Source organism: Pan troglodytes, chromosome 19 (genome assembly GCF_028858775.2).
Source record: "Pan troglodytes isolate AG18354 chromosome 19, NHGRI_mPanTro3-v2.0_pri, whole genome shotgun sequence".
In the NCBI taxonomy this organism is placed as follows: Eukaryota; Metazoa; Chordata; class Mammalia; order Primates; family Hominidae; genus Pan; species Pan troglodytes.
In genome coordinates, this window is record NC_072417.2 from 36,974,631 (window position 1) to 37,042,637 (window position 68,007).

General features: G+C 45.5%; 1 protein-coding gene and 1 pseudogene across 1 annotated transcript; both read right to left on the minus strand.

Annotated features, from left to right (window-relative positions):
• Positions 1 to 18,694: 18,694 nt before the first annotated feature.
• On the minus strand, positions 18,695 to 51,025 carry LOC107969203 (leucine-rich repeat-containing protein 37B). Its single transcript, XM_024350387.2, is given in 14 exon segments — positions 18,695 to 18,923; positions 22,095 to 22,199; positions 22,806 to 23,098; positions 24,299 to 24,439; positions 26,389 to 26,507; positions 36,603 to 36,677; positions 37,262 to 37,333; positions 40,765 to 40,845; positions 41,495 to 41,566; positions 44,380 to 44,451; positions 47,381 to 47,452; positions 49,332 to 50,938; positions 50,940 to 50,993; positions 50,996 to 51,025. Coding segments are annotated over 14 exon segments (2,841 nt in total). The 5' UTR covers positions 51,011 to 51,025; the 3' UTR covers positions 18,695 to 18,860.
• Positions 26,514 to 33,132, minus strand: LOC107969578 (endophilin-A2-like; annotated as a pseudogene).
• Positions 51,026 to 68,007: the final 16,982 nt, after the last annotated feature.

Here is a 68,007-nt window from a genome sequence, read left to right on the forward strand (position 1 = left end):
CCCTGAGAGGCAAGGTTGGCTGACAGCAGACCCAGTGTAATGAGAACCATCTGACCCCCGGATTTGTTTCCTTCCTGTGGCCGCTATAACAGTACCACAAACTGAGTCACTTAAAACAACAGAAACCTATTTTCTCACAGTTCTACAGGCCAGAAGTCTGAAATCAAAGCATCTGCAGGGCCACGCTCCCCACAGAGGATCTAGGGAAGAATCCCTCCTGGCCCCTTCCAGCTTGTGAGGGCTCCAGGCGTTCCTCGGTGGCAACCACAGCCTTCCAACCTCTGCTTCCGTCTTCACGGGTCCTTCTCTACTGTGTCTCCTCTATGTGTCTCTCCTAAGGAGAGTCGTTTGTGGATTTAGGACTACCATGTTTTCCAGGATGATCTCATCTTGAGAATTCTAATATCTGCAATGACCCTTTCAAAATCCCTCCTACAGAATTGACAAGGATTGCATGCTAGATTCCAGACAGAAATACAGTTACAATGAACCATGAATCAGGCTGCACTAGGGTCCCCTTCCTTGCTGCTAAAAGTCAGGTAGCACTTTTACACCCCATTGTTTCACTGGGCGCAGTGGCTCACGCCTGTAATCCCAGCACTTTGGGAGGCCAAGGCGGGTGGATCACCTGAGGTTGGGAGTTCGAGACCAGCCTGACCAACATGGAGAAACCCCATCTCTACCAAAGATACAAAAATTAGCCAGGCATGGTGGTGCATGCCTGTAAGCCCAGCTACTGGGGAGGCTGAGGCAGGAGAATCGCTTGATCCCAGGAGGCAGAGGTTGCAGTGAGCCGAGATCGCGCCATTGCACTCCAGCCTGGGCATCAAGAGCGAAACTCTGTCTCAAAACAAAACAAAACACAAATACATCCCATTGTTTCTACAGACAGGATCTCTGACATTAGGAGCATATGGCTTTTTTTTTTTGAGATGGAGTCTTGCTCTGTCACCCAGGCTGGAGTGCATTGATGTGATCTCAGCTCACTGTAACCGCTGCCTCCCGGGTTCCAGCGATTCTCCTGCCTCAGCCTCCAGAGTAGCCGGGATTACAGGCGTGCACCACCACGCCTGGCTAATTTTTGCATTTTTAGTAAAGAAGGGGTTTTACCATGTTGGCCAGGCTGATCTTGAACTCCTGACCTCAAGTGATCCACCCGCCTCGGCCTCCAAGTGCTGGTATTACAGGCGTGAGCCACTGCGCCCAGTCAGGATCATATGGCTTTTGCTTAAGGATCACTTCAGATGTTTTTGCAGATCTTGAATTCCAGCAACCAGTCTGAAGAAGACCCCCCATATAGGAATGGGATCAGCATGAGAATACAGCTTCTTCACCCACCCCTTGTACCTCAACTCCCGCCCAATCCTCTGTCCCAAGACTTCACCTTGCACTCTGACCAATCAAAGGATCTCCACACTTGGGCCCACTCCATACCCCTTAAAAACCCCAGCCCCAAATTCCTCGGGGAGATGAATTTTTTAATTTTATTTCATTTTTATTTATTAATTAATTTTTGTTTGTTTGTTTTCTGAGAGAGTCTCACTCTGTCACCCAGGCTGGAGTGCAGAGGTGCGATCTTGGCTCACTACCACCTTCATCTCCCAGGTTCAACTGATTCTCCCACCTCAGCCTCCCAAGTAGCTGGGACTACAGGCATGCACCACCACGCCCGGCTAATTTTTGTATTTTTAGTAGAGACAGGGTTTTGCCATGTTGGCCAGGCTGGTCTCAAACTCCTGGCCTCAAGTGATCTGCCCACCTCAGCCTCCTAAAGTGCTGGGATTACAGGTGTGAGCCACCACACCCACCCAGGAGATGGATTTTATATTTGCTCCCATCTCCTCGATCTGTGGCCCTATGATTAAACCTCCTTCTCTGCTGCAAACTGGTATCTCAGCATGTTGACTTGCCCAGTGCCTCAAACAATGGGCCTATGACAGTTACAGTTTATCCACCTAAGATCACATTCAGGCCAGGCGCAGTGGCTCACGCCTGTAATCCCAGCACTTTGGGAGTCCGAGGTGGGAGGCTCTCTCGAGGCCAGGACTTTGAGACCAGCCCGGGAAACGTAGCAAGAATCTCTGCAAAAAATACAAAAATTAGCCAGGCATGGTGGTGCATGCCTGTGGTCCCAGCTACTTGGAAGGCTGAGGTGGGAAGATCACTTGAGCCTGGGAGGTCGAGGCTGCAGTGAGCCGAAATCATGCCATTGCTCTCTAGCCACCCTGAGTGACAGAGCAAGACCATGTCTTTAAAAAAAAAATAAGTTGGCCAGGCGTGGTGGCTCATGCCTGTAATCCCAGCACTTTGGGAGGCCAAGGCAGGCGTATCATCTGAGATCAGGAGTTTGAGACCAGCCTGGCCAACATGGGGAAAGCCCGTCTCTCCTAAAAACACAAAAATTAGGTGGACGTGGTGGCAGGCGCCTGTAATCCCAGCTACTCAGGAGGCTGAGGCAGGAGAATCACTTGAACCTGGGAGGCGGAGGTTGCAGCGAGCCTTGATTGCACCATTGCACTCCAGTTGGGAGACAAGAGCAAGACTTCATCTCAAAAAAAAAAAAAAAAAAAAAAGTTAATATAATAACATCACGTTCACAGGTTGCAGGGGCCAGAATGTGGACACATCCTTTTGGGGGGCCACCATTTGACACACTATATTCCCTCCTGGAGCTGCAGCCCTGGCCGTGAAAGGAAAGGAGAGGAAAGCAAGAAGGAAGGGGCCCCTGCACTACCCAGACCCCCAGAACATGATGCTGGTTCGGATGGAGGAGAGGCAGAAGGAAATAGGATTGAAGTCTAAATCAAGGCCCCAGCTTGGGTCTGGACATTCCTTGTTTTGAATTGAAGCCGAGCTGCCCTGTGACTAAGGCAACTCCAGGAACATCTGTTATCTGAGATGAACAGAGAACAAAGTCATAAAGCTAAGATTTTATCAAGGGGATTGTGGGGCAGGGGGGACACGTTTCCCTGTGAAAAGCACGTTATAGAGATCATGAGAGATCAGCCCTTGACTGAATTCACACAATGCTGGTTCATTTCATCACAGGGACCACCTGACCCCCAGGATTGTTCTAGAAGGTCTTTTTCTCTACCATCTCCACACCAATCCCTCTCCACCTGCCGCTCCCACCTTCCACTGGGTCCCCATCCTCCTCTGGGCTGGGGCCCTGTCTGCCTGCCATCCATTCACTCAACAAACACTTATTATTATTTTTTGAAACACAGTCTCGCTCTGATGCCCATGCTGGAGTGCAGTGGCGTGATCACTGCTCACTGCAGCCTCTGCCTCCCAGGTTTAAGCAATTCTCATTTCTCAGCCTCTCGAGTAGTTGCGATTACAGGCATGCATCACCACACCTGGATAATTTTTGTATTTTTAGTAAAGACGGGGTTTTGCCATGTTGGCCAGGCTGGTCTTGAACTCCTGGGCTCAAATCTGTCCGCTCGGCCTCTCAAAGTGCTGGTAGTTACAGGCGTGAGCCACTGCGCCCAGCCCTAACACTTATGGAGCACCTGCTGTATGCCAAGGGCCAGGGAAGGGGGCGGCATACAGAGCCAGGAGGGAACAGTGTGGAGGAACTTCCCTCTTGGAGCTGACTTTCCAGTGGGAGACCTGGGCGATGACAAGATGAACAAGGAGTGAATATTCTGTGGTGTAGCCAAAAGTAGCCAGTGCAATGGAGAAAATACAGCAGCCTCAGGCCTGTAATCCCAGCACTTTGGTAGGCCGAGGCGGGCGGATCACTTGAGGCTAGGAGTTCAAAACCAGCCTGGTCAGCATGGCAAAACCCCGTCTCTACTAAAAACACAAAAATTAGCCAGGTGTCATGGAGCATGCCTGTAATCCCAGCTACTGAGTAGACTGAGGCAGGAGAATCACTTGAACTCCGAGGTGGAGGTTGCAGTGAGCTGACAGCACACCACTGCACTCCAGCCTGAGCAACACAGCAAGACCCTGTCTCAAAAAAAAAAAAAGCAGCAATAAGAGTCTGTGGATGTTGTAAATTGGGTGTGTGTGCATCAGAGAAGGCTCCCCTGGGGAGGGGCACAAGTGAAGGGAGACCTGGAGGAGGTGAGGGAGGAGCCATGTGGATATCTGGGGGAGGATGACTCAGGCAGAGGGAACAGCCTGTGCAAAGGCCCTGAGGCAGGATGTCTTTGGTGAGTTTGGAGAACAGTAAGGAGGCCCATCTGCTTGGAGAAAGCTGGGTTTTCTGGCCTCCGTGAGGACTGGAGTTTTGCTCTGAGTGAGGCAGTTGGTAAGGAGAACAATGCCCTCCTTCCCAAGATGTCTACTTCCTCATCCTAAACTTTCAAGATCTCGTGGCCTGGGGAGGATAGGAGAAAGGGGCTGGTAACTGCTCCAGTGGGTTGATAAACATGGGTACTTCAGGGAGGCTTCCTGGAGGAGTGTCAAGCATATGACTGGCTTGAATTGCGGGAGAGGCAGGCTGAGCAGGGAGCAGGTGCCCAGGGAGAGGCAGAGGACAGGTGAGACACTTAAAAGTGTCTAAAGGAGAAAGAGTCCTTTGGACACAGCCAGGCCCTGAGAAGCAAGATTAGTGAATTGCTACCTCATGCAACAAAAGGGACTTTGCTGATTAGGTAATTAAGGACCTTCAGACAGGGAAATGACCTTGGATCATCTAATCACACAAGTCCTTAAAGTGCAAGGCGGCGGCAGAGGGGAGTTGAAGGCTGTCATATGAGGAGGACTTGACTCGTCATTGCTGGCTTTGAAAATGGAGGGAGGGCCCACGAGCCAAGGAATGCAGGCAACTTCTAGAAACGGGGAACAGACAACCAGCAAGAAAACAGGGGCCTCAGTTCTACAATCCCGAGGAACTGAATCTTGCACCCCTAAATGAGCAAGAAATAGATCGTCCCCTAAAACCTCCAAGAAAGGACTGCAGCCTGCTGACCTCTTGGTCTTAGGCAGGTGAGACCCGAACCACATCTCTGACCTCTAGAGCTGTAGGATAATTTGCGTCGTTAAAAAAACGCTAGCTTGTGACGGCAACCATGGGAAATTAACACAAGTTGGGAGCCTTCCGGGTTCTGAGCGGGAGGAGGGGGCGTGGCCTGATCAGGTGTTCGCTCGCGCCCTCTGGAGGCTGCGGAGGGAACAGGCTTCAGGGCCAGGCTGGAGACCTGAGCAAGGGTAGAAGGAACTGCACAGTCCAGGTGAGGGATGCTGGGCTGGACCAGGTGAGGGATGCTGGGCTGGACCAGGTGAGGGATGCTGGGCTGGACCAGGTGAGGGCCGGGGAGGTGGGGAAGAAATGAAGTCCGAGGTTTGAACGTGGATGGAAAGAGAAAAAAAGAGAGGACTCCAGCGGGGCGCGGTGGCTCACGCCTGTAATCCCAGCGCTTTGGGAGGCCAAGGTGGGAGAAACACTTGAGGTCAGGAGTTCGAGACCAGCCTGGCCAACACAGTGAAACCCCGTCTGTACTAAAAATACAAAAAATAGCCAGGCGTGGTGCTGCACACCTGTAGTCCCAGCTACTCGGGAGGCTGAGACTGCAGACTTGCTCGAACCCGGGAGGCGGAGGTTGCAGTGAGCCAAGACTATGCCATTGCACTCTAGCCTGGGCGACAGAGTAAGACTCCATCTAAAAAAAAAAAAAAGAGAGAGGACTCCAGTCAAGGATGACCAGAAGCCTCTGAGCTGGGAACTTGGAGTCTCCCGTTCCCTCCACCCCAACTCCACTAGTCCCTACCTCCCCTTGGCCTCACCTGCCAGCAGTTGTCCCAGGCGGAGGCCACATGCTTCCCTCTCCTCTGAGGCCTTGCCCCTGCCTGTGACCTCTCACTTGTCACATCTGCTGTCTCTGTTCTCAAGACAGGAAGTCAGATGGGAGTTGAAGACGGCTGGGACCTATGAGTCCCCAGGCCCCCAGAGGGATTCCGGATTTGAGAGTCGGCCTCCTCCCTCCCATCCAAGCCCAGCCCTGCCAAATCAGCTCCCAGCGCACTCCCTGGTCTGCACCTCTTTCTCTGTCTCTTTCTCTCTCTGGAATTTTCATTCTCTTTTTGGTAACCGAATTATCCCATCTCCGCCTCTCACTGGGGGCCACCCACAGAGGCGTGGGAGAGGAGGGGCCCAGGTCGCAGCGCGAGATATTAAACCGTCAATCACCCGCCAACGCCGACTCCCCCGCACCAGGACCCTCCGTTGGCTCCACCTGGAAGCAGACCAGCTCCAGTGCAGGCCTGGAGGCCTGGGGACCCCATCAAAATGGGAGGCCTTGGAAGAATCTCACAGGCCCTGCATCCACCTGGGCAGGTGCCTGGGTGCAGATCGGCCTGGCTCAATGCACAGAAAGGTGTCCTGGGTTCAAATCTACAAGCTACTTCTTATCCACACATGGGAGCCACTGCATTGTTCTGTGTCTTGGTTTCTCCACCTGTAAAATGGTGATAACAGCCGGGCACGGTGGCTCACGCCTGTAATCCCAGCACTTTGGGAGGCTGAGGCGGGCAGATCACCTGAGGTCAGGACTTCGAGACCAGCCTGGCCAACATGGCAAAACCCCATCTCTACTAAAAATATAAAAATTAGCCAGGTGTGGTGGCGTGCCCCTGTAATGCCAGCTACTTGGAAGGCTGAAGCAGGAGAATCACTTGAACCCAGGAGTCAGAGGTTGCAGTGAACCGAGATTGTACTACCGCACTCCAGCCTGGGGGACAGAGCGAGACTCTGTATTAAAAAAAAAAATGGTGGTAACATTTTCTACATAATTGGGGTTCACTGTCAGGATTAAACCAGTTAAGGCAGATGGCAATATCTGGCTGATAGTAACTCCTGCCTAGGATTTGCTGCTAGAATGATTTTCCTTCAAGATTGGGGGGGTCATTCACTTGTGAAGGAAATCCAAGATTCTTGGCTTTTGGGGGGACTTAATGGGGTTCATACTTGTGTCACCTCACAGCTGCTGCCTTGTATAGGTTGGAATTGGATTTTTTTTTTTTTTTTTTTTTTTTGAGATGGAGTCTCGCTCTGTCGCCCAGGCTAGAGTGCAGTGCACGATCTCGGCTCACTGCAACCTCCGCCTCCCAGGTTCAAGGAATTCTCCTGCCTCAGCCTCCTGAGTAGCTGGGACTACAGGCACATGCCACCATGCCCAGCTAATTTTTTTTTATTTTTAGTAGAGACGGGGTTTCACCATCTTGACCAGGCTGGTCTCGAACTCCTGACCTTGTGATCCAGCTGCCTCGGCCTCCCAAAGTGCTAGGATTACAGGCATGAGCCACCGCACCTGGCCGGAATTGGATTTTTTTGTTTTTTGTTTTTGAGACAAAGTCTTGCTCTGTCACCCAGGCTGAAGTGCCGTGTGGTATGATCATGGCTCACTGCAGCCTCAACCTTCTGGACTTAAGTGATCCTCCCACCTCAGCCTCTTGAGTAGTTAGGATTACAGGCATGAGCCGCCACACCCAGGTCTAGGGGAAAAAAAATTAAAGGCTCTTTCAGAACCTTAACTAGGGCCAAGCAACCCATATTTCAAGGTGCTCAATTCACAAAACAAGGTCTCAGTGCTTTGCACAGGCTGTTCCCCCTGCCTAAAATGCTGTTCCCTCAGCCAGCCACATGACTCCTCCTTGCCTGCTTCTGGGTTTGCTGCAATGTCACCTCCTCAGTGAGGTCACTTTGTAAAAATTGCACCCAGGGCCCCTGCCCGCCCCCACCCTTCCCAGCTGTATTTCCCTCCATAGCATGCACCCCATTTTGCATACCGTATGCAGTGCTTGTGGGGTTTGTTTGTTCATCCCACTGGAGTGTTAACCCCAGGGCAAGGTTCATTCATTCACTGCCCAGCACGGCACCTGGCATGAAATAAACACCCAGTAAATACTTGTTGAGTGAAAGCATGAACAAATTCCATTCAGCTGCTCCCAGAGGACCCCACAGGTTGCAGCCAGCTCAAAGCTGCTCTAGCTGGGCCTGTCAGCAATCTTGGGTTTCCTGGAGGGGGGTGGAGGGGGTATCACTGGATGTGTTCAGAGATGCAGCTGGTTCACTATCAACTATGTGTGGACTTTTCTCTCTTTTTTTGAGGCTGGATCTCACTCTGTCACACAGGCTGGTGTGCAGTGGCGTGATCACAGCTTACTGCAGCCTCCACTCCAGTGATCCTCCCACCTCAGCCCCCTGAGTAGCTGGGACCACAGTTGTACGCCACCATGCCTGGGTAATTTTTGTATTTTTCATAGAGACAGGGATTCACCATGTTGCCCAAGCTGGTCTTGAACTCCTGAGCTCAAGCAATCTGCCTGCCTAGGCCGCTCAAAGCAGTGGGATTACAGGCGTGAGCCACAACGCCCGGCCAGGATGTTTATTTTCTCATTATTTATTTATTGTAGAGATGGTGGTCTCCCTATGCTGCTTAGGCTGATCTTCAGGTCCTGGGCGATCCTTCCGTCTTGGCCTCCCAAAGTGCTGGGATTACAGGCATGAGTCATGGCGCCCGGCCTTGTGTAGATCTTTAAAAGGTACCCCTTCCTTGCTGGGTGCCGTGGCTCATGCCTGTAATCCCAACACTTTGGGAGGCTGAGGTGGGCAGCTCACCTGAGGTCAGGAGTTCGAGACCAGCCTGGCCAACATGGTGAAACCTCGTCTCTATTAAAAATACAAAAATTAGCTGGGCGTGGTGGCGGGCGCCTGTAATCTCAGCTACTCGGGAGGCTGAGGCAGGAGAATTGCTGGAACCTGGGAGGTAGAGGTTTCAGTGAGCTGAGATCGTGCCATTGCACTCCAGCCCAGGCAATAACAGTGAGACTCCATCTCAAAAAATAAAATAAATAAAATAAAATAAAATAAAATAAATAAAAGGTACCTCTTCCTCTGGGCAGATGCAATGTGTGGTGAGGGGAACAGATGATGTTAGCTTCTGCTCTAGCCTCTGTCTGGTATGTTTGTGCAGTGCGCAACTTGCACAACTGTTCTTGGCAGTACTGCTACTGTCTCCCATCTCTTGAGTAGCTCAGAAGGTGGGGGACGCTGTGAAGACCAAGTAACCAGAGGCTGGACCTCTACACCCAGGTGTTCAGAGGGCCAAACCCCAACCTCTGTGCCCAGCTCACTGCTGGTGAAAAATCTGCCAAGGAACTGGACTGTTCTAGTGACACCCCAAAGACTCCCCTCCTGGTATCCCCAGCAGTGTCTCCCTTGCTCCTCCGGACTAGTGGTGCCCTCGCCTTCCCCAGCCCCCTCTGCACGTTTCCACCCAGCCAGGAGTCCCACACTTGCCTGCTTCTCCCAACCTTCTCTCTCTCTCTCTTTCCAGCACAGTGGCTATTTTTATTTTTCCTTCTTATTAAATTTCCAACTTCTGCAAACACCATGGCCTCTGCCTCGCCGCGCCCCCCCCCCTCCCTTAGGGCGGATTTGATTCACTTGCGTTTTATTAACAGATTAAAAAAAAAAAACCCGCTGCTGCCACCACAATGTGACTTTCTCCGCTTTCCTGGAGGTTTAGGGAACCGAGGAGAACTGGGCTACAGGATCCCCTCCGGGTTTAAATTTGCCCTCCTCCCCACTCCCAGGGACCTTCCCATCACAGCCTGAGCGGCGAGGTCGGGAAGGGGCTGGGGAGTGAGGTTGGATCTCGTTCTGGGTTTAGGGGGGAATGGGATGGGTGTCAGGCCTGATGCGGTTCCCCCAGCCAGGGACTCGTCCCAAGGCGGAACTGGAAATTAAGAAAAAAAAAAAAAAAAAAAAAAAGCAATCCGTTGGGAAGCCCCGCCCCCGCCTCGCCCCCCCCCCCCCCCGCAGACCCTGGGTGCTAAACGCTTCGGGTGGGAGGGGCAGCCTCGGGGGTGGGGGCTTAGAGTTGGCGCCTCCCACACAGAGCTGGGGTCGCCCCTACCCTCTCTCTCTTAGGATGGCTGGCAGGGGGCCTCGGGAAGGTTTGCCACCTACCCAAGCCCGGCTCGCTCAGTTTTCTTTCCTCCTTAGGACATTCTGATTCCGGTGCTGACTCCCAGACCTGAGAGCAAATTGCTTCTTCATGCCCCGGGGTGTTTTCCTCCCCTCAAGTCTTTTTTTTGTCAGTCGCCATGGCAACCAAGAACCCAGCTGCACTATACTTCCCTGGGATACAGGATGGGGGTAGGGGGTGATGGCGAAACTAACTGGGTCGTTTAGGCCAGGACCTTCCTACCCTCCTCTTTGCCCCCTCTCTTAGTCCTCCACCCCTTCCCCACACCACGTGGTCCAGCCTTGATTGACAAGAGGGCAGGTTGCGCCTGACGGGGTTACCCATCTTGGTGGTTGGGCCACAGCTTCCTTCTGGGTCACTCTGTTCTGGGAAGGTCTTTCATTTGGCCCGAGGACTAAGGCTCCAGCTGTCAGTGAAATCCCTTTCCCCTTCCTTTCCTCCACTCTTTAGTCCCTCAATAAGGGTGGGCTGGTACGGTTGGGCAGGTTGGACACTGCACAAGGGGACACTGAGTGTGTTCAAACTAAGCTCCCGATTTCCATTGCTCCCTTACTCCATAGCACACTACAGACTAACCTCTCCTCTGCCTTACTGACACCAACTCTCTGTTTGCTATCAGGAGAGCCAATGATTTCAATAAAATACTTCAGTCCTGGTCACACCCCAATGCAGAGCTGAAGAAAGGAAGTCCAGTCGGGAATTTGGGGTCCTGAACAACCCAAGCCACAGCTCCTGTGGGAGCTTAGAGAGGGAGCAAACCTGGGCAGAAAGAACTTCTACAGAGGGCCGGGCGCGGTGGCTCATGCCTGTAATCCAGCACTTTGGGAGGCCGAGACGGGCGGATCACGAGGACAGGAGATCGAGACCATCCTGGCTAACGCAGTGAAACCCCGTCTCTACTAAAAATACAAAAAATTAGCCGGGCGTGGTGGTGGGCGCCTGTAGTCCCAGGTGTTCGGGAGACTGAGGCAGGAGAATGGAGTGAACCCGGGAGGAGGAGCTTGCAGTGAGCCGAGGTCGCGCCACTGCACTCCAGCCTGGGTGACAAAGCGAGACTCCGTCTCAAAAAAAAAAAGAACTTCTACAGGGGCCAAAGCTAGAGTCGAGGACCATAGAATGCCTTGGGGTACCCAGGGAGGGGCAGGGAATGATTATCAAAAGCCCCAAAGGAATCATGGGACTGGTCAAGTTGGCTTCACGGATCCAATTCTACCGCCCACCATCTATACTCTTTGCCTAGGTAGCTCCTCCCACTGGGAGGTGGAGCCTATTTCCACACCCCTTGAATCTGAGTTGGTCTCGTGATCTCCTTTGGTCAATCAATGGATTGCAGCAGAAGTGAAGTCACTTCCCAATCTAGGCCTGAAGAGGTGGTGCATCTTTCTGGTCGATGTCTGGAAACCCTGCCCCTGTCAGGTGACCAAGCCCGAGCTAGCCTGCTGGAGGATGAGGGAAGAATCCTGTTGTCCTAGACCAGCCTATAGCCAGCCGGGCCCCAAATATACGAAAAGACCCAGCCTGAATAAATACAGTGTGACTCTTGGACCCATAGACGCTGGTGGGTGAGCAGAAAAACTGCCCTGTAGCCTGCGAAGCCAAAATTAATGCTGATTGTCCTAAGCTGCTGGATTTGGGCGTTGTTAGGCAGCTTTTTTTTTTTTTTTTTTTGGCTCAGTCTCACTTTGTGGCCCAGGCTGGAATGTAGAGTGGTGCGATCTTGGCTCACTGCAGCCTCTGCCTCCCTCCCGGGTTCAAGCGATTCTCCTGCCTCGGCCTCCCGAGTAGCTGGGATTACGGACACCCGCCACCACGACTGACTAATTTTTGTATTTTTAGTAGAGACAAGGTTTTGCCATGTTGGCCAGGTTGGTCTCAAACTTGTGGCCTCAAGTGATCCACCTGCCTGGCCTCTCAAAGTGCTGGGATTACAGGCATGAGCCACTGTGCCTGGCCTTTGTTAGACAGCTTAATTGGCAACAGGTAACTGACAAGGAGCCTGGCAGGCACAGGTGTGCATTGGTCAGCACGTCCCCTTGCCCACGAAGGAGCTAGACTCAAATCCCGGGGTCCCTGAAATTGATTGTCAACTCTTTAACTTCCTGAGGAATCCTTCCCCATTTTTCCTTTATTTGTTTCTTTTTTGTTTGTGTTTTGGCATGGCCTTCCAATGAAATTCCCCATTTTTCCTTTTTCTTTCTTTCTTTCTTTTTTTTTTTTTTGAGACGGAGTCTCGCTTTGTTGCCCAGGCTGGATTGCAGTGGCGCGATCTCGGCTCACTGCAGCCTCTGCCTCCCAGGCTCAAGCGTTTCTCCTGCCTCAGCCTCCCGAGTAGCTGGGATTACATGTACCACCATGCCCCACTAATTTTTGTATTTTTAATAGAGACGGTGTTCCACCGTGTTGGCCGGGCTGGTCTCTAACTCCTGACCTCGGGTGATCCGCCCGCCTTGGCCTCCCAAAGTGCTGGGATTAAAAGCGTGAGCCACCGTGCCCAGCCCCCCATGTTTTCTTTCCTTGGTATATCTCTGATTGCACCTCCTCTCCTCTCTCTCTCACTTCCGTCCAGCCACATCAGCCTCCTAGCTGATCTCTACTTCTCCATGCTAGTTCCCACCCCAGAGTCTTGGCACCCGCTGTTCCTCCTGTCTGGAACCTTCTTCCCCCAGATCTCTATGTGTATCCTCCGCTTTTTCTCCTTCAGGTCTCTGTTCATGTGCCTGATCCTCTGAGGTGCCCTCCTTAACTCAGAGAGATACGTCTCCTTCCAGGCCCTCACGAACCTACTACTGCTCCCAATGGGAGCCACATCATGTCCAGCCTAGGACGCTAAAGTTGACCCAGGGCTCAGATGGGAGCAGAACAGGCCTCCCCTAAAACATTCCTTTTTTTTTCTTTTGTTTTCTTTTTTTTTTTTTTTTTTTTGAGACAGAGTCTTGTTCTGTCACCCAGGCTGGAGTGCAGTGGCGCGATCTTGACTCGCTGCAACCCCTGCCTCCCAGGTTCCAGCAATTCTCCTGCCTCAGCCTCTCGAGTAGTTGGAATTACAGGCACCTGCCACCACAGTGGGCTAATTTTTGTATTTTTAGTAGAGATGGGGTTTCACCATGTTGGCCAGGCTAGTCTCGAACTCTTGACCTCGGGTGATCCGCCTGCCTGAGCCTCCCAAAGTGCTGGAATTACGGGTGTGAGCCACTGTGCCCGGCCACACAAAACCATTCCTCATCCACCTTTCCCCTAATGATTTTACTATCCATGGCTAATCAGGTCCTAGATCCATGATTTCTTTCTTTTCTTTTTCTTTTTTTTAAGAGATGGGGTTGGGGGGGGGGGTCTCATTATGTTTCCCAAGCTGATCTCGAACTCCTGGCCTCAAGCGATCCTCCCACCTTGCCCTCCCAAAGTTCTGGGATTACAGGCGTGAGCCGCGGTGCCCGGCCTAGAGCCATGATTTCATTACAAGTTGCAAAATACTGCATTCCCAGTTTATCATGGCATTTTCCCATTTATACATCTGTCGTCTCCAACAATCTGGAAAGCCCTCAACGGCAGAGTCAGAGCCACAGGGTACCAAGGAAACATTTGCTGAAAGAATTTGCATTCAGGAGATGGAGCCTATTGGGGGGAAAATCCCAAACCAACAGGTATTTGTTGTTTAGGGCAAAGAAACATGGCACCATTTCTCCTGCTTCTAGGATCAAAGGCTGTTCCACTCCAATCTCCACTGGATGCCAAGCCTGGCCAAAAGTCCCAGGACATGGCCTGGCCCCCTACCCCTCAATGCTGTCCCTCTTCTGACACCCCATGGAGTCACCCTATGGACTCAGGACCAATGGGGTTTTGGGGAGAAGACAGATCGTCTGTCTACAGGTATCAACATTGCTTTCCTTCTCAAAAATTTTTTTTATTTTAAACCTCCCCACAATTCAAACATTCCTCTTATTATCTTCTGCCGAGGGAAAAAAATTAATAACATGGCACAATATAAAATACTAAATTAAAGGCATTTTGGAACCAGCAGTTATTTCATAAGCTTCTCTTTTATTGCCACGCTAATGTGCCTAATTGCTATCTTAATGAGGACATTAATTTCTGGCTAATGTGATGTTACTATAGAAATTGCAGTCAATCTCTTAAAAGGAGGAAAGTGCTAGAAAGCCGTCCCACGAGGCAGAGGCTTTGGTCACCCTGGGGCTGAGGGGCAAAGGGGAGGGGAGGAGACGGTGCTGGAACCCGGGCCAAGACTGGCGGAAGGATGGGGCTGCTGGGAGCCAGAGAGGGGGAAGGCAGGTGACTTGTGCTGAGACTAAAACCTCCCAGGGAGGCCCTGATCTGAAAGCCAGCTGTTTCCATGCCCGGGGATCTAGGAGATGAAACTCTGAATAGGGGAAAGGGTTACAGCAATAATAAAACCTGACATCAGTGGCAGGCACGGTTGAGGCATTTTCTATGCTAATCCTTGCAATAGCTCTATAAAATAGATAGTGTCATTTCCCCCATTTTATAGATGGGGGAACAGAGAGGTTGAGTAACTTACCCAAGGTCACACAGCTATTACATGGTAGAGATGGGATTTGAACCCAGCCCGTCTGGCTTAACTGCTGAGCTATGCTGCCTTTCAGCCAGCACCGTGACACCATCGAGAATAATAATTTCAAACATTTATTGAAGGCTTATTATGCGCCAGCTGTGAGTCGAGCCTTTTGCACACAGCATCTCTGGGTGGGCTCCATCTTGGAGAAAGAGGTGCAGCTACAGCCACATCTGAGCACTCCTTAATATACAGGGAGGATGAGGCAAGGCTCAAAGCTCCGGGGCTGGTGTTGCAGCTCCCTCCCCACACAGGAACAGGAAATCCATTGTAGGTAGAGAGACATCAGGGCCCAGAGAGGAGGTTATTTACTCTGAGTTGCACCTTATCACAGGTTACTGTGGTGGTCAGGGTAGGTTTTGAAGGCAAATGGTCTGGGTTAGAATTCTAGCTTTTCCCATTTGGCGAGTGGCCGACCCTCTCTGCACCTCAATTTCCTCATTTAAAGATTGGGGCTATGGGAGGCCGAGGTGGGCAGATCATTTGAGGCCAGGAATTCGAAATCAACCTGGCCAACGTGGTGAAACCCTGTCTCTACTAAAAATACAAAAAAAAAAAAATGAGCCAATCATGGTGGCCTGTGCCTGTTATCCCAGCTACTCAGGAGGCAGAGGCAGGAGAATCACTTGAACCCAGGAGGCGAAGGTTGCAGTGAGCTGGGATCATGCCACTGCATTCCAGCCTGGGCAACAGAGTGAGACTCCATCTAAATAAATAAGATTGGGGCTAACAATGGAACCTACCTCCGAGGGCTGTTATAAGAATTAAGCAACTGGTTGGGCATGGTGGCTCACACCTATAATCCCAGCACTTTGGGAGGCTGAGACGGGAGGATTGCTTGAGCCCAAGAGTTCGAGACTGGCCTGGGCAATATAGCAAGACTCCATCTCTACAGAAAAAAATATTAAAAATTAGCTGGTTATGGTAGCATGCGCCTGCAGTCCCAGCTACTTGGGAGGCTGAGATGGGAGGATCGCTTAAGCCCAGAAGTTTGAGACCAGCCTGGGCAACATAGCAAGACCCCATCTCTACATAAACATATAACAAATTAGCTGAGCATGGTGGTGCCCCCACGTCTGTAGACGTGGTTGATCTACGAGCAACCTGTAGATCCCAGTGGCTTAATGCACTAAAGGCTACTTTCTCACTCACATCACACTGCTGCACCTGGGAACCAGACTCCAGCTATATTGTGGCTTCACCTTCTTCCAGTGACTCAGAGGCCCCACAAGACCCTCTTTGTCCAGCCAGAAGATGCAAAGGAAGAATTAGAAGGTGCAGGTGGGAGGTGTTAAAAGCCTGAATGTAGCACACCTCACTTCCATTCACATCCCACAGAAGCAGATAATGATAAAGGTTAGGAAATAGGTTTGGAGTCTGGGAAACATGGGGAGACCTCATATTTACAAAGAAAAAAACTTTTTTTTAATTAGCTGGTTAATGGTGGCGCAAGCCTGTTGTCCCAGCTACTCAGGAGGCCAAGGTGGGAGTGAGGTAGGAGGCTGGGAGGGACTCTAGAGGTGAAGTTCAGACACTGGACCAAATTCATGGCCAGGTGTGGTGGCTCATACTTCTAATCCCAGCACTTTGGGAGGCCGAGGTGGGTGGATCACCTGAGGTCAGGAGTTTGAGACCAGCCTGGCCAACATGGTGAAACCCCGTCTCTACTAATAATACAAAGATTAGCCGGGTGTGGTGGCAGGTGCCTCTAATCCCAGCTACTCGAGAGGCTGAGGCAGGAGAATCGCTTGAACCTGGGAAGCGGAGGTTGCAGTGAACCGAGACATACATAGTCAAAAGAATTGCAAACAAATAGTCATGCAGAAACGCATACACGTATGTATACAGCAGCATTATTCTCAATGACCAAAAGGTGGAAACAACCTACATGTGCATTAACTGATGAATGGATAACTCAAATGTGATTGATCTATATAACGGATATATTATTCAGCCTTGAATGAATTTCTGACGCATGTTACAACATGGAGAACCCTTGAGGGCATTATGCTAAGTGAAATAAGCCAGTCACCAAAGGACAAATACTGTATGATTCCTCTCATATGAGGTACTTAGAGTGGTCAGATTCATAAAGACAGAAAGTAGAAGGGTGGTTACCATGGGCTGGGAGGAGAGAATGGGGAATTAGTGTTTAATAGGTACAGAGTTTCAATTTGGGAAGATGAAAAAGTTCTGGAGATTTTTTTTACAACAGTGTGAATGTACTTAACACTACTGAATTGTACACTTAAAACTGGTTAGAGACAGCCAGGTGTGGTAGCTCATGCCGGTAATACCAGCACTTTGGGAGGCTGAGGTGGGAGGATCACTTGAGTCCAGGAGTTCAAGACCAGCCTGGGCAACATAGCGAAATCCTGTCTCTACAAACAATGCAAAAATTGGCCAGGTTTGGTGGTGTGTGCCTATGGTGCCAGTTACTTGCGAGACTGAGGTGGGAGGATCACCTGAGCCCCGGGGAGGTTGAGGTTGCAGTGAGTCATGATCACACCACTGCACTCCAGCCAGGAAGACAGAGTGAGACCCTGTCTCAAAAAATAGGTGGGGAGAGGGGGCAGTGGTTAGACTGTAAATATTATGCCTACTTTACCTCAATTTTTAAAAATTGTTTGAAGCCACACACAAAAGTCTTATTTAGTGAAATCATGTATTGTATGATTTCATTTATATGAAATGTCCCAAATGGGCAAATTCATAGGAAGTAAGTAAATACTTGCCAGGAAATAGGAGAGAAAATGGGGAGCAGGGCCAGTGATTCTGGGGCTGCTTTCTGGGGTGATGAAAATATTCTGGAATTAAATAGTGGTGATGGCTGTACAGTCTTGTAAATACTATACTAAAACCCACTAAATTCTGCACTTATTTAAAAGCGTGAATTTATGGTGTATAACTTATATCTCAATAAAAATTAATAAAAAGGAGTGGTATGAGGAATTGGGAAAATACACACACACACACACACACACACACATATATACACACATATATGTGCCTTAACTCTAATCAGTTCCCTTTGTCCTTTCTGAAACAAAGTTATACCCAACTGATAGTATAAGGTGTCCAGTCCAGATCTCTCTCTCTCTCTCTCTCTCTCTCTATATATATATATATCTGTATGTTTCCAGAAAAATATGCAAAATGGCTTGGTGAATTTTCTTTTTGATTTTAACACTTAACTTTTTTTGGCCAGTCGTGGTGACTCACACCTGTAATCCCAGCACTTTGGGAGGCCGAGGTGGGTGGATCACTGTAACCCAGGAATTTAAGACCAGCCTGGGCAACGTATCAAGACCCCTTCTTTACAAAAAATACAAAAATTAGCCAGGCTTGGTGGCACGTACCTGTAGTTCCACCTACTTGAGAAGCTGAGGCAGGAGGATCACTTGAGCCTGGGAGGCAGAGGTTGCAGTGAGCCAAGATTGCACCACTGCACTCCAGCCTGGGTGACAGAGCCAAACCTTGCTTAAAAAAAAAAAAAAAAAATCTAGCCTCACAGTGGCTTATGCCTGTAATCCCAACACTTTGGGAGGCCTTTATGGCAGGAGGATGCCTTGAGCCCAGGAGTTTGAGGCTGCAGTGGGCTATGATTATGCCATTGCACTCCAGCTTGGGAGACAGAAAGAGACCTTGTCACAAAAATAAATTTTGTTTTTCTTTGCTTTCTTCCTTTTTTTTTTTTTTTTTAAAGACAGGGTCTCACTCTTTCAACTGTCACCCAGGTTGGGGTATAACAGCTCAACCTCAGCTTACTGCAACCTCCACCTCCCAGGTTCAAGCGATACTCCCACCTCAGCCTACCAAGTAGCTAGGACTACAAGTGCACACCACCACCCCTGGCTCATGTGTTTTGTGTATTTTTTTGTAGACATTGGGGGTTTTGTCATGTTGACCATTTTTTTTGTAGAGATGGGGGTTTTGTCATGTTGCCTGAACTGGGCTCAAGCGATCCACCCACTTCAGCCTCCCAAAGTGCTGGGATTACAGGTATGAGCCATTGCGCCTGGCCAATTTTTTCCTTTTACTGTCTGTGGTTCCACAACTTCCTTTTTGCCTGTTCTCTATGGACTTTCTACTTCATTTGGACTCTACTTAGATTGGCCTAGTTTTCTCTTTAGTCAAATCTTCAGTAACCAATTTATTACCATTAAAAATGATCTAACAAGCTTTATTTTTATTATTGTTAAAAATTCTCATTTTGAGGAACACAACCACAAAGTAAAGAAAGTTTTCATTGATTTACGTAAAAAACCAATATTTAATAACAATTTTTAAAACATGGCTCCAGGCCATCCACATGCTTTAACTCGTGCTCAGCCTCCTGATATTGATGGGTTGTCTTTGTATTTTTCTGATGCCCTTTTATGTGCATTCACCTGTTTTGGAAGAAAACACAATTAAGGTTATCTATCACAACAACCACTATCTCCAATGTGTATTCATTCCTTTTATTCATTTTAAGTCTCATCTACCCGATGAGATAACTTTTTTGAAGACAGGAATTGTATGCTGTTTAAGAGTGCTTTGATTCTTCCACAGTTCAGTCATCCTTGCTACCTTGCAGAGGACTGGTTCTAGGATATCGCCCCCAAACCATACCAGAATCTGTGGATGCTCAATCCCTTACGTATAATGGTGCAGTGTTTGCATATAACCAACACACACCCCCCCCCCATATACTTTATTTATTTACTTACTTAGAGACAGGATCACCCTCTGTCACTCAGGCTGGAGAGCAGTGTCACAATCACAGCTCACTGCAGCCGCAACCTCCTGGGCTCCAGTGATCTGCCCACCTCAGCCTCTTGAGTAGCTGGGACTACAGGTGCATACCACCACACTGGCTAATTTTTTTATTTTTATTTTTATTAAAGACAAGGTCTCACTATGCTGCCCAGGTTGGCCTCCCAAAGTGTTGGGATTACAAGTGTGAGTCACCGTGCCTGGTTCCATGTACTTTAGGTCATCACTAATAAAATGTATAGATATTGTATAATGGCAACAGTTGTTATACTGTACTTTCTAATTGTATTTTTATTGTTTCTTTCTTCAAATATTCAGCCTTATCTAGTTGAATCTGAAGATGTGGACCTGCTGATGAAGAGGGCTGACTGTATCTAACTTAGGGTCTTGCATGCAGCTGGTACTTAACGCATTTTATTGACTGTTTTAGCTAACATTCAACAGACAATTCCTAATAAAAAACTCTTAAAAGTATGAAAAAAAAGGAAACCTGCTCTAAAGTGGCAGGAAAACCAGCCTGGGCAACATAGCAAGATCTTGTCTCTACAACAAAAGTTTTAAAATTCACTGCCTGCCTGTAGTCCCAGCCACTCAGGAAGCTGAGGCAGGAGGATCCCTTAAGCCCAGGAGTTTGAGGTTACAGTGAGGTAGATCACACCATTGCTCTCCAGTCTGGGTGACAACAAGGCCCTGAGAAATAAAAAAAAAAGAAAGGAAAGGAAGGAAAGAGTGTAAGTATTGAAAAGGAAGAGACAAAACTGTCATTATTTGCATATAAAATAATAAATGTTAGCCAAAGAAGCCTAAGAGAATCAACTAAGATTTTACTGGAAGTAATATGAGAATTCAGTACGGTGGCTAGAAACAAAATCAAGAGAGCAGCACACAAACCTCAACTGCTTTTCAGATGTACCACCAATAACTAACTAGAAAATGGAAGAAAGATCCCATTTACAATGGCAATACAAATGTCTGAAGTATTTAGGAACAAAAATACAAAGATCTGTTATCTAACAAAAGATGTGTAAGATCTATATGATGGAAACCCTAAAACTCTTCTGAAAGACATTAACAAGAAATGAATTCATGACATGAGATACCATGTTCTAGAATGTCGTACAGATGTCAATTCTCAAATTTATCTACAAATTTAAGGTAATCCTATTCAAATCCCAAGATAGTTTTTGGTGGTGGCTGTTTTTGAGACAAGGTCTCGCTCTGTTGCCCAGGCTAGAGTGCAGTGGTATGACCACAGCTCGCTGCATCCTCGACCTCCCAGGCTCAAGCAATCCTCCCACTTTAGCCTCTGAAGTCTCTCATATGGTGTCCAAGAAATGGGGACAAATCTCACAAAGGGACTAGGCTCAGGAGGGCTGGAATATTCAGGGAAGTTTCTTTCTTTCTTTCTTTCTTTTTTTTTTTTTTTTTTTTGAGGCAGAGTCTCGCTCTGTCCCCCAGGCTGGAGTGCAGCAGCCTGATCTTGGCTGGCTGCATGCTCCACCTCCCAGGTTCACGCCATTCTCCTGCTTCAGCCTCACAAGTAGCTGGGACGACACACGCCCGCCACCACACCCAGCTAATTTTTTGCATTTTTAGTAGAGACGGGGTTCCACTGTGTTAGCCAGGATGGTCTCGATCTCCTGACCTTGTGATCCGCCTGCCTTGGCCTCCCAAAGTGCTGGGATTACAGGCGTGAGCCACCGCACCTGGCCTATTCAGGGAAGGTTTCAAGCAGAAAGATGAACTGAGTTGGCTTTGGAGAGATTCACAGGACTCCCACAGGCAGAGTGAAATAAGGGCATTGTAGATGGACAAAGGCACAGATAAGCAGCAATGGGGACGGTGTGACTGGGGGACGCTGAGGGGCTGCTGTGGCTGGAATGGAGGGTTGCCACCATAATGGAAATGGCCAATGAGGCAAATAAGGTTGGATTAGGAGCATAGCATCAAGGGTGCCAGCTTATTAAATCCCTCTTCCAGTATGCTAGCACTGGCCTGCTGGGAAAAGTAATACATCACATAATCAAACAAAAGGCAAAAAGAGGCGAGCTCCAGGAATGGGCACTGTAAACAGGACTCGCCCCAGGGTAGCCAGATGCAGGCTTTAGATTTGTTGATGCAGGTTGAGCATCTCTAATCCGAGGGGGAATGTCTCATATGGTGTCCAAGAAATGGTGACACATCTCACAGAGGGCCTAGGCTCAGGAGGGCTGGAGTATGAGACATTCCCCCTCCCCTGTGAATTTGAAAACGTGGCCAAAATTTTTTTTTAAAAATGGCTACCCTGTAGTTCTTTAACTGGACCTATTTAGACAACACCTTACACACTGGAGAAGGATGATTCTATGTGAATCTAGTAAGTCTACAAGACAATACTTCTCTCTTTTGGCTGTCTTCTTCCTCTCCAGGGTGATGACAACTCCGTGAGGGTGGAGATTATATGTCTCTCATCATTTAAGCAACAAGGAAATAAATTAGTGGCAGAGTAAGGGGTGACTCAGTGAGTACATCCAATTGTTGAGATAGTTTTGCGTGGGAGAAATTTTGCTATTATATCAACTTAACTTCTTAAAATAGTCTAGTGGGATTAACTTGGTTTTATTTCACAGAGACCTCCTGGAAGCGAGGATCCTTTAAAAATCCTGGAATATACATTGCAGTAAAAGAACAAAGCACACCTCAGCCTTAAATGACAGAAGAAGAATGTCAAGTGGGAAAGTGACATTGGTTTTCAGTTTGTGGATTCTGAATCCACACAAACACAGGATTGTATTCTGAAAACCTGAATTAATTATTGTCCTTACCTCTATAAGACAAAAAATTATAATCAAAATTATTAGTATTACAGTCACAGATATTGCGAAGATGAGTTTGTTCTTATAGTCATATCCTGGAACTTCTTTCATGAGCTAAAAAAAAAAAAAAAAGAAAAAAGAAAGAACAATTAAAAAAAAAAGAGAGAGAGAATGGAAGCTAAATTTTCAAAACCCCAGTATTCCAGTTGAGTAGCTTACAGGTTCTTTTGATCTTTTTATTTTTTTTGAGACAGGATCTCACTCTGTCACCCAGGTGGGAGTACAGTGGTGCGATCACAGTTCACTACTGACTCAACCTCCCTGGGCTCAGGTGATCCTCCCACCTCAGCCTCCTGAGTAGCTGGGACTACAGGCACGTGTCACCACACGCAGCTAATTTTTGTATTTTTTGTGAAGACAGGGTTTCACTATGTTGGCCGAGCTGGTCTTAAACTCCTGACCTCAAGTGATCCACCCACCTCGGCCTCCCAAAGTGCTGGGATTACAGGCATGAGCTACCACCCCCGGCCTACAGTTCATCTTGTGCCCTAATCTATTTCACTGTCTACATGAGCAAAGTGGGAGATCACTGTCATGGCCAAAGTTACATGGCCAAGACAAGCTATGGCCTGGGAGTCCCAGGTTCTCCTATGTGGGCACTTTCCTGGCATATGCTAAATGATGGGAAATCTGGGTCTCATGTTTCTGTGTGGTCCTCACCTCACTTGACTTCTGCTCTTTCTGTTCATTCTGTTCCATGTTCTCATTAATATAATTTGTTTTTTGTTGGTCCGTATCCCATTCTACATTCAATGCCTTTGCTTCCTGCTGCTCGCTGAGAAGCTTCATCAGGAGGCCTGTTTGCAACATGAGCTTGGCACAGCTCCCTTGCACATGTGTTTCTGAACATTCCATTTTCAAGGTCCGGATAACATGAGACATGAACTTTCTCACATCCTCGTTGGGGATGAGGGACCGTAGCTGCTCGGTTAGCTGAATTTCAAGCTGATCACCTGGGGATGAGAGCAATGGGTAATTGAAGCTTTTGGGCTCAGGGGACAAGTCAATGCCCACATTGTTGTATTCCCATTTTGTCTCAGTTTGTTTAACATTTGGTTCTAAGTTGAATGCAGTCCCAGCGGAAACTGCCTCAGGAGGATGATTGTAGTTTGTGTTTTCAGAGATGTGTCTTTGAACACATCTCTTTTGTGTCTTTTACATTAGTTGTGTCTTTTACACTAGTGTTTTCTATAAAACGTTCTGAAGGAGCAACTACTTCCAGAAGAGGGTTTTCTTGAGGACTCAGGTCTCCTAAGGATGAAAAAACCCCTTGCGAATTTATGAGGCTCTTCGCTGCAGAGAACAGCGGCCTCTTTGCGAGCATCGGTCTGTTGAGATAACTGCCCTTTCTAAACTTTCTAATCTTTTTGGCCTTGGGTGTTCTGTGGGCCACACGGGAGTGAGTTTTATAAAAGCGGTATTTTTTTCTGGAATGTGCGATTGGTTTAGCAGCCTTCATGTTTTTCACTCTAGCCATTGCCATTTCTAAAATTAAAATGGTGTAGGCTGTCTTTCGATCTGTCTCTGACCTGAGGTAGGGCTTTTGCAGGGCTAGAGGCAGAAGGCACGCCCATGGAGAAGGGTTTCAGCACAGAGGAGACTGCTGCCTTATGCTCTTGGGTGAATGAAGGCTTGGTGTAGATGGTGTTTCCCACTACCTTCTCAGGCCCCTGCACTATGTGAGGCTGTTCCAGCTCCCTCGGGGCTGGACCCTCAAGCCTTTTTCCTTTGGCAGCATTGTCCACAAATGCCTGGGCATCCTGTTCTTTCCTAGTGCTGTGCTTTCCCATCTCTTTGAAGTGCCTTTCCTGGATGCTCCTTGGGCCTGTGAGGACTCTGTTCACTCTCTGCAGGTTTTTGCCTACACTTTGAATCTTTGCCAGGCTGTTTTCCTGTGGTTGCACAGTTTCTAATTTTTTTTTCAAATATTTGGTTTTTAAATTTGTTACCTAGAAGGCTGGACTGTGAGGGGCTCTTTCTATTGTTTTTCAAAATACTCAGGAGCCTATCTCCATCTTGTACATTTGAAAATAGCTGTTCAGTGAACGGTAACAACATTGATTCTGCACCTAGATTTCCCAGTGAGAGATAAGGCAAGATGTAACTTAGTGCACTGCTAACATCACTCTCGTCATTGGTGTCTAGCTACTCACTCCCAAAGCCTGACAAGTTGATGCCACTGCTGTCTGAGGGCGCCTCCGACTCAATAGTCAGCTCAGTGCTCATGTGCTGCTTCCGGGCTTGTAACATCTTCATGAACGCTCCTTCTGGATTGCCTACAGATGCTTCTTCAGCTGTCAGAAAAGAAGAGACTGCTTTGATCATGAAATATCTTTGATCATCTTTCATACTCAGTCCATAGCTGTATGCCCCAGTCACACAGAGTAAGAGTCAGCAAACATTCGAGTGCCATTCAGAGAGGAGAAACATACACCCAAACCTAAACCTATCAAATGGCAACAACGAAAGGAGGAAAAGACATCTTTTGAAAACATGGCCACCTACTTGGAACATTCCATAGTGTGACATAGAGTAACTCTGCTTAGGATTATTCCGTTGATCCCCAGGGGCCAATTGCCCATGGCTCAGTCAAAGCCCAAGGTGGAAGACAAGTGCTTCCCTGATGAGCTGATGAACTGGCCTCTCTGCAGACTGCTCCATACCCTGTGCTGTCCTGCCTCATATGCAGAGACAGCACAAGGCTCCCACTCTCCTCATCCTCAGTGTGCCTGTGTTCTTGCTACCATCGCAGCTGAATGCAATGAAAGGCGGTCCTCTGAGAGGAGCAGGGTGGAGATGCTAAAGTGGATGCCCCCTCCCATTGCTGATAGATCCTCATCTGGCATGTGCTCCACCCACCCACCCCATTCTCTGCTCCCACATATCATAGCCCCATCACAGAGGATGTGACATGGAAAAAAACACTGTGTCCACCTTAGTTCTTTTCTTAAATTTGGGCAGGGATTCAGGGTGTAGGTTAAGAGATTTTTAATTTGCCAGATTGTATGCCTATGTTGTTAAATATACAATGAATCTATGGTATGGTAGCAGTTTCTGGATAAACATTACTTGAGGTCCTAAATGCAGAAGGGAAAAAGTGACTTTTGTCAGATGCCTACTTCACTTTCATTCATCTCTAATATTTTGGATGGGGAACCATCCAAAGCTTCTGACTGCATGAAGGTCAAGTGTGCCAGTGTGCAGCTGGGCTTCTTTTCCAGAATTAAAAGTATTTTGGGTGGTGCTGAAGGTCAGCGGAAGAAGTAAAGATTGTGAGAAAGGAGAAACATGGGCTTGGGGAGAACCCAGAATTGGGGACAGAAGACCTGGCACTAGGCTATAGCACTTAGCACCTCTGATCTTGTTTTTCCTCACCTGTAAAAGGAGATTAACAATGCTTTTCTGCCCACCTCTTGGGGAGAAGGGAAGAATATAATTGGTAAAAAAAAAAAAAAAAAAAAAAAAAAAGAAAAAGTTTTGAAAAATAAGCAACACTGTCTTTATAGAAGTAGCCAAGCATTATTAATTATCCACCCCATATCACTGGTAGATACCTGTATTCAAGCAGTCACATTTTAGAAGTCATGAAGTTGGTGCTAATAAACCTAATCTACAGAAAAACTCTTGAAAAAACTTGAGCATTTGTTCTGCGAATAGAAAGGTTTGAGATTCAGAGAAAGTTCAGAGTTGGATGGACTAAGAATGGAAAAGCCCTCCATTCCAATAGAAGAGCCAGGTAGCAATTTCTGGTTATGGAACCAGAAGCTCTCAGGCTTCAAATAAAACAGCATCACTTCTACTCTTATAAAACTGTAAAAACAAAAACAAAAACAAAACCGGATCTACATCTGTCCTAAAAGGCAGAGAGTACTTGAGACCTCACGGATATAAAACCAGCTTACAAACTACATTGCACTATATGAAGAAATTATCACTGGGGGCAAAGCACCAAGCAGAGAGCACAGTACACAGTGTGTGGATGTTAATGTTATTCCCTAGCCTTCCCATTTCTTTCTCTTGGTCCTTTATGCATATGGAACTGTTCCATTATTAAATTTTGTAATAATAACTGAGAACCTGACTCCCAGCAAGGGAGTCATTCAGAAGTTGAGGGATTTGAAATCTGACTGAGTAAATAAAACAATTATATCATCAGCTTAACATTTCATCAATTAAAAATAAAAATTTAAAAACAAATACTTAAAATAATGTAACAATTTATCACCAGGCAATTTGGACTCACGACAATGTATGCTGTTAGTCAGACATGCAGTGTTGCAATGCAGCTTGACTGTCTTGGAGACAGCCTCAATGCTATTTTTAAATTGGCAGAGGCAGCAGACCATATGGCTAGGTAAGATCCTATAGATGAAAACACAAAACAATAAATTAGTGGTAAAGCGGTTACTTGAGTAGGTAAAGGAGGCAGCCAACGCTACCACAGGGCTGGGCAAAGAGGTGTTACTGAGACCCGTGGACTGGACACTTGGGTAGGAACCAGAAGGCCAATGGGAAGGAGGACACAGGTGCCCAACTGAAGGGTAAGCATGGCAGTGAGTATGGTATGCCTAGAATAAAGGTGGTTGGGATTAGAATTGGGTGACACTGATCAGTAGTTTAAATTCAGAGGTATCTCTTCCCGACTCAAAAGTCTCACTTTGGGCTGAAAGTATACAGGAAGAAGGTAGACTTCTAAGAAGAGTCTGAATAAGCCCCCAACTTCTGAAGGCCCTTTCTCAATTCCTGTTGGGAGTGGGAAGTATTAGAAATTACTCTAGGCATTAAAAATAGCTCAGCTTAACCTGGATTGTGGGGTTAAAAAAAATAACAGAGATTGCATTGGCCAAATCTGGACAATTTGAGCATTCAAAAGAATAACAACAATAAGCTACAACATAATATATAAAAAATCCATGAAGAATGATATTTTAAAAGAGGGGGAGTTGTTCTTTAATGAAATAATGCTAGCTAATAAATGTAGAAGGAATGACAGAATTTTAAAAAGTGTCACTTTGCAACCACCAATGTAATAAAAATAGATTCAGACAAAGATTATCACTGATGGAGTTGGGTGAAAAAAGACATTTGAGAACAGGATCTTCACTGATCTCAAAGTACCACCCCACAGATTTTTTACTAATTACCAAAGGGAAAAGTTATTTTTTATTTTTTTATGAGACAAGGTCTCAGTCTGTCACCTAGGCTGAAGTACAGTGGCAAAATCATAGCTAACTGCAGCCTCGACCCCCTGGGCTCAAGTGACCCTCCAAATTCAGCCCCCCAGGTAGATGGGACTATAGGCTTGCACCACCACCCCAGCTAATTTTAGTTTTTTATTTTTGTTATTTTTAGTAGAGACAGGGTTTCACCTTGTTGTTCAGGCTGGTCTAAAACTGGACTCAAGTGATTTGCCCATCTCGGCCTTCCAAAGTGCTGGGATTACAAGTGTGAGCCACCACACCCAGCAAAATAACTACAGTGGAGAGATCTGGAAGATCACCTTAAACAAGTGATCAAACTTAGCATTATGAGCCACCTGGGGTCATGAGGCAGGAAAGATACGTCACCTATGCAGTATTCTTCCCAAAGATGCTTAACTTGAATCTCATGTGGAAACAGAGAAATCCAGATTGTGGGACAACTTACAAGACAACTATCTTTGACTCTTAAAAAATGCCAATGTCATGAAAGATCAAAAAAAGTAGAGGCATGTTTTAGATTAAAGGAAATGAAGACATGACATGCAGTGCCTGATCTTTGACTGGATTCTGTAGTAGTCTTTCATCTTTCTGGCATGTTTGAATTTTTTTCAAAATATAAATTTGGGCAAAAGAGATAACCAAGATAATTGATTAATTTATTGTTATGGCTTCTTGGGGGCAGTTTCAGAGAAATAAAAACAATCTCTGTAACTGGAATAAATTCTCAAGGTTAATCTTAAGCAGTATAGCATGGTCATTAAGAATACAGATTCCACAGCCAGACTAGGCTTAAATCCCAGCTCTGTGAATAATGTAAATTTGGGCAAATTGCTTAATCTCTGTTCCTTGGCCTTGTCATTATAATAGTACCTACCTCAAATGAGTTTTGAGGATTAAATGAATCCCTACCTGAAAAATGTCTGGCACACAGTGAGTGATCAATAAATGTTAACTACTGTAAATATTACATTACAGAAGTTGTAGGGGGGCCTCTTTTGAGTCCTCTAAAAGGATGACTTTGTTAGGGCCACATTAAGACTGTGGAAACAGAAGAGTATTCAATGGATACATGAAGTCTGTGAGTTGGGGGTATGATGTATGGAGTTTTAAATTAAAACTGCATCCAGTAAGTTGGCCTGATACATCTTTCAAATCTATAGAGGAATAATCACAAGTGACTCGTATTCCTTTGGGTCCAATAGAAGCCTCTGATCTTCATATAGATTGAATGTACCCAGAACCATAACCTAGCATTTTACTTATATAGCAACCTTAACTCTGACACAAAGATGTTTCTTTTGTTTTGAGGCTGAGTCTCGCTCTGTTACACAGGTTGAGTGCAGTGGTGCAATCTCGGCTCACTGCAGCCTTTGTGTCCTGGGCTCAAGTGATCCTCCCGCCTCAGCCTCCTGAGTAGCTAGAACTACAGGTGCGTGCCACCACACCTGGCTCATTTTTGTATTTTTTGTAGAGATGGGGTTTCACCATGTTGCCCAGGCTGGTCTCAAACTCCTGAGCTCAAGCAACCCCCTCTCCTTGGCCTCCCAAAGTGCTGGGATTACAGGCATGAGCCCAAAGGTTTTGTTATTCTTTTCCTGCCCCCAGCTTTTGATTTTAAACATTTTCTTTTTTTCCTTTAAGGCTTAGGATGGCTAGGAAGCATTTTCAAATGGTATAACGAACACCTGTATAACTTTCATCTGGAATCAACAGTAGCTAATACTTTGCCACATTTCCTTTCCATGTGTGTATGTCTATACATTTTCTGGACAAACCATTTGAGAGTCAGTTGCAGACATAATGACCCTTCACCAGTAAAGACTTCAGTGTGCAGCCCCTAAGAACCAAGGCATTCTCCTCCATAACCAGAAGACTCTCATCACCCAATGGAACTTAATATTATCATTGCCTACTATGCATTCCATATACACATTTTCACAATTGTCCCAATCATAACATGGCTTAAAAAATTCAGAATCCAATCAAACATCAGACATTGCATTTTGTGTTCATGATTTTTTTTTTTTTTTTTTTGTAGAAAGACCTTTAATACTTCTGTTTACAAAATTCGGGCATACATTTCAGTTTGCCCTGAACCGTGCCGCCCAAGGCTGTGTGCTCATCTCTGCCAGGGTGTCTGTGCCCTTCATGTACTGCTGACCACAAGGGTGCAGAGCAGAGCCTGGGGTCCGGAGGCTTCGCTGGGCCTCAGGGGGAAGGGAATGTGAATGTGGCCCAGCCCAGAGGACCCTCCATTTCGTCGATTTTGGATTGGGCGACAGAGGAAGCAGATGTCGGGGCTGCAGACATGCTGGCCTGGACAGGGGTCTGGGGACCCCGGGGCTGCCTGCCGTGGTCTAGAGGAGATGGCTGGGGCCACTTCCCACAGGGTGGGGTGGCAGCGGCTCGGCAAGGGGAGGCCTGGCTACCAGGGGCTTGAACATTGGCTCACTGGAGCCTTTGTGCTTGGCCCTTAGCAGCACGGCTGGGGCTGTGGTCCCGTGCGAGGTGTGCTGGGGGGGTGTGTAGGTGGCTGGGGGTGGCAGCTTGTGCCAGAGTGACACAGGCTTCCGTGGGCCTGGCTGGGGGCAGTTAAAAAGCTGAAAAGGTACTTGGTGTGTGAGGGTAAGGCTTGGGAGGCAGGGCCCTAGAGGAGGCCATGTTCTCTGTCCTGGTTGAGGGGAGCGGTATGGGGGGAAGGTGGGGCAGATCCCAGCTGGCCTCTGTCTCCTGGCTGCAAGCTGACAGCAGGCCAGGGAAACAGTGAGGCCCTCTGCCCTGGCCTTGGGGAGAAGGAGTGCATGTGTGAGGCTGGGGTACTGTGGCCCTGGAGTGGGGCTAGGGTTCATCGCCAGGAGCAGGCTTGTGGGGGGATTTAAAACCAGGGTCCTGTCTCTGAGCCACCCCACAGGGACACTCGATCCAAGCCTGTTAAGGCCGTGGAACTCGAGGGTAGGCTGTGGGCTGGGCCCCCATGGGGTCAGGACGGAGGTGGGGGCTGCCCTGGAGGAACATTAGTGTTTCTGAGAGCACCTTAGTGTTGCCCCGTCTGGGCCAGCTGGGTGAGGAGTTGGGGAGCAGGGAGGAGGCCGGCGCCATGGAGTGAGGAAGGGAGCCATCACCGTTGGGGGTCAGCGCTAGTGTAAACAAGCGTCCCCACCCACCCAGATAAGCCTCCCACCCAAGTGTGGCTCCCTGCTGAGGGAGTACCTCAAGGGCCCGGGCCTGGGTGGCGCCGGCAGGCTTGGACACCGCCTTGGCAGCAGGAGCCCATGGAAGGCAGGAGACCTGGCAGGGGGTGCCACCCAGTGTGGATGGAGGGGCGGGGCGGGGGCACCAGTGAGTCACTGGGCAGAGGCATGAGCACGTCCATGTAGCTGAGCAGGAAGAAGCCCAACTGGCTGTCCAGCATGCCCTGGTACCAGTTCTCGTTGATCTGGTTGATCAGCGTGAAGACGTCGCCCTCATGGAAGCCCAGCTCCCCATGGTTCTCAGGCTGGAAGTCATACAGCACCTTGCAGCTTGGCTGGTCTAGGGGCGGCATGCTCCTGCTAGGAGTCCGGATGGACTTGTCGGAAGATCGGAAAGAGGATGAAGCTGCAATCTTGGGGACTGTGGTGCAGGGGAAGCCCCCGTTGGACTGCTCAGGCTCTCCGAGGTCAAAGGGCTCCCAGAACTTGGGCTTATGCTCCCGCTTGGGGCGTGAGGAAGCTTCCCGCATCCTGCGCTTGAGCTTCTCTGCCAGCTCGTCCAGGATCTGCATGGCCTGCCAGTGGTAGTTCAGCTGCGCCTCCGCCAGGGCCCGGAGTTGACTCACCTGCTCAATGTCGGTCTCCAGGAGGTTGTGCATGCTGGTTTCTGCTACCTCCTTGGAGTCCTCAAACTTCTCCAGTGCCTGGTGCAGCTCCTCGTCGGGGATCTTGCCCTGCCGCTTCTTTTAGTCAAAGTCCAGGCGGCGGCCCTCCAGCTTCTGCAGGTGGTGCTGGATCCCCTTCAGGTCTTTCTCACACAGGTTCTGGAGGAGGTCAATGAACTTCTGCTTGACCTCTATGTCCAGGGAGTCCTTCACCTCTGCCAGGTGCTTCATGGACTCGCCGGCATCCAGCAGTGCGTCACTGAAGTTGGACTCGTTGCCCAGCTCCTTCTGGTGGCAGATCAGGCACTCGCTCAGGAGCCCCTCCGACTGCGGGTAGCCGGGGTTCTTCACCTGGCCCTGGATCTTGCACACCGTGTTGAGCATGGTCAGCTTAGCCTGCGAGGCTGGGTTGGGCTGCAGGTACTTGATGGTCCTTGCCAGCATTTCCGTCACCGCCTTGCTGATGACATCTCCATCTCTTTGAAGTCATCGTCCAGCTTGGTCCCCTCAGCCCCTCCGACCTTCTCACTGACCAGCTGGCTCGCCTTGTAGAACTGCTTCTTCAGCCCTGCAACCGACAGACTGCCTCCCGCCGCCGAACCTCCCGCCCGGACCGCGCCAGTAACAGGCTCCCAGGTGCGTGACCCTCTGCACGCCTCAGGGGCCCCACCACGTCCTTGCCAGCTCTGCGCCTGCCCCGGGGCCACCTCGAGTTCATGATTCTTCAGTCTCCTTCAATCTAGATCTGTTCGCAGGATTGTTTTAAAGTATACTGACAAAACTTTGAGACTGTAAGTGACCTGAGATATACATTATCCTTACTTGAGAATAGTAATTTTTCAATACGCTTTAAGGATTACACATGAGCCAAGACAAATGAGCTGGCCTACTTACTTTGTAGATAAATGTGTAAACTCCTCAAGACTTCCAATAATGAACTCCAATAAGGAAATTAGTTCAATGTCTTTATGGCCTTGGTGACAAATGGTTACAGAAAATCAGAGCATTTTTTTTCCTATCCACTAATGGTCAAGAAGAAAGCAGACAGATCCTCACTATCTTAGAGAACTAAGTGAGAAAGTTGGTCGATGAAGAGGACTTCATCCAGAGAGGAAGGGATGTAGCTTACAGGGAAGATGCTGCAGGAGGCTGAGGAAAGTGAGGCTAGAGCAGTAAAACACATCTGACAGCCCGGTGAAGATAAGAAAGTGACCTGACAAAAATGAACGGAGCAGAGTGCCAAATGAAGGGCCCTTTCCATGCTAATCTTGCATAGTGCCCTCAACCAGCCTTAGCATAACTGAGTTTCTATTTAGCTTGCCATATTGTGGGGGGTGGTGGTGGCACAATTTAAGTTGCAGTAAGTTGTGTAACAAACTCACAATAGGGCCCTGCAGAAATATATATATATATATATATATACATATATATATATAGAATATATAGAAATATATAAAAAATATATAGAAATATATAGAGAATATATATAGAAATATATAAATACATATATAAATATATACTATATATATAAATATATAGTATATATATATATTTTTTTAGGCAGGGTCTTGCTCTGTCACCCAGGCTGGAGTGCAGTGGTGTCATCTTGGCTCACTGCAACCTCTACCTCCTGGGTTCAAGCGATACCCCCGCCTCAGCCTCCCTAGTAGCGGGGACTACAGGAGTGTGCCATCACACCTGGTGAAGATATATATAGATATAGACAGATATATATCTATACCTATATCTACAAAGAAGGCCAGGCATGATGCCTCATGCCTATAATTGCAGCACTCTGGGAGAACGAGGCCGGAGGATCACTTGAGGCCAGGAGTTCGAAACCAGCCTGGACAACACAGTGAGACCTCATTTCTCCAAAAAATAAAAATAAAATTGCAAAAAAACAAAAAAACAATAAACCTCACACCATATATGCAAATTAACTCAAAATGGATCATAGATCTAAATGTAACTACACAATTTCTGGGAGAAGACATAGAGAGTAAATCTTTTCCACTTTGGATTAAACAACAGGTTCTTAAAGATTTCTTAGGTAAGAAACAAAAAAGCACAAGCCATATAAGAAAAAATTGCTAACTTAAAGCTGATCAAAATTAAAAACTTCTGCTCTTCACAAAACTTTACTTATTTATTTTCTTTCTTTCTTTATTTTTTTGAGACAGAGTCTCACTCTGTTGCCCAGGCTGGAGTGCAGTGGTGCAATCTTGGCTCATTGCAACCTCCACCTCCCAGGTTCAAGCACTTCTTGTGCCTCAGCCTCCTGAGTAGCCGGGATTACAGGCATGGGCCACCACAACTGGCTAATTTGTGTATTTTTAGTGGAGATTGGGGTTTTGCCACGTTGGCCAGGATGGTCTCGAACTCCTGACTTCAAGTGATCCACCTGCCTCGGCCTCCCAAAGTGCTATGATTACAGGTGTGAGTCACTATGCCCAGCCAGAGAACACTTTTAACAGAATGAAAAGACAAACCACAACCTGAGAGAAGATATTTACCAAACACATATCTATAAGGCCTTGTTTTTTGTTTTTATTTATTTACTTATTTAATTTTTGAGATAGTATCTCACTCTGTGACCCAGGCTGGAGTGCAGTGGCGATCACAGCTCACTGCAGCCTCGACCTCCCAGGCTCAAGCAATCCTCCCACCTCAGCTGCCCGTGTAGCTGGGACCACAGGTGAGCACCACTGCACCTGCCTAATTTTTATGTTTTTGGTAGAGACAAGGTTTCACCATATTGCCCAGGTGGTCTAAAACTCCTGGCCTCAAGCAATCCTCCTGCCTCAGCCTCCCAATGTGCTGGGATTATAGGCATGAGCCACTGTACCTGGTCCCTGAAAAGACTTGTATCTAGAATCTATAAAGCACTCTTTTTTTTTTTGTTTGAGATGGAGTCTCACTGTGTCGCCCAGGCTGGAGTGCAGTGGCATGATCTCTGCTCACTGCAAGCTCCACCCCCTGGGATAACGCCATTCTCCTGCCTCAGCCTCCCAAGTAGCTGGGACTAAAGGTGCCCGCCACTATGCCCGGCTAATTGTGTGTGTGTTTGTGTGTGTGTGTGTGTGTGTGTGTATTTAGTAGAGACTGGGTTTCACTGTGTTAGCCAGGATGGTCTTGATCTCCTGACCTTGTGATCCACCCGCCTTGGCCTCCCAAAGTACTGGGATTACCGGCGTGAGCCACCATGCCTGGCCTAAAGCACTCTTAAAACTCAATAATAATGAATCTCCAATGGGATAACAGGGAAAAAAAGCCTCAATAAAAATATTAATATCCAATTAAAATATGGGAACAGATTTGAACAGTATAGTAAAGAAGATATTTGCACATGAACATTCAACATCACTAGCTATTAAAGAAATGCAAATTAAAACCACAATGAGATTCCACTACACATCTAGCAGTAGAAAGGTGAACATTTCTTTAAAAACTCAAATATAAGAATCTGCTGGGCTGGGCCATGCATGGTGGCTCACGCCTGTAATCCCAGCACTTTGGGAGGCCAAGGCAGGTGAATCAAATGAGGCCAGGAGTTTGAGACCAGCCTGGCCGACAAGATGAAACCCCATCTCTACTAAAAATATAAAAATTAGCTGGGCATGGTGGTACGTGGCTATAATCCCAGTTACTCAGGAGGCTGAGGGAGGAGAATCACTTGAACCTGGGAGGCCGAGTTTGCAGTGAGCTGAGATCTTGCTGCTGCACTCCAGCAATGAGTCTGTCTCAAAAAAATATCTGCTGGGCTGGACATGGTGGCTCACGCCTGTAACCACAGCACTTTGGGAGGCCAGGGGGTGTGGATCCATTGAGGTCAGGAGTTCAAGACCAGCCTGGCCAACATGGTGAAACCCTATCTCTACTAAAAATATAAAAATTAGCTGGGTGTGGTGGCGGGTGCCTACAGCTACTTGGGAGGCTGAGGCAGGAGAACTGTTTGAACTCAGGAGGTAGAGGTTGCAGTGAGCCGATATGGCACCACTGCACTCTAGCCTGGGGATAGAGCAAGACTGTGTTGCAAAAAAAAAAAAAAAAAAAAAAAAAGCTGAAGATGTGGAACAACTGTGACTCTCATACAAAGCTGGTGGAAATGTAAAATGGCACAGCCACTTTAGGAAACAGTTCAGCAGTTTCTTAAAAAGTTAAATATACACTAAGCATGTGAACAATCCAACTCCTAGGTATTTACCCAAAGAAATGAAAACATTGGTTCACACAAAGACCTGTATATGAGTGTTTTTAGGAGTTTTATTCATAATTGCAAAAAATTGGAAGCTACCCAAATGTCTATACATTGATGAATGGATAAACAAATTGATACATCCACACAACTGGAATACTACTGAGCAATAAAAAGGAGTGAAGAGTTGTCCCTCGGTGTCTGCAGGGGATTGGCTCCAGGACCCCCTGCAGATACCAAAGTCCACAGATGCTGAAATGTTTTATATGGAATGACATAATACTTGATATAATAAATGACATAAGCCTCGGGTATACTTTAAATACCTAGTACAGTGTAAATGGTATGTAAATAATTGTACCGTGTTTTAAATTTTCTACTGTTTTATTGTTGTATTATTTTATATATTTTATTTTTTCCAAATATTCTCCATCCATGGTTAGTTGAATCCATGGACGAGGAACATGTAGATATGGAGGGCCAGCTGTACTGATAGGGGCAACAACATGGATGGTAGCATAATCTCAAAAAAAATTATGCTGAGTGAGGCCGGGCGAGGTGGCTCACACCTAGCACTTTGGGAGGCCGAAGCAGGCAGATCACTTGAGGTCAGGAGTTCGAAACCAGTCTGGCCAGCATGGTGAAACTTCATCTCTACTAAAAATATGAAAATTTTCTGGTCATGGTGGCACACACCTGTAATCCCAGCTACTTGGGAGGCTGAGGCAGGAGAACCACTTGAACCTGGGAGGCGGAGGTTGTAGTGAGCTGAGGTCATGCCTCTGCACTGCAGCCTGAGTGACAGTGAGACTCCGTCTCAAAAAAAATAAAAAACAATACTAAGTGAAAGAAGTCAAACACAAGAGGCTACATGCTACATGATTTCATTTATAAGACATTCCGAAAAAGACAAAACTATAGGAACAGAAATCAGATTAGTAGCTAACAGGGGCTGATGGTGGGAGGAAGGGATTGCCTACAAAGGGAAATGAGGGGCCTTTCTGAGGTGACAGAAATGCTTTATATTGGGAATGTGGTGGTGGTTATGTAACTACACATTTGTCAAAACTCATCAAACTATACACTTATAAAGGGTGAATGTTATATGAAAATTAAATCTCAATAAACCTGACTTAAGAAAATAATAAAACAAACCTAAAAAACCAACTAAGTAAAAATAAATCTAAGAAAAAATAACTTACAGTTTTTCCAGTTCAACAGTTATCGTGAGAATGTTCTTAAGTGTTGTAAGTGTGATGTGTGTTGTTCCCATGTCTCTGAAGAAGAAAGCCGAAACATTCAAGATATGAACCCATTACAAAATTCTGTACTTCAAAAGATAATTCAAGGACATGTGATTACTTCTATTTTGGCTTCTCTATAAAACAAGCCACTTCAATAGTTTATTTGCCGTAAAATTCCAGAGAGATCTTATTAAAGAAATTTAAGTTGATCTACATCATCAAATTAATGATATTTAAGAGAACTTACACTTTTTTTTTTTACCATTATCTTACTTCTCATTTCATATTGCATTCAACCATCTTGATTTACTCTTTTCTTCCTTTTTAGAATAATGAACACTTATTTCTCTTTGCTTTCTTGGTTAAGTAATATTCCTCCATGTGTCTACATGTTCCAAATCTATACGGCTTCTTCAACACTAATCTCTTCCCCCGCTGGCTGTCTTGACCATTATACATCCTTTCTTAATCCTTTTATTTGCCAATAACTTTTTTCAATAACTCAGTTAAAATTTAAATTATGACTTTTTAGCCTAAATGCAAAATACTTTATCTTTGATGACAAATTTAAAAAGCACAAATCATCTCATGACTCATGAGAGTACTATAGTACTTACAGATATTTTAATGCCGGCAGTTCAAAGAGATATGGATCTTCGACAGTAGTCAGAGGATTGCGATTGAGAATTCTGAAAAATGCAATGAAATTAAAATTACCTGCATTTTCAATGTGTGAAACTGCATAAAAAGTCTATATTCATTTTTTGGTATGGAACTTTTAGGTAAAAAAAAAAAATTTTCTGCTTTTACATAATAAATCACCATTAGACTCCATGAAGCACTATTCCTTTGGGAACTACCTAGGTCTCTAGAAGATAAAGTAGAGGAGAGAAAGCAGGGAAGAAATAGAAAAAAAAAAAAAAACCACAAGAAGTGGATAGGAAAGAAAAAATATGCCACAGAACTTTTCAGGTCAAAAACCCTAGAAATGACGATGTTGGTAGGAAGCCCTGACTCTGTAGGAAACACTATTTCTAGTGTCCTCCATAATTCAAGTTGTTCATCCATAATTCAAGTTGGTTTTTTTTTTTTTGGAGATGGAGTCTTGCTCTGTCACCCAGGCTGGACAGCAATGGCTCCATCTTGGCTCACTGCAACCTCCACCTCCTGGATTCAAGCAATTCTCCTGCCTCAGCCTCCTGAGTAGCTGGGATTACAGTTGCCCTCCACCATGCCCAGCTAATTTTTGTATTTTTAGTAGAGACGGAGTTTCATCATGTTGGACAGGCTGGTCTCCAACTCCTAACCTCAGGTGATCCACCCCCCTCAGCCTACCAAAGTGTTAGGATTACAGGCCTGAGACACTGCGCCTGACTGCTTGCCTTTTATCTTTATAAAGTTTTTTAAATTTATGGTTTAATTTGCACAGTTAAGGAAAAAAAATAGGACCAATTCTTTTGCTTTATACCCAAAGAAAAAGGGATAAATCTAAGAGGAGGAACTGGTCAAAACCATACTCCCATCACACACTCCCACTTGTCTTCCTGTATGACATCACAGCCTTCGTTACACTGCATGTAACCACCTGTCTACTTGTCAGTCTCCCGGGCTATCAGCTCCTTGAGGGCAGAGACCACATCTTATTGTCATTGTCATCCCTGTGCCTGGTATGATGTCTGAAATTTACTAGGGATTTAATAAATGTTTATTGAATAAACAAATGACATTTTGTTTATCTGTCAATAAAATGAATAAATTCATTTTGATGTGAATTTTTATTCCAAAATGCTGGAATCTATTTTCTTTTTAATTCTTTAAAGTGAACAAGAAAAAGAAAAGAAACAGGAAGAAATAAAAGAAAATCACGCTTTAGGTTAACCCAAGAATCATCACTGTACTTTTGCAGAAATTATAAAAATAATAATTCTTACAGTGAGTATCTATTAGGCTGCTACGTATTTGTGATCAGCATTTCACATTTCATCCTCATAATAACCTTATGTGGTAGATATTATTATTGCCCTATTTTATAAATGAGGAAACTGAGGCACAGAGAGGTTACATAACTTGTCCTAGGTCACCAAGCTATGAAGAAGCAAAGCTGTAATCTGAACTCACGTGCTTACTCTGTATGAAGAAAAAAGGTTTACTTTAACCTTATGGTTTTACAATTTTTTCTTTTCTTTCTTTCTTTCTCTTTCTTTCTTCATTTCCCTCCCTCCCTCCTTCTTTCCCTTCCCTCCCCTCCCTCCCTTCCTCCCTTCCTTCCTTCCTTCTTTTGAGTTAAAGTTTCCATTTATTGGCTGGGCCTGGTGGCTTAGGCCTATAATCCCAGCACTTTGGGAAGCCAGGCGGGTGGATCATCTGAGGTCAGGAGTTCCAGACCAGCCTGACCAACGTAGTAAAACCCCATCTCTGTTGGAGCCTTGCTCTGTCGCCCAGGCTTGAGTGCAATGGCATGACCTTGGCTCACTGCAACCTCTGCCTCCTGGGTTCAAGTGATTCTCCTGCCTCAGCCTCCTGAGTAGCTAGGATTACATGTGCCCACCACCACACCCAGCTAATTTTTGTATTTTTAGTACAGACGGGGTTTCACCATGTTGGTCAGGCTTGTCTCGAACTCCTGACTTCAGGTGATCCACCCACCTCAGCCTTCAGAAGTGCTGGAATTATAGGCATGAGCCACCGCTCCTGGCCACCAGATTCTGATGTGGGACTCCCACTGTTATAAAGTGCTTAGTAAAGGTGGTGAGTTTAAGACATTTGTATTGATGCTACCCAAACCTCTTGGTGGAGGGACCTAATGAGCCTGTTCTCTGGTGTGAGGGCAAAAGAAAAACAGACCCTCAGTGTCTCTTCCCTAAGTTGAGCATCAGCAAATTAATGAAGACAGAGAGGAGCATCTGCAGAAACTGCTGCTCTAATCCAGACACATCCTGAACACGTCCCTCTACCTCAAAATGAACTGTGTGAAACTAGATTTCTGAACCACAAGAAAGGTGGAAAGTATTTTCTAAAGTCAGATGTAGAGGAGAATCTTCACCTTGAGTCTAAAGTCCCCTTCAGGCCATTGAATATACCCACTCTGATTTGCTGGGTATGTTATACAGAGAAATCATAGAATTTTTGCACTTATGGTAGAAGAGTAGTCAGGAAAGTATATGGAATTAAAATAGAGCGACGTATTTTCTTTACAAAATTTTTTTTTGCACAATAGCTTAACATAAACACCATTTTGGCCAGGCTTGGTGGCTCACGCCTGTAACCCCAGCACTTTGGGAGGCTAAGGTGGGCAGATCACCTGAGGTCACAGGAGTTCGAGACCAGCCTGGAGGGGAGGTTGGAGTGCAGTGGCACAATCTCGGCTCACTGCAACGTCCACCTCCGGAGTTCAAGCCATTCTCGACCCTCAGCCTCCCGATAGCTGGGATCACAGGCGCCTGCCACCACGACCTGCTAATTTTTGTATCGTTAGTAGAGATGGGGTTTCGCCATGTTGGCCAGGCTGGTCTCAAACTCCTGACCTCAAGTGATCCTCCCAAGGTGCTGGGATTATAGGCATGAGCCACTACGCCCAGCCCTACACTTTGGATTTAACTTTGATTCCTGCTCATATGCAGAGTTTCAAACTGCTTAAATGTCTGCAACATTTAGCTGCAAGGAAGAAAGCTTAACACAAAGTCCTCCAGGGAGCAAAAAACTGCATCACTACGCCCAGCTAATTTTTTTGTATTTTCAGTAGGGATGGGGATTCACTATGTTGGCCAAGCTGGTGTTGAACTCCTGACCTCAGGTGATCCGCCCCCCTCAGCTCCTAAAGTTCTGGGATTACAGGCCTGAGCCACCCGCCCAGCAACAAGGCTAATTTGAGGGTCACTTGTTTGATGGCTTTTCTTGCCCATGCCATAGGTCAGAACTAGGATAAGCAGAGCAGGTCATATATAAGCTGTGTAAGTCTCTTGGCCACTTTGTACCTTAGTTTCCCCATTTGAGAAAAATGAATGGATCTTAAGACACACTTTTCAGAGTTCATAATGGGCTTATACCCAGCTAACCAATAATTGTATGAGTTTTTATACAAAATAGTTGTTTACACGTATTCATCTTCTATTTCACTTACAAGTTGTGTAAAAACTGCATTCCGTGCCAGGCCTGAAATGTTCCAAGGCTCAGTTTTGTAATTAAATTGCAGCCCAGATTTCTACAAAAAAAGACATAAGCCAAAGGAAAAAAAATTATTTCAGAACATTTATCATTTGCTGTGAGTCTAATTTACATAGGATGGAACATCACCTCAATCCTTTCTCTGTGCACTAAGGCAATCTCACTGTGGAAGATACTGGCTTATGGTTTATACTTTAACATTGCACATGTGGTGCATTAGCTACAAAACAGTGAACGCTCAGTAAATACCTGTGTTAAGTGATCTTCATTTCTCTAGAACAGGATTTCACAACTTCAGTACCATCGACATTTTGGACTATATAACTCTTTGCCGTGGGGGTTTGTCTTATACTTTGCAGGATGTTTAGCAGCATCTCTGGCCTCTGCCCACCAGATGCCAGGAGCACAACCACAGTTTTGTCAAGCAAAAGTGTCTCTGGACATTACCAAATGTCACCTGAGTACAAAATCACACCAGTTGAGAACCACTGCTCTCTGATGATTCACTATGATCTGTGTAATAATTCTCACACTAATCTTTGCTAGAGACAAAAAGGACTTGCTATATAATTTTAGTACCTTTCTACTGGTCAAATTTTAATCATATTTCAAAATGAATAGCAAAGAGGTTTATAATTAAGTTTTATAAAAATTCCAAATGTAATAAAGTTATATTTGTAACTTACATATACTGCAAAAATGGTAGTGATTCAAATGTTTGTCTTTCAATATATCGTATTTTATTGCAGGATAAATCTCTAGGAAAAATAAAAGGAAAATATTGCCTTGATAAGTTATCAGTGTTGACTGGTATGAATAATAGCAAGAGTTTAGAATAATATTGAATACACATTTTTCATCTCGACTCTAAACATTTGGACCTGTATTTGAACTTTCCAGAGCTCCTAACCCTGCCTGTACCTCTCCTAGAGTCTCACCTTCATACTTTTAATAAATAAAATGTACAACTTAATAGACTTTGGAATTAATTTTTCCTGAGAGCAGTAGACTTGATTAGATGCCCTTTTGTAGTCTCATCAAATCCTAGATTATGAGCTCAAAGCTTTTATCTCTATATATAGTTTCTAATATTAAAACGAATAGCCTCACATTTATACACCTTCCTAGTTTAGCTTTGTTTTCCTAAGCCAGTTCAGTATCAGAAGAAATAAAAGACATCCTTTCAACAGCATTTGAAAGGAAGTTACCCCTTTACTTAATACATAACTTTGAACTAATATTCAAATCATATTAATACAATTAATTTCTATCATATTAATAGAAATTCATTTTTGGTTTTATATTGCTTTAATATTTCATGAAAGCAATTTCTTCAGTTATAGAGAGATGGGGCTTTTCCCTCCCTCTTTACCTGGATGGTGTAACGTTGTCTGGCTGATGTCTCCATCTCTAGTCTCTCCCTTCCTAAACTATCCTCCACACAGTCATCATATAAACTCTCCAGAAGTGGCTTGCAAAGACCAGCACCTCCTGGGAAATTATTGAGGATGCAAATTCTTGGTCCCACTCTAGACCAACTGAATCAATAACTATGAGGGCGGAGTCCAGAACTGAGTTCTAACGTGCCCTCTCAGTGACTGTGATGCAGATCCATCTTACAGCACTGCTGTGATAACAGGGTTCCCCATGATGGCTCCTCAGCTTGGCATTCAAAGCCCTAGAAGATCTGGCTCCAATTTCCTACTCTCCCTCCTTGTAATCTACAGATACTCATGGCATTCCTCGAACACTTTCCTGTGTTTTGCCCTTCTCCCATTTCCCTTTTGCAAGTTTAGAATATTGTCCCCAAGATGTCTGTCCGATGCTACACAATGGTCCTTCAAAGTCCTATTCAAATGGGATTGTTCTAGTAACAGCTTCCTGGGTCCAAACTGAAGTCATTTTCCCCTCTTCTATGCTTCAGAAACAATTTACCCCTCCTAGTGCCCACATCCATTTCTTCTTCTTGATGTAGTTATTGTTCATCCCATTTTTTCTGAGCATAAACTCCTTGAAAGCATGGACTAGGTCTTGATCATCTGCATTGCCCACCATGTTTAAAACTGACACATGGAAATAAATTAAAATATTTGTAAAACAAATGAATAGCTGGCCGGGCGCAGTGGCTCATGCCTGTAATCCCAGCACTTTGGGAGGCTGAGGCGGGTGGATTACAAGGTCAGGATATCGAGACCATCCTGACTAACAAGGTGAAACCCCGTCTCTACTAAAAATACAATAAATTAGCTGGGCGTGGTGGCATGTGCCTGTAGTTCCAGCTACTCGGGAGGCTGAGGCAGGAGAATGGAGTGAACCAGGGAGGCAGAGCTTGCGGTGAGCTGAGATCGCACCACAGCACTCCAGCCTGGGTGACAGAGCAAGATTCCGTCTCAAAATAAATAAATAAAAATAAATAAATAAATAAATAAATGAATAGCTGGGGGAGTGAGTAGTAGGAAAATGATTATTTTAAAGCAAATGTAGTTTTATTACTTCATGGCCTCTGTAGCACTTTGGCATCCACTTGAGGGTCTTTACACCCACTTTCCTTAAGCCTTTCACATTTGAAAGAATCTGTCTGCAAAAGAGCATCACTAATAAGGATTAATGACATACACACCTCTATGGACAGAGGATAAGAATCAAGCTTTCATAGCAATTGAACATAGTATCTTCTTGTCTCTAAACAGACAGAAATACTATGCAGGTATCCTTTTCTTGGTAACAGGGCTGGGGAGATAGTTACTGTGTAATTAGTGAAGAGTTAGGGGCATTTCTGATATGCTTCTTACTGTAAACATTTCTAGCTCTACCACTTAACCATCATTTTAAACATCTGTTTTAATATAACAATTCCTGAAATGAAATCCTTAATACTAGTCTATTCTCTTGGTAGCTTAATATTCTTGATAATATTATTTCTATAATTCAGCTGATTTCAAATATTTAAATGTTAATTTAATTCGATTAAATTACCAAAAAATTCTGGATTAATGATGTTCAAATGAATGTAGGTGGTCTATATTTTCTTCTCCTTTAGGCAACAATCTGAAGTTAACTTTAATTCCTTTCATCCTACTAAACCAACTTTTTCAAATCGTTTTTTGTGAAGGTCAGACAGTAAATATTTTAAGGCTCTGTGGGCCACATATGATCTCTCTCGCATATTTCTCTTTCTTTTTTCTTTCACAGTCCTTTAGAAATGCAAAAACCATTCTTAATAGGCTATTAAAAAATAGACCTTAGGTTAGATTTGATCTACTGGCTGTAGATTGAATAGAAGAAGATGGTATGTAAACCCTTATAAAACAAGGTTCATATGGGTGTCAGTCACTGCTCAGATCTTCTTAGCATGTGAAATTTTTTCTGTCTGTATTTTGTCTATACAATTTAAAAACTGAAAATGCATAGGATGTAGCTAATGCTAGAGATGGGCTGAGACCCTATACAAACTTACAGAATTGCAGAATTTTATTGCTGGAAGAAATCTTAGACATTATCTAATTTGAACCTCTTATTCATTTTAAAGATAATATGACTAAAAACTCAAAAATATGATTAACTAACTTACAAATACTGGAGGTATAGCAGGCCTTCAAATGAATCCTTAGGTAATTCAGTCAAATAATTTTCACTGAGAATTCTGGAAAAGGAAAAAGTTATTTCTAGGTTAAAATGCAAACTACAACTATTTGCTACACAGGACTATCTCCTGCATGTGGAGGAAAGCTGGGTCATGGTCATTTCAAGATGGTGGGATCTGCTCTGCTTTCGTTCAAACCTTTTCTTCCATTTTCCTTTTTGTGTTCATCCCTCTCCACCACCACCACCACCACACACACAGGCAAGCGCACAAACACACTTGCAAGCACACACACATTTGCAAGCACACACACACACAAGCACACACACACAGGCAAGCACACACACACACAAGCACACACACAGGCAAGCACACACACACATGCAAGCACACACACACATGCACACACACAAGCAAGCACACAAACACAAGCACACACACACGTGCAAGCACACACACACAAGCACACTGCTCCACTCTTCCCACCAAATTGTATCTTTAATGACTCCTCTCTAGATCATAATATACCTTTCAGAATCCAACTCTGGGTGGCACCAAGATCAGCAGAACCTCCATTTCCTCCTCTCTTTTCCCAAACCTTATTACAAAAGCCCCACATGGGACCATGTCAGGGCTGCAAGTGAAGCCATTCGACTTTTTTCCCCCATCAAAAAAATTTGAGAACTACAATGTGCGTAAAGTGCACCTAACATAAATGTTGTTTATATTTAATTTAATTTAATTTAATTTAATTTCTGAGACAGGGTCTCATTCTGTTACCCACACTGGTCTCAGACTCCTGGCTCAAGTGATCCTCCTGTCTCTGCCTCCCAAAGTGTTGGGATTGCAGACATGAGCCACCTCACCTGGCCAAATATTCAGTTTAATAATTATAAAGCAGATACCCATGTAAACATTGTTACAAAAGATTATTGCTAGCATCCCAGAAGCCCCAGTGTGCCCCTTTCCAATCATATTCCTCTCTCTAACCCTAATAGGTAACCACTACCCTGACCTTTGTATTGATTTTCTTGCTTTTAAAATGTAGTCCTGGCCTGGCCTGGTGGCTCATGCCTGTAATCCCATCATTCTGGAAAGCCAAGGCACATGAATCACCTGAGATCATGAGTTCGAGACCAGCCTGTCCAACATGGTGAAACTCTGTCTCTACTAAAAATAGAAAAATTAGCTGGGCATGGTGGCGGGCACCTGTAATTCCAGCTACCCAGGAGGCTGAGGCAGGAGAATCCCTTGAACCCGGGAGGTGGAACTTGCAGTGAGCCAAGATCGCACCATTGAACTCCAGCCTGGGCAACAAGAACAAAATTCCGTCTCAAAAAATAAATAAAGCAATTCTCCTGCCTCAGCTTCCCAAGTAGATGGGATTATAGGCACCCACCACCATGCCTGGCTAATTTTTGTATTTTCAGTAGAGATGGGGTTTCACCATATTGGCCAGGCTGGTCTCAAACTCCCGACTTCAGGTGATCCACCTGCCTCGACCTCCCGAGGTGCTGGGGTTACAGCTGTGAGCCACTGCACCTGGCATGTGTTTGATTTTTAATTTAGAACTCATGTATGTCTTGTCTATATAAGTCAAACTAATGATGTGACACAAACTGTTGTGAAAAATGTTACTTTGAATGTAAGCATTTTTTCCAAAATCATTTATGTGTCTCAACTAATTCCTTCTATAAATCAGGAAGAAAACGATAAAACAATTCAACAGGAAAATGAACAAAGGACAGAAAACTCAGAGAAGAAACACAAATGTTCAATAAACATATAAAGATATTTAATTAAATTCATGAGTGATCAGAAAAATTCAAATTTGGATGGAATCCCTTTTATTCATCCATAACTTCAACAAAAAGTTGGCAAATACCCAACAGTGAAAAGGTGTGGGGAAATGAATGCTGTCATATTCTGCTGACGATACAGTCAGTTGGCACAACATTTTTGAGGACAATTAAAATTTTATATCTACATAGTCTTCACCCCAACTCTTCCATTTCTAGATATCTATGCTACAGGAATACTTGCCCACTAAGCATAAGCTCAACATTCATCAATGGGGAAATTATTAAATAAACTATGATGCATCCATACTATGGATTATGCAGGAGTTTAAATGAATGGGGTGACCCTCTAAGTCCTAGGAAGGAAAGAAATTATGAAGTGAAAGAATATCATGTAAGTGATACCATGAAGTGAAAGAATCAAGTTGCAAGATGTTACCCTTTATGAAAAGAAAAAAGATTTTAAAAACCACACAACAAATCTATTTTGCTTTATGTAAATATGTATATAGGTAAATGGGGAAAAGTCTGGAAGCATGTATACTAAACACAGAGTAGCATTACCTCAGGGATGAGGGAGTAGGGCACAAGGAGGGTTTTTGTTATACCTGTTATTGCATTTTTATACATTAAAAATAGAATCATGGGCTGGGGGTGGTGGCTCATGCCTATAATATGAGCACTTTAGGAGGCCAAGGTGGGAGGATCACTTGAGCCCAGGAGCTCAAGACCAGCCTAAGCAGCATAGGAAGACCCCGTCTCTACAAAAAATACAAAATTAGGTGGGCGCGGTGGCATGCACCTGTGGTCCCAGCTGCTTGGGAGGCTGAGATGGGAGGATCACTTGTGCCTGGGAGATGAAGGCTGCAGTGAGATGTGATTATGCCACTGCACTCCAGCCCAGGGGACAAAGTAAGACCCTGTCTCTGAAAAAAAAAAAAATGAGGAAAAAAAAGAATATAACCATGTATTATTTGTATGATAAAAAATAAATTTAAATTGCTTCTTATTTTAGAGAGAGCCTACCAAATTTAATTTTAAAATAACCATAGGATTGCAATCCACAGAGGTTGATTTGGGGTATGGAGGGGAAATATCTTTTCTCAGAGGTATGGACCTCAAAATTCTGGACCAAGAAGGATCTTACAATGCAGTTAGTTTTTTGTCATATTTGGAGAGAATATACTCACAGTTTCTCGGTCCAACTGTATGCTTTCCATACATTTCCATCAATGTATGAAATATAGTTTCCTTGGAAATTTCTGTGAAGAAAGTTTATATCCTTGAATAGGCAGGCAAAGAATGAACAGGATAAATAAAAGAATCATGGCAACCTTGTCGGGGATATTCAGAAACAGAAAATAACACCTGCTTTCTCATTTCCAGAGCTATCAGCTTCCCAGTTTGCACAATTCATCAAGAAATAATGCGGGGCCACTGGCACAAATGATGAGGCATCTCCCGGAAGCTTAACTTCCTATCCATCCCATCTCTTGGACAGACGATGCCAGTTAATTACTTTGAATGTAAGTATTTTATCCAAAAGCACTTATGTGTCTAAACAAACTCCTACAAATCAACACAAAAATGGTAAATAATTCAACAGAAAAATGGGCATAAGCTTATCTTTATCGATAAATAAGTAGAAAGAAACCCTATGCCAGGTAACACCAAAGCTTTGCCCTCTGTTGAAACATCCTAGGCTTTTTCTTTCCACTCTTATTACAACTGATCTGATTTAGCCCCTTCACACTTTACTCCTACATTTTGCTAGACCTTTCTATTTTGTCTCCCTGAAATAAGCTTTTCCTTTTGGGCACTCTACATATGGATTCTAAAATAATCCTTTGCATGTCTATACTTGAACATAAAGCAAAAAAATAAAATAAAATAAAATAATCTTCCTGTTTTAATCATTTAATCTCTCTTGCTTGGAAACTTTCAATGGCTTTCCATACCTCATTGCGTACCCTTTAAGACCCAAGTAAACTTTTAGCTTATCCATGTAGCTTTCCCTGATCTCCACACCTCAAGGACCACAGATTCTGGTAAATTCTAGCACCGATGGTATGCATTATCTTTTAGGAATTAATTATATACACCGCCCTTTTTATGCCTATTCTCTTTCTTCCCTCCTATCATTTTCATGTTCTGCAGACAATAGCATACTTGGTCCTGGGTTTGACACAAAATGAGTGCTACATATAAAAAGCCAGGGACAAAGATGAGTTCTGGACATAACTAAAGGACAGAGTAATCATGTTAACAGCCAACACTCCTACACATGCTAGGCACTGATGAAGTGTTTCATATATTCACTCACCCAAATTTCACAACAATCCTATGAAATGGTAACTAGCATAATCCCCAGTTTAAAAGGAGGAAATTGAGTCACAGAGCAGAATAACTTGCTCTGGATCACCAAGCTAATAAACAGACCTGGGTTCAAACCCAGGCAGCCTGGCTCCAGAATCAATTCTTAACCACTTAGAGCATCATCACTGAGATCGGGAGAGTGACAGGCTGCTGTAAAGAGAGTGAAGCGGGCCAGGCGCGGTGGCTCACGCCTGTAATCCCAGCACTTTGGGAGGCTAAGGTGGGTGGATCGCCTGAGGTCAGGAGTTCAAGACCAGCCTGACCAACATGGAGAAACCCCGTCTCTACTAAAAACACAAAAAATTAGCCAGGTGTGGTGGCGCATGCCTGTAATCTCAGCAACTCAGGAGGCTGAGGCAGGAGAATCACTTGAACCCGGGAGATGGAGGTTGCGGTGAGCCAAGACCGTGCCATTGCACTCCAGCCTGTGCAACAAGAGCAAAACTCTGTCTCAAAAAAAAAAAAAAAAAGAGGGTGAAGCGAAAATAGGAGCAGAGCAGCGGTTAAGCAATGATGTGATGGGGTAAATAAGAATGGATAAGAAAACGAGTAAGAGTAAAAGACTGGAGAAAAAGTAAAAGACTGGAGAATGGGTCTAACATTAAAGGAGAATGAGGAGAAGGGAGAATTGACAAGCAAAGGTGAAAGCGGAAAGTCACTTGTCAGTATGGCTTGGGGAGATAAAGAAGGCCCAGGAAGGCCTCCAGGAAAAGGCTGCCATGTCAGGCAAGACACAGAGGATGATTGAGGAAAGGTGATTCTTACAAGATGGTGAAGATGCCATTGTAGGTGTCGGGCTCTGGCACAGGCACTTGGCTGAGCCTCTGCTTTGGGCTGAGACCAACACATGACAGAGTCTCATCTCCGCAGGTGCAGAGCTCACATATGTTGGTGCTTGTGGAGGCCTTCTGTTCCTCTGGTGCAGTTTCAGACTGCACCAATGAATCCTGCGAAGATTCTAACTTTGTAGGTGGACCTGTGACTTCAGTCAGGCTTCGATGCAGAGTCTGAACCTGGTCTGGATGAGGAGCTCTAGTCTTCTCCAGGGCTGTGGAATGTCCAATCTCTGTAGTGGGTTCCGGAGTTATGGCAAGCCCCAGGTCTGGAGGCTGAGCTGAGGTTTCCTCCGTGGTTGGAGACGGTTTAACCTCTGTAGTAGGCTCTGTAGTTATGCTAAGCTCCAGGTCCAGAGGTTGAACTGTGGCTTCAGTCAGGTGTGAATGCTGAGCCTGACCCTTGTCTGAAGGTGGAAGTGTCACCTCAGGGTGTTCTGGAGGAGGAGCTGTAGTCCTCAGGGCTGTAGAAGAAGGTTCCGCCTCCTCTGGAGGCTGAATTGGGGCCTCCTGCTGGGCTTGGGTAGATTCTGTCTCATTTTTAGGCTCTGAAGTCATGGTAACCTCCACATCTGCAGGTTTGACTGTAAACTTGGGCAAATTATAATGAGCTTGATCCTCACCTGGAGGTTGAACTGTCACTTCATGATTCAGTGGAGTTTGAGCTAGACTCTCCATAGAGGACTCTGGAGGCAGAGCTGGGGCCTCCTGCTGGGTTGAAGGTTCTACCTCCTGAGGGAGCTGTAGAAGCTGCGCTGGGGCTTCTTCCTGGAGTGAAGAAGACTGGATGTCTTCAAGGGTCTCTGGATTTTGACTTTTGGGCTCTAGATGGAATTGAGAAAGTCCAACTTGCTCAGGAGGCCCTGGAGGCTCATCTGCGTTCACCCGGAGTTCTGGAGGCAGGCTGCCGGGATACAGTGTGTCCATACTCAAATAATCATCAGGCAAAGTCTGTTTCTGACGCTGAGGTTTGGATAATTGGTGTGGAATCCCAACAATCTCAGCAAGGCTCCAACGTTCAGCTAGATCTTTCTTCAGGTTCTTGGGCGAAACAACAAATTTGGTTGGTCTTGAAACCTTACTGTCTAGTGGGACAAGTATTTCATCTGCCTGATGACCTGCAGCCCGATCTGGATCTGTAGTTTGAACCCACTTGAGGCGAGGAAGCTGAACTAGGGCCTGGTTCTGATCCCGGTCCAGAAGCGGCACCACCTCTGGGAGCCTTTCTTCTGGAGTCCGCTTTTCATTTAAATCCTGATGTGCAGCCAAGAACGGCTCTGGCCCCAGGGGCAGCTCTCCAGCTGAATCCAATTCCATCAGGAATGGAGCCAAATTTTCAGTTGGTTCCTGAGGCAGGGCTGACATCTGCGAAGAAGCAGAGGGCCCCAGGTAATCAAAGTCCCCCGGGGCTGCTGGGGGAGCAGGTGCATGGGGAGATTCCCACGGGAGATGGGAGGAGCGGGAAGACCAGGGCTTAGGTGGCCCCAGGGGGTTAGAGGTCAGCTGGAGCGGGTCCTTGACCCACACCAGAGGCTGAGCCTCCTTGACTAGTAAAGACAATAGTTGCCACGTAAGGAGGGGCCATGGGCCCCAGAAACGCAGCCAAGACATGACACACGCTGGTGCTATGCACTCAGCAAAAGCCATTCTGGCAGCCCTGAGATGCTCATGCCCCTTATAAGCGTGTGCCACGCCCTGTCTTTATGACACCTTTTATTGTCTTTATGACAATCTGCTGGCCCTGCTCTACAGCACGCAGGGTCTCTGCCAGTGCACCCCATCTGCTGCTTCCTGGGAGTGGTGGCTACTTCCTCAAAAGGAGGGTGGATCTGCTCTCCTGTGCACTCCCCCTACCCCCGAGGGACTTGTGGAGCCCTGGCCACATCCTCCCAGGGTAAGGGCATGAAACTGGGCTCCTTGCCCTTCTTACTGCTTGGGTGACAAGCCTGGGGTCATCCCTAGGCCACGTCACTGCCCCTGCTTCTAAATGGAGAGCATTTTGCCAAACCTTCCTGGGAGAGGCTGGGGGCTCATCCCTGTTGTCTGTTCCATCTTGGTAAAGCCAGGTTAAGACATCTGGGTAAGCAGACAGTAGAGTGGCACCCAGGAAGGGTGGGTGGAGGGCGCTGGCATTTAGGCTTGCCTGGACCATGGTGGGAGGGGGAAGGTTACCAGAAAGCAGTGCTGTCAGGGCTAAAGTCAGGAGGAGGTGGTTATGCTGGTGAGGCAGGGGTGTGGCTGGCTTGCGGTGGGGCATAAATGAGAGCCAAGGTTTGTCAGCATGCAGAAGAGGCAGCTGACTCATCCCTAGGGGCTGCGGAGGAGGTCAGGTCACTCTTGATCCCAGTTCCCAGTGAAAACTGTAGGTTGCCATCACCTAACCACACATGCAATAAAGTCTTCTGCCTGCTGCTTACAGCCCCCGAGAACCCCTTCTCCGAGAGAATAAAACCTTTGACCGCTGCTCTTCCTGAGTGGATTTTGTTTGTGTCTTCTGATGAACTGTGATGTCCCGTCTATCATTTTCCCAGGCTCAAGGATCCACCAAAAGTTGACGCCTCTTTTGGGGAGGCTCTGCAGTGCCTTCTTCTCACCAGGCTCCCCGGGAAGCTTGTGAACTTGGCTTGCACCCTAAGCAGCCAGGTACACGCAGGGGCTCTGCTTCTCGCTTTCACTAAGAGAGAGAGCCAAGAAAGAGACTGAAGCATGGTCTGCAGAGAAGACACTGGTGCAAACGCCAGGAGAACGAGGGGCCTGAGTCATCTTCATTCCCCTTAAAAACACGCATTCCCTCCCAGGCCACCTTAGGGCATGAAGCACAGTGAGTGTGTGTGTGTGTGTGTGTGTGTGTGTGTGCAGGTATATGCATGTGTATTTATGTGCATGTGTGCGTGTGTGTGCGTGCATGTGCATGCACGTATGCATGTGTACATGTCTGCTTGCATGTGTGCATGTGTGTATGGTGCAGGGATATGAGGTGGACAGGATGTCGGAGGGCAGCTCCAGCTCCAAGCTGCACGTTTCTCTGTTAGAATGGTTTAGATTCCCTGGACCACAGCAAGAGAGTGTTTTCACGTGCATCCATTTTTCTTAGCATTGAAACCCATATTTTTAGCAGCATGTAAACCTTAATTTGCTTAACTATTCTTAGAAGCATTTATACCGGTGGTCCCCAACCTTTTTGGTACCAGAGACCAGTTTCACGGAAGACTTTTCCACGGACCCGGGAGAAGGGGAAAGGATGATGCAGAGATGATTCAAGCCCATTACATTTATTGTGTACTTTATTTCTATTATTATTTCACTGTAATATATAATGAAATAATTATACCATTCACCATAATGTAGAATAAGTAGGAACACTGAGCTTGTTTTCCTGCAACTAGACGGTCCCATCTGGGGGTGATGGGAGACAGTGACAGATCATCAGGCATTAGATTTCATAAGGAGCACACAACCTAGATCCCTGGCATGTGCAGTTCACAGTAGGGTTCATGCTCCTATGAGAATCTAATGGCACCACTCATCTGACAGGAGACACAGCTCATGTGGTAATGCAAGGGATGGGGAGCGGCTGTTTCTACACATGAAGCTTTGCTCACTGGCTGGCTGCTCACTTCCTGCTGTGCAGCCTGGTTCCAAACAGGAGGGAACCCCTGATTTATCCAGTAAGATAAATCCATTATGTAAGTTGACATTATTCACTCTGCACCACCCAAAATTATCTTGCATACCTACACACACCCAAGGGTCCGATAGCACACTCTGGGAGCTGTAGACAGTAAGCCTGGAGGTCCATTGCGAATTCCATCTCTTCACCCTGTAGGCTAACAGGCTATGTTAGTTTCCTAGGGCTGTTTTACAGTACCACAGACTGGGCACCTTCAACAACAGAATCTTACTGTCTCACAGTACTGGAGGCCATGAGTCCAGGATCAAAGTGTCAGCAGGGTGGGTTTCTTCTGAGGCTGTGCAGGAAGGTTCTGTTCCAGGCCTGTCTCCTGGCATGTCGGTGGCTCCCAGTCTCTAAAAAAAAAAGAATATGGAAAGGAAAGGTCATTCTGATGAAGTCTCAGATGGAAATCAAGAAGAGGTAAATGGAAACTGGAGGAAAGGTGAGTGACGCTTGCCATAAAGTGGCAAAGCACTAGTGTTTGGTGGAAGGCAGAACTTGTGAGTGATGAAACTGAAATTTGGCAGAAGAAATATCTAAGCAAAGTATTGAAGGAGCGGCTTGATTGTCTTGAACGTTTATAGGAAAATGAAAGAAAAGAGGAATGATTTAGAGACAGAACTTATAATCAAAATGGAAGCAGAACTTAAAGATTTGGGAAACTTTTAGCCTTCTCAGCCTGCCCGTTTTGAACAGATAAGAAAGTGTGTTTGGGAGCGAACACGAGGGTGTGGGTCAGGAGGCCTGCATGGATCAGGGCTGTGCTCCTCACCAGGACAATGGAAGAGCGACCCTGAAGGCATTGTGTGGATCACTCAGGCTGCACTCTCGTCACAGGCCCATGGTGCCAGGGCACTGACGGCAGTACGGTTTCCAAGGAAGGCCCTGGGGCGCCCTAAGGACCCCTGAGGACCTTGGGGCTTGCTGCTCAGCACTCCCTGAAGTCACTGGTTCCCACATTGTGCTGTGGTGCTCCTTGGCTGCTCCAAGTGTTGCTCAATGGGCCCTGGTGGAGTGGGGGACATGATATCACCCCTCCAGAGGACACAGGCAGAAAACTCTTTGGAGCATCCACATGGTGCTCATTCTGCAGGTGTGCAGAGTGCAATAGCTGTGGGATATGGCTGCCTCCACCTGCATTTCAAAGTATGTCCCAGACAGCCTTGGGGTCAGGCAGAAAACTGCCACAGGGGCAGGGACACCACAGAACGTTCCCACTAGGGCAATGCCCAGCAGAGCCGTGGGGAAGAGGCTATCCCCAAGATTCCAGGATGGTAGAGCCAGCAGTGTGCAAGTCCACCCTGGGAGAGCCTCAGGCATCAAACTCCAACATGTGAGAGCTGCTGCCTGGGCTGCACCCAGCAAAGCCATGGGGGAAGAGCCACCTGAAGCCCTGGGCCGCCCAACCACATCCTAGTATATCTGGAACATGGGCCATGGAGTCAAAGAAGGTTCTCAAGTTTTAAGATTTAATGTTCTTTTCCCGGTTGGGTTTTGGACTCACTTGGGGCAACAACGACAACCAAAAACACCAAGCTGAAAGCAAAAAACACAAAATAAACACCTTAACCCTATCCCTCCATTTAATGTAATTCAGGACTCTAACCAAGAAGAATTTCCCAATTTCTCAGCAAAGCTACAGGGCTAGTATTCAAACCCGCCTATAAGCAATGCTATTTCTTTTCCTTAGGTAATTATTTTCCCAGAACTCTATAAAACAACTAAAATATTTTTGACCAGAAATTAAACATATAAAAAAGACCATCTAGGCCTTTGCAGCATGCACCTCCAAACTCTTCCAGCCTCTAGTCATTATCCACTTGCACATTTTTGCGTATTTTTTAGAGCAGCATTCCCCTTCCTGGTATCAAAAATCAATACGAGTTTGCTAGGGCTACGGTAAGAATATACCACAGATGGAGGTCTTAAATAACAGAAATATTGTTTCTCACAGTTCGGGGTCCCAGAAGTCCAAGACTAAGGTATCAGCAGAATTGGTTTCTTCTAAGGCCTGGCTCCTTGGCTTATAAGTGGCCACCCTCTTGTCTGTGTCTCCATGTGGTCTTCGGTCTGTGTCTGTGTCCTCATCTCCTCTCCTTATAAGGACACCAGACAGATTGCATGAGGGCTCACCCATATGACCTCGTTTCCCCTTAATTACACCTTTAAAGGTCCCATCTCCAAACACAATCCCATTCTGAGGCACTTGGGGTTAGGACTTCAACGTATCAACTTGGGGGTGGGGGACACAATTCAGCCCATAACACCCGACTTCTGTGCCTCCAAAACTGCTTAGGCAGAAGAAATGATGGGGTGGCTCACCATGGTCCCTTCAAAGCTTCTGCCCAGAAATGGCACCTGTGACTTCTGCTCCACTTCACTGCTCACAGCAGGTAACAGGGTTCACTTCAAAGGGACAGGGAGGTGCTATCCTACCATGGATTTAAATATAAGACCTCAAACTATAAAAATCCTAGAAGAAAACCTAGGAAATATCCTTCTCTACATCAGCCTTGCCAAAGAATTTTTGGCTACGTCTCCAAAAGCAATTGCAACAAAAATAAAAAGTGACAAGTGGGACCTAAGTAAATTATGTTGTAAATCAATAAATGTGATTGACTTATTGAATCGGCAAATGTACATTTATTGATTATAAATTTTATACACTTTATAATAAAGAGTTTCTGCACAGCAAAAGAAACCATCAACAGAGTAAACAGACAGCCTACACCATGGGAGAAAATATTCACAAGCTAGGCACCCAACAAAGGCCTAATATCCAAATCTATAAAAAACTTGAACAAATCAGCAAGCAATAAAAACCCCAAATAACCCCACTACAAAATGGGCAAAAGACATGAAAAGACACTTCTCTAAAGAAGACATACAAGTGGACAACAAGCATATGAAAAAATGCCCATCATCACTAATCATTAGACAAATGCAAATCAAAACCACATGAGATCCCATTTCACACTAGACAGAATGGCTACTATTAAAAAGCCAAAAAACAACAGGCACTGGTGAAACCATGGAGCAAAGGCAATGCTTACACACTGCTGGTGGGAATGTAAATTAGTTCAGCCACTGTGGAAAGCAGTTTGGAGTTTTCTCAAAGAACTTAAAACAGAGCTAACATTTCACCCAGAAGTACTATTACTGGGTATATAACCAAAGGAATATAGATCATTATACCAAAAAGATGCATGCACTCATATGTTCATCGCCAAACTATTCACTATAGGGAAGACACGGAACCAACCTACGTGTCTGTCAATGATTGAGTAGATAAGAAAAATGTGGTACGTATACTATGGAATACTACAGCACCACAGAAAAGAATGAAGTCATGTCCTTTGCAGCAACATGGATGCAGCTGGAGGCCGTAATCCTAAGTGAATTAAGACAAGAACGTAATACTAAATACCACATGTTCTCAAGTGGGAGAGTGGGAGCTAAACACTGAGCACATGTGGTCAAATACATGGGAAAATTGGACAGTGCAGACTATTGGAAGGGGGAGGGTACAGGATGAAAAACTATCTACTGGGTACTAGGCTCACTACCCGGATCCAATATACCCATGTAACAATCCTACACCCGTACCCCCCTATATCTTAAATAAAAGCTGGAATTTAAAACAATATTGCTAAAAACACTAAAAATTTTTTCAGCGAGTTGTAATCTTTTTGTTGGTAGAGGGTCTTGCCTCAATGTTTATGGCTGTTGACGGGTTAGAATGATGACTGCTGAAGGTGGGTGTGTGCTGTGGCAATTTCTTAAAACAACAATGAAGTCTGCTGCATCCATTGACTCTTCCCTTGAAGAAAGATTTCCCTGTAGCATGTGAAGCTATTTGATAGCATTTTTCCTACAGTAGAACATCTTTCAAAAGTGGAGTCAATCCTCCCAAACCCTGCCACTGCTTTATCAACTAAGTTCATGTAATATTCTAAATCTATGGTTATCATTTGGATAGCGTTCACAGCGTCTTCACCACAACTAGTTTCTATCTCAAGAAACCACTTTCTTTGCTTATCTGTAAGAGGCAACTCCTCATAAGTTCCAGTTTTCTCATGAGATTGCAGCAATACAGTCACATCTTCAGGCTCCACCTCTAATTCTAGCTCTCTTGCTATTTCCTCACATCTGCAGTTGCTTCTTCCACTGATGTCTTGAATCCCTCGTCATCCATGAGAGCTGGAATCAACTTCTTCCAAACTACTCTTAATGTTGATATTTTGACCTCTTCCTACCAATCCTGAATGATATGAATGCCATCTAGAATGTTGTCTTCTTTCCAGAAGATTTCAATTTACTTTGCTCAGATCCATCAGAGAAATCACTATCTATGGCAGTATCAGCCTCCTTGTGTACCTTTATCAGACTTCTTGCGTAACCAGGTGGATTATCAATGAGCAGGATATTTTGAAAGGTATATCTACATTTTCCAAGCAGTGGGTCCCAACAGTGAGTTTAAACTATTCTGCAAACCATGCTGTTAACAGAAGTGCTGTCATCCAGGCTTTGTTGTTGCACTCAAACAGCACAGGCAGAGTAGATTCAGCTTCATTCCTAAGGGCCCTGGTAGTTTTGGAATGGTAAGTGAGCACCAGATTCCAACTGTAGTCACCAGCTGCGTGCACTCCTGAAACGAGGGTCAGCTTGTTCTTTGAAGCTCTGAAGCCAGGCCTTGACTTCTCCTATCCAGCTGTGGGAATCCTAGATGGCAGCTTCTCCCAGTAGAAGGCTGTTTGGTTTACATAAAAATCTCTTGCTTAGTGTAGCGCCACCTTCATCAGTGATCCTAGCTAGATCTTCTGGATAAGTTGCAGCAGCTTCTGCGGCAGCACTTGCTGCTTCACCTTGCACTTTTATGTTATGGAGACAGCTTCTTTCCTTAAACCCCATGAACCAACCTCTGCTAGCTTTAGACTTTTCTTCTGAAGCTTCCTCACCTCTCTCCGTCTTCATAGAATTGAATAGAGATAGGGTCTTGCTCTGGATTAGGCTTTGGCTTAAGGAAGTGTTGTGGATTGGTTAATCTTCTATCTAGAACACTCAAACGTCCACTCCAATGTCCTCCATTATTAGCAATAAGGTTGTTTCACTTTCTTGTCATTTATGGGTTCACTAGGGTAGCATTTGTAATTTCCTTCAAGAGCTTTTCCTTTACATTCACAACTTAGCGACCTGGTACAAGGGGCCCAACTTTTGGCCTATCTCGGCTATAGACATGCCTTCCTCACTATCCTTAGTCATTTCTAGCTTTTGATTTAAAGTGAGGTATGTGCAACTCTTCCTTTCACTTGAACACTGAGTGGCCACTGCAAGGTTATTAAGTGACCAGATTTCAATATTGTTGTGTCTCAGGGAAGAGAGAGGGCCAAGGAAAACAGGAGAGATGGGGGAATGGCTGGTTGGAGGAGCAATCAGACACACAACATTTATCAATGAAGTTTGCCATCTTAGATGGGCACAGTTCATGGAGCTCCAAAGCAGTGACAACTGTAACATCAAAGGTCATCAATCACAGATCACCATAACAGATAGAACTACAACGAAAATGTCTGAAACATTGTAAAAATATCCAAAATGTGACTCAGAGGCACGGAGCACATGCTGTTGGAAAAATGGCATTGATGAACTTCCTCGAGGCAGGGTTGCCACACTATCAATTTGCAAACTGTGTTTTTAATATCTGGAAAGCACAAGAGATCACAGCACAATAAAACAAGGCATGCCAGGAATTGTTAAACTGCACTGTTAGGGACCAATGACAAGAAAAAATGGTCTTATGTGTTCAGTACAGATGCAACAATTATTTTAAAAAATCTTTTCCATCCATGATAGGTTGAATCCAGGGATGTGGAGGCCCAACTGTACATGATTTCAGCAAATGCATTTGAGTCTCTAGTGACAGAATTCTGTATTTTGTTCTTCACTATTATTTTAATGAACTCATTTTAGCAGAGTTCCTGATATTGCCTCTCTACAAGTCTATAACCCTTCATAGGCCAATCTTACCCAGGAACCCAGATGCAATACAGGCAAACAAACAAACAAACAAAAAACAAATGGAATCACAATACATAAAAGGACCCACTTGGATATATCTCAAAAATGCAAACTTGGCTGAAGTTGACATTTTTGTAATGCAAAAATTTTGTATTAAAATTTCTATACATACAATGTGATTCCAATCAAAATCACATCATCCGTTATTTCTGAAACTTAACAAAATAATTGTAATATTTATATGTTTAAGAAAAGCCAGAGCACCTGGAAAGAACAAATTGGATGAGTATGTCTTATCAAATAGTAGGCTGTGTTAGGTATAAACCCATAGTACTTACATCACTGTGATGCAGGGAAGGAAAAACTGATGAATGGAGCAGAACGGACAGTTCCAGTAGTAACATTTGTATACAGGAATTTGATTAATGTCAGCATTGCAGATTAGTGGGAAAGAATGAGTTTTTCTATGAACTGTGCTGGCATAACTGATTATCCAGATAGAAAGAATTGAAATTGCACCTCTATAGCGTGCCATATAGATAATCACTCCTAAACATTCTATGATGAATGGAGTAGGTAAATTTCCAGGGCCAAGGGAAAGCTACAGGAGTATATGGGTGATTTCTCTAAGGAATGTGATTGCAATGTGCAGATCGTTCTCATAGGGTCCCTGAAGGTAAGTACAGTGCCTCAGGCTAATGAGATACTCAGGTAGAAAAATCAGAGGAAGAAAGAAAAACACAGCAACTGAGAGCTAAGAAAAGACAAGATTCAGGAGGAAAATGTTCACAGTAATGATGGCCTAAGGTCTTTGAGGGCCAGAATATTTGATCTCAGATAGTGATATGTTCTCTATGTAGCTGGGCTTCAGATAGTCATAGGGAAGGTCTAGTTTCTCATTTCGGGCCACAATTTCCCTTTCCAGGTTGTCCAGATCTGTTTGAAATTGTCTCAGCACAGCTTTGGGCTCAGGGCCTGAGACATATACTTTCTGATGCTCAAGGGGGTACCCGGGGCAGAAAAGAGGATGAATGAGCTCCTAGTTCCAAGACACAGGGACCCGGAATCCATCCCCGCACCCTGATATCTCCTCTGTAGTCTCAGAGGTCCCCTCTCACCACGTCCACCTGCCGCCAGCTCAGAAGCCACATGACGCTTATTTGAACATAGGATTGCCAGACATCAGGGAGTGACCTCATCACTGTGGGCCTTGTCGCATCTTGTTTGGTGGTGGGTGAGGGCATCCTCACTGAGCACGGGCCATTAGGGATCCAGGCATACCAGTCAAGCTAGAAGAGGAACCTGAATTCACCCTGAACCTTGATGTGTGGACACTAGCCCCCGGCTGTCTCTTTCAAGAACCCCAAGTCCAGACACCTGCCCTGACAGATGCAGGCTTTTGTTTATCCACGGCTGGCCCTGGTTGATGGCTGCATGGTGGGGGGTGCATGTGAAGATTCACATGGCGAGGAAACGGCAGAGCTGAGCTCGAGACTGGAAGGAGACAGGGAAACCTAGGAGAAGAATGAGCCAAGTTTACAATCTGCAGCCCCAGAGGGGATATAAAAGTAAATCCTCATGTCCTGGGACACCCAAGCCTCAGAATTAATGAGTGTTTATTCACTTATTCAAAAAGTATACAACTGCTATGTACCAGGCACTCTCTAGGCATTGGGAATATGTGGGTATACAAAAGTAACAAAAATCCCCGCCCTCTCAGAATTTAGATTCTAATAGAGAAGAAAGAGCATATATAGAATCATTAAAAATTAAAGTTACGCATAGTATGTTAGGGATAAGAATAGAAATAAAGCAGCAAAAGGAGATATGAACAGTCAGAGATGATTGCTGGTAATTTTGTTAAGGGAGCAAGCCTCAATGACAATCATCTGCAAAGCAGGGAGTGCTGTGGTCGGAGCACAGGCTGTGGCATCAGCTCTGGGTACAGTCCTGGCCCTGCTGCTGCCCAGCTGCATCCCCTTGGACCTGTTGCTCACTCTGTCTGAGCCTCAACATTCGCCTCTGAAAGTGGGGATAATATTAATTACCTTATACATCAGATGATGATATAAAGCCCCTCAGTACCTTATAGCTATTATTATTATGGTAGATTTTGAAGGATGAGGAAATCTGAGAGGCTGTGTGGTGGTCAAATGTTCCCTGTTAAAAAACAGTTTAAAATGAGGGAATAATAGGAGACAAAAGGAAAATGGGCAAAACGATTTTAAAGGGGTCTGCACAAAAGAAGATGTCCATGTGGCTACTCGGCCTAGGAAAAGGTGCTCAGATCCACTGGTCATTGAGAGAATGTGAGTTCAACTCACAACATGATAATGCAGCATATTCACCACAACAGCTAAAATGAAAACGACAGAAAATGCCAAGTATGGCTGGGCGCGGTGGCTTACGCCTTTAATCCTAGCACTTTGGGAGGCCCAGATGGGTGGATCACTTGAGGTCAGGAATTTGAAACCAGCCTGGCCAACACAGTGAAACCCCATCTCTACTAAAAATACAAAACAATTAGCTGGGTGTGGTGGCAGGCGCCTGTAATCCCAGCTACTCAGGAGGCTGAGGCAGGAGAACTGCTTGAACCTGGAAGATGGAGGTTGCAGTGAGCTGAGATCATGCCACTGCACTCCAGCCTAGGTGACAGGGTGAGTCTCCATCTCAAAAAAGAAAAGAAAAGAAAAGAAAACACCAAGTATTTGAGAGGATGTGAAGCAACTGTAACTCATATTCTTCTGGAAAAAGTGGAAATTGCTGGAACTACTTCAGGAAACTTGTCAGTAACTACTAAAAGTGTATATGCACATAACCTATGATCTACCAATTCCACTTCTAAGTATATACCCAACAGAAATGCACATACAACCATGTTCATAGCTGCACTGACGTTGTTAGCCTCCAACTGGAAACAACCTAAATGTCCATCAGTAGCAGAAAAAAATAATAAAGTGTGCCATACTTATATAATGGGATACTTTACAAAATGAAAATGAAGAACTATCTGCAACAATGTGGGTAAATCTTAAACCTATTGCTTAGAGAATGAAATCAAGCACAGGTGAGTGAGTGTTTTTATTTGCATTTATGTCAAATTAAAAAGTAACCTACACTGTTAGAAATCAGGACAGTGGTTACCTTTGGATCAAAAGACTAGGAGAAAATACAAGGAGCTTCTGGGAAAGCTGCTAGTACTGTGTTGATCGATATGAGTGCTAATCATATAGGTTTGTAACCTTAGGAAAAACATATCAAGTTGTACACTTAGGATTTATACAACTTTTCTGTAAGTTTATTTCAGTGAAATCTGTCTCTGACACCCAAAGTAGTTAAGAATACCGAAGCATGCCCTCCCATTCCCAGGAGGTTTTAGGCAGTGGTTTTAGGTATCTGGATTATAATGTAGAGAAATAGAGAGGTCCTAGACTCATGTCAAAGACAATAAGGAAACTGGAAATCAACTATTCCATTCCACTCAATTTACATGTGAGATGGGCATCAGAGAATTTAATGACGTCCATCATGTGGCAGGGCCTGGGCTCTCCTACTCCACATGCGTATTGGGGAGGTAGTTTTTGTAGAGTGGGGCATATGATAACAATCATCTTACGCCGACTGTACTACCCACACTTCAACAATGTCACGTTCATTATTTATTTGGTCTCAAAATTCTGAATGTGTGTGTGTGTGTGGGGGGGGGGCATGCAATACATCCATTTTAGAGATAAGGAAACCAGAACTCAGAGATTAAATAGCTTGCTCAAGGTCACTTAGCCAAAAAGAGGACCATCCTAGTCCTTAAAAGAAAAATTTTAAATCTCAGTAAGTGACACTCATTCCTAGTTGAAAATGAACAATGTAGAGAAAGATGAGTCCTGTAGAACCCGCATGAACCAAGCCCCTTCAAGTGATAAGTGAGAAATATTAGCCACTTTGCTCTTTACTATTCAAAACACTGATCCTTGCCATTATAGACTGGAAGGTCTACCTTATTAATCATATGTATATTGTAGTGGCTTATATTGGTTTGTATTTTCTAGATGATAGACACAAAGGAAAGAAATCTGAGTAAAATATAATAAAATCGGGTAGCTATTGTTCATTTAAAGGATCATCACCTAAGTGCTACCATTTGAAGTCCCATGCGATTTTGTGATTCATGTGTCAGGACTGTGCCATTACTGTTACGTAGATTTCATTGGAATTGCTGGTTTACCGGATAATTTCTAAGTGTCTTTGATATCATTTACTTCCTTCTTCTACTCCCATCAATGGAAGCTGAGAGACGTACGTACATATTTGTTTTCAAATTTCCTCAAATAAATCTGACATGCACGCTCTGTTAAATGCTCCTTTCAAATGACAGTATTTGTTTGGTAAAATATTACGGTAAAATAAAAATAAAAATAAAATAATTGTTCCATGGTTAAATAAATTTGAATTGAACATAGCGGGGATGAAAAAACCACTTGGCTGGTGCTGGGATAACTGGCTAGCCATATGCAGAAGATTGAAACTAGATCTATTCCTTACACCATACACAAAAATTTACTCAAGAAGAATTAAAGACTTAAACGTAAAACCCCGAACTATAACAACGCTGGAAGACAACCTAGGCAATACCATTCTGGACATAGGAATGGGCAAAGATTTCATGATGAAGACACTGAAGCAATTGCAACAAAAGCAAAAATTGACAAACAGGATCTAATTAAACTAAAGAGCCTCTGCACAGCAAAAGAAACTATTAATAGAGTGAAGAGACAACCTACAGAATGGGAGAAAATTTTTGCAAACTATGCATCTGACAAAGATCTAATGTCTAGCGTCTACAAGAAACTTAAATTTATAAGCAAAAAGCAACCCCATTAAAAAGTGGGCAAAGGGCACAAACAGACACTTTTCAAAATAAGACAATACATGCAGCCAACAATCATATGAAAAAAAGCTCAACATCAATGATCATTAGAGAAATGCAAATCGAAACTACAATGAGATACCATCTCACACCAGTCAGAATGGCTACTATTAAAAAGTCAAAAAATAACAGATGGTGGCAAGGTTGTGGAGAAAAAAAGAAAGCTTATACACCATTGGTGGGAGTGTAAATCAGTTCAACCACTGTGGAAGACAGTGCAGCAATTCCTCAAAGACCTAACAAAAGAAATACCATTTGACCCAGCAACCCCATTGCTGGGTATATACCTAAAGGAATATAAATTATTCCATCATAAAGACACATGCATGCCTATGTTCACTGCAGCTCTATTCACAATAGCAAAGACGTGGAATCACCCTAAATGCCTATCAATGGTAGGCTGAATAAAGAGAATGTGGTACAGATACACCATGGACTACTAGGCAGCCATAAAAAAGAACAAGATCATGTCCTTTGCAGGAACATGAATGGAGCTGGAGGCCACTATCCTTAGCAAACTAACGCGGGAACAAAACAGATACTTAAAGTGGGAGCTAAATGACAAGAACACATGGACACATAGAGGGGAACAACAGACACTGGGGCCTATGGGAAAGTGGAGGATGGGAGGAGGGAGAGGATCAGGAAAAATAACTAATGGGTACTAGGCTTAATACCTGGGTGACAAAATCATCTATATAACAAACCCCTGTGACAAAAGTTTACCTATATAACAAACCTGCACAGGTACCCCTGAACTTAAAATAAAAGTTAAATTTAAAGAAAATTAGCACATTGCCTTTTCCTCAGGTGATGACAGAATGGTGAGGTAAAAAGAGTATTGAATATGGCACAAGAGAAATGGGGAATGAGAGGTTAAAGTTTATGTGTAAATATGTATTGTACAATCTCTAATGTGGCTATTTCATGGGGAGAAGAGAGCCAAGGAGAAAAATAACGGTCTTTTGGGGCATGGGTTGCCTAAAAGAAAGAACCTAGAAAACTCGAGAAAGTGGCTGGGCGTGGTGGCACACACCTGTAATCCCAGCACTTTGGGAGGCCAAGGAGGGTGGATCACGAGGTCAGGAGTTCACGACCAGCCTGGTCAAGGTAAGGCTGAGGCAGAAGAATCACTTGAACCCAGGAGATGGAGGTTGCAGTGAGCCAAGATCGCACCACTGCACTCTAGCCTGGGCAACAGAGCAAGACCCCATCCCAAAAATAAATAAAAATAATAAAATTAAAAAAAATCTCCAGGAGGGAGGTGGGGGGGGGCAGCCCCCGCCCGGCCAGCCGCCCCGTCCGGGAGGGAGGTGGGGGGCGCCTCTGCCTGGCCGCCCCTTCTGGGAAGTGAGGAGCCCCTCTGCCCGGCCGCCACCCCGTCTGGGAGGTGTACCCAGCAGCTCATTGAGAACGGGCCATGATGACGATGGCGGTTTTGTCGAATAGAAAAGGGGGAAATGTGGGGAAAAGATAGAGAAATCAGATTGTTGCTGTGTCTGTGTAGAAAGAAGTGGACATAGGAGACTCCATTTTGTTCTGTACTAAGAAAAGTTCTTCTGCCTTGGGATGCTGTTGATCTATGACCTTACCCCCAACCCGGTGCTCTCTGAAACGTGCTGTGTCCACTCAGGGTTAAATGGATTAAGGGCGGTGCAAGATGTGCTTTGTTAAACAGATGCTTGAAGACAGCATGCTCGTTAAGAGTCATCACCACTCCCTAATCTCAAGTACCCAGGGACACAAACACTGAGGAAGGCCGCAGGGTCCTCTGCCTAGGAAAACCAGAGACCCTTGTTCACTTGTTTATCTGCTGACCTTCCCTCCACTATTGTCCTATGACCCTGCCAAATCCCCCTCTGCGAGAAACACCCAAGAATGATCAATTAAAAAAAAAAAAATCTGGAGAAAGTTTGGTTCTTGAAGGGCCCAAAGGGTGGGATGGGATGGGTAAGGTGGTGTAGCCCCAGGTCCTCCAGGGCAAGACTCCCCTTTAAGGCAGGGGGTTAATTTATTGATATGGGCGTCCCCGGGGCCTGGCCAGTGGGTGTTTGCGTTTTCCCACACAGGCAAAGGGTGGGACTCAAGGTGTTGCTCTGAAGGATGAAGGGAGAGAAGCTGAAGGATGACCTGAAACAATCCTGGCTGGCCCATGTGTGCGAGAGAGAGGAAAATGAACCTGGGAAGGGCACAAGAAAGGCTATGTCTTCTCCATAAATAAAAATGCAGTGGCGGGGACAAAAGGTAGCAGCTAGATCCTAGGGAAGGGACTGACCCAAGCGTCAGGGCATTGAGTTCAGGTTGGAGCCAAAGCATATACAGTATTGAGATGGCATCTAGAGCTGGCCTTGCACTGCCGCGGGGGTGCAGCAGGTCTGCGCCCTTCGTGTGTGCTGGACAGTAGCAGGCAGGAGGGGAAGGGAGGGAAAGCCAAGGTAGGTCACTCTGAGCTTTGGAAGGGAAAATCTCCCTGTTTGCATCCTTAGGTAAAAAGCAGACAAACGTGAAGTGAGAACATGAGCCCCAGCAGGGACCGGCAGACCCCCTCACAGCTGTGGCTCTGGCCTGGTTGGACCCCAGGATATGGCAGCTCAGGGGCATCTGTGACTGGGGTGGGGTGGGGGTAGGGTTGATGGCCAGGGTCTCCAAGGAGGACAGTCCTCAGATCTCTAGAAGTGTCCTGAGTCTGGGGAGGTGGGAATGGGATGCAGATGCTTTCCTGTGTGGAGGAAGGGAGGTGTGACGAGAGGCTGGGGTCCTGTCCCCAGAAGGGCAGCACTGGGAAGGGTCCCTGGCAGAGTCTCCCAGGAGCTCCTATCTCTGGGACAGATCTTACCTCGGTCCTGGGCCTGGCACAGCCCCACCTCCATGATCTCCTGATCCCAGGCCTGCAGCTCAGGGTCTACCCTCACCGTGTCATCCCTTTGGTGGAAGAGGTGGACGATCTCCACGCACCTGCCCAGGGGAGAAGGCGCTGAGCCTCGGAGAGCAGGAGGCCCGGCCTCTGACCTCTCCTCCTCTTTCTGTGACATCTGCCCAATGCTTTCAGTGTATCTGGATAGACCTCACAAGATGTGCCTTCAGGACATCCTACTGGGTAATAATCTCCCAGGGCCTAAAGCATCATGGGTATGGACAGCACGTGGGAGTCCCAGCAGGCCACAGGCAGCCAGGTCATCAGGACAACAGAGGGAGCCGCAGGTCAGCTGAGCCGCTGCCCGATGGAGCAACCGCACATGGCCCCCTCCACCTGTGCTCACTGCCTGGGACAAGAGAGATGACAGGTCTTGAGGGATGGGAGCACAGCTGGAGAATGAGGACATACTATAAAGAGGGTTCAGAGGTGGGGTTTTCATATTTAAAGTCATGGCTATAAAAGGGATAGGGCTTAGGGGCTTAAGCTTCAGGACGTTCACACAGGTTGGCCTGGGAGATCTTGAAGCTGGCAGGACAGAGATTGTTGGATGATTAGGTGACCTCATGCCCCATTCCCTTCTTACCCTAGCAAATATTCCACCATCTGAGATGTGTTGGGATCAGGTCCAGATGTTGATTTCCATGATGTAGTAGATATGGGGGACCAGGAGCTGGCGAGGAGGAGATTGGAGGGGTGGTGGGTGGAGACCATGCTTGGCTCGTTCCTGGGAGGGCCCATTACACAGCATGGAGCCTTCTCCTCTCGATGCTTTCCTCCCCGCTGCTGCCTTGACAGGCTGGTCTGCTGCTGCCCTGACACTCACGCTCGCGCTCTCCAACTTCCTTGTGCGTCATGCCCCAGAGTCAGACTGACCTGGATTTGAGTCCATGTTCACCTCTAATTTTGATACTTGGCGATGTAATAAACTCTCCCAGTGTCAATCTCCTTATCTGTCAGTGGGAGGTGATAACCAGGTCTCTTATTTCAGGCACTGTGGTTATGTTTATGTCCGTGATGTACAGAGGGCATTTTTAGCACAGTGCCTTGGGTACACAAGTCCTCAAATAGCAGCTGTT